This window comes from Salmo salar, chromosome ssa20 (genome assembly GCF_905237065.1).
Source record: "Salmo salar chromosome ssa20, Ssal_v3.1, whole genome shotgun sequence".
NCBI classification, from domain to species: domain Eukaryota; kingdom Metazoa; phylum Chordata; class Actinopteri; order Salmoniformes; family Salmonidae; genus Salmo; species Salmo salar.
The window spans coordinates 19,902,354-19,974,442 of record NC_059461.1 but is presented as its reverse complement, the minus strand read 5'-3'; the positions used below and the strand labels follow the sequence as shown (position 1 = coordinate 19,974,442).

Genomic DNA, 72,089 nt, shown 5'->3' with positions numbered 1-72,089 from the left:
GCCCACTGACAAAGAAATGATCAGTCTATAATTTTAATGGTAGGTTTATTTGAACAGTGAGAGACAGAATAACAACAAAAAATTCAGAAAAACACATGTCCAAACTGTTATAAATTGATTTGCATTTTAATGATGGAAATAAGTATTTGACCCCCTCTCAATCAGAAAGATTTCTGGCTCCCAGGTGTCTTTAATACAGGTAAGGAGCTGTGATTAGGAGCACACTCTTAACCTGTTAGGGCTAGGGGGCAGTATTTGCACGGCTGGATAAAAAAAATGTACCCGATTTAATCTGGTTACTAATCCTACCCAGTAACTAGAATATGCATATACTTATTATATATGGCTAGAAAACACTCTAAAAGTTTCTAAAACTGTTTGAATGGTGTCTGTGAGTATAACAGAACTCATTTGGCAGGCAAAACCCTGTGACATTTGACAGGAAGTGGATACCTGATGTGTTGTATTACCTTTAAACCTATCCCATTGAAAAACACAGGGGCTGAGGAATATTTTGGCACTTCCTATTGCTTCCACTAGATGTCACCAGCCTTTACAAAGTGTTTTGAGTCTTCTGGAGGGAGATCTGACCGAACAAGAGCCATGGAACGATGATGTCCCATTAGACACCTGGCGCGCGAGTTCATGTTGGGTACCCTCGTTCCAATACGGTATAAAAGAGAATGCATTCGTCCACCTTGAATATTATTCATGTTCTGGTTAAAAAAGGCCCTAATGATTTATGCTATACAACGTTTGACATGTTTGAACGAATGTAAATATATTTTTTCCCCTCGTTCATGACGAGAAGTCCGGCTGGCTTAGATCATGTGCTAACTAGACGGAGATTTTTGGACATAAATTATGAGCTTTTTTGAACAAAACTACATTCGTTATGGACCTGTGATACCTGGAAGTGACATCTGATGAAGAGAATCAAAGGTAATGGATTATTTACATAGTATTTTCGATTTTAGATCTCCCCAACATGATGTCTAGTCTGTATCGCAACGCGTATTTTTCTGGGCGCAGTGCTCAGATTATTGCAAAGTGTGATTTCCCAGTAAGGTTATTTTTAAATCTGGCAAATTGATTGCGTTCAAGAGATGTAAATCTATAATTCTTTAAATGACAATATAATATTTTACCAATGTTTTCTAATTTTAATTATTTAATTTGTGGTACTGACTTGACTGCCGGTTATTGGAGGGAAACGATTTCCTCAACATCAATGCCATAGTAAAACACTGTTTTTGGATATAAATATGAACTTGATAGAACTAAAAATGCATGCATTGTCTAACATAATGTCCTAGGAGTGTCATCTGATGGAGATTGTAAAAGGTTAGTGCATCATTTTAGCTGGTTTTATGGTTTTGGTGATCCTGTCTTTGAATTGACAAAACATTACACACAACTCTTGTAAATGTACGTCCTAACATACTCTAAATTTATGCTTTCGCCGTAAAACCTTTTTGAAATCGTAAAACGTGGTTAGATTAAGGAGTTGTTTATCTTTCAAAGGGTGTAAAATAGTTGTATGTTTGAAAAATTTGAATTTTGACATTTATTTGGATTCAAATTTGCCGCTCTTGAAATGCACCTGCTGTTGATGGAGTGCACCACGGGTGGGACGCTTGCGTCCCACCTAGCCCATAGAGGTTAAAGGGAGTGCTCCTAATCTCAGCTTGTTACCTGTATAAAAGACACCTGTCCACAGAAGCAATCAATCAGATTCCAAACTCTCCACCATGGCCAAGACCAAAGAGCTCTCCAAGGATGTCAGGGACAAGATTGTAGACCTACACAAGGCTGGAATGGGCTACAAGACCATCGCCAAGCAGCTTGGTGAGAAGGTGACAACAGTTGGTGCGATTATTCGCAAATGGAAGAAACACAAAAGAACTATCAATATCCCTCGGCCTGGGGCTCCATGCAAGATCTCACCTCGTGGAGTTGCAATGATCATGAGAACGGTGAGGAATCAGCCCAGAACTACACGGGAGGATCTTGTCAATGATCTCAAGGCAGCTGGGACCATAGTCACCAAGAAAACAATTGGTAACACACTACGCCGTGAAGGACTGAAATCCTGCAGCGCCCGCAAGGTCCCCCTGCTCAAGAAAGCACATATACATGCCCGTCTGAAGTTTGCATATGAACATCTGAATGATTCAGAGGACAACTGGGTGAAAGTGTTGTGGGTCAGATGAGACCAAAATGGAGCTCTTTGGCAGCAACTCTTCTCGCCGTGTTTGGTGGAGGAGGAATGCTGCCTATGACCCCAAGAACACCATCCCCACCGTCAAACATGGAGGTGGAAACATTATGCTTTGGGGGTGTTTTTCTGCTAAGGGGACATGACAACTTCACCGCATCAAAGGGACGATGGACGGGCCGTGTACCGTCAAATCTTGGTTGAGAACCTTCTTCCCTCAGCCAGGGCATTGAAAATGGGTCGTGGATGGGTATTCCAGCATGACAATGACCCAAAACACACAGCCAAGGCAACAAAGGAGTGGCTCAAGAAGAAACACATTAAGGTCCTGGAGTGGCCTAGCCCGTCTCCAGACCTTAATCCCATAGAAAATCTGTGGAGGGAGCTGAAGGTTCGAGTTGCCAAACGTCAGCCTCGAAACCTTAATGACTTGGAGAAGATCTGCAAAGAGGAGTGGGACAAAATCCCTCCTGAGATGTGTGCAAACCTGGTGGCCAACTACAAAAAACATCTGACCTCTGATTGCCAACAAGGGTTTTGCCACCAAGTCATGTTTTGCAGAGGGGTCAAATACTTATTTCCCTCATTGAAATGCAAATCAACTTATAACATTTTTGACATGCGTTTTTCTGGATTTTTGTTGTTATTCTGTGTCTCACTGTTCAAATAAACCTACCATTAAAATTATAGACTGATCATTTCTTTGTCAGTGGGCAAATGTACAAAATCAGCAGGGGATCAAATACTTTTTTCCCCTCACTGTATGTGCGCCCCTATTTTACAGAACATGCACCAGCCAGGGACCAGAACCCCCAGATTCCTGCAGAAATGCAACACCTCTGGCTACAGACCACATTATGCTGATGACTAGCTATGTGCAATAAACACCTTAAGTAAAAAAACAAAACAAAAAACATATGGCCGTTGCATTTATGGCCAATGTTGAGCTATTCAGGGAGAAGAGAACCATCTCTTTAATTTCCCTGAAGTTCTGAGATAAATTAAGAGTGACTATGGGGTTGAGAGATAAGTGAATCTCCTAGCAGGAGCAGCAGCAGTCTGAACCACGGTGCTGTGAGGGACAGGCTAGAGGGTACAGCTCATCAGACCAACATTTTCCCTGGTGGCGTCATGTAAAAATCTCCCCAGCGAAGAAGATTCTTCCCAATCGTTCTGATTGTGTTCCGATTGTGACGTCATGCTTTAACATTTCTCCCAGCGTGAAAATGTTCCCAGTTGAATAATCACACGCGCAGCTCTTTACGCTATGTGGATGGCTGAGCTAGTGTGGATGTTTCGCTCACTTCCTCGAAAAACTCTTGTGGGCACATGTATTTGCTTCACACATCTGCCAATCAATGGTGGCCAGGAGTATTGACACTGACCAAATCAGAAGCTTGTTGAGGTGTGAGGTCAGCATATAAAACACAGACTCGCACATTAAAGTGCTGAGGGTTGATGTGAGGAGAGGTTTTTTGCGATTGCAAAGACTTGGGTGCTACGGGAGGGTGTGAGAGACATCCGGCCGTGCTCAGACGAGGCTGTAATCGCTGCCAAAGGTGCTTCAACAAAGTACTGAGTAAAGGGTCTGAATACTTATGTAAATGTGATATTTCCCAAAAAAGAAATTATACATAACATTTTTTTTGTCATTATGGGGTATTGTGTGTAGATTAATGAGAGGAAAAAACTATTACATCTATTTTAGAATAAGGCTGTAACGTAATAAAATGTGGAAAAACTCAAGGGGTCTGAATACTTTCTGAATGGACTGTATCTTGGTTGTAAAATAGTTGCTATTAAGCTCAAAATGGAGAGTTGAGAAATAAAAATTATACCTCTGACAAGATATCGGTTTGTTTCATCGAATTAATCAATCAGAACACTTTTTCTCCGGGAAAGGAAAGCAAGTGACTCGTTCGACATCGCAGCAGGCCCCAGCGAAACATGTACAGGCAGGAATCATGAGAATAATGTATTTTACTGTTTGACCAAATAATGTTTTAAGCCACCTAAAAAAAAAAACATTTTGAGTGAGGTGACCATGTAGAATGTGCAGCTCCCACCGATGAGTTAAATTAAAACATTTATTCGCACAGCCAAGTCAAAGGGTCACAAAATGCAACTAAATGGTTGCAGTCTGGAACCCTGCCTGGAACAGCAGTCAAGGAAAGCTGACATCACATAGCTGCAGATTAGTTTAGTAAGAACAGCAGTGACAGCAAACCTCAGCACAGCATCCCTGTATTGACAGTGCTGGGTCAGACAGCTTGGGCTGGACAAGGATGAACTACAGTACACAGATACAGCAAGAGGACAGCCAGCCCAGCCAGAGGATGTACTGAGAAATGCATTAGCTACAATAAAAACAGTCATGAAAACCAACACTGGGCTATAATCTTCCGGACAGTAAACACATCTGCAGAGAGTAAAGCACCATCTCTAGACTGTGGATGTCCCATGTGGGCTTATGAGAGTTGAGAAGGAGAGAGCTAACTGTGTCTACCTCCAGAGGGCTTACAGGAGCTGGGAAGGAGAAATGGGCTCGGAGTGGAGCGGAGCGAGAGGCTGGCTGACAGGCAGGGCAGGGCCAGAGATGGCCCGTTTAGTATTCTGCTCACAGCTCAGCCAGTCACTGCAGCCTGCGTCCTCTGCCTCAGCAGTGAGCTGGCATCTGCGTCACAACCAGCCCTCCTGCTGGCGGGGGGGGGTCACACTGGGACTTTGATCAAAAATCATTATTCAGAAATTAACATCACAGAAACCAATATAAAAAAGGCTCTGCAGAATTGACCCATATGCCCTCTTTTAGGTGAGCTTCTCAATGTCCACCTGATAGCATGCACAACGCATCACTGACAATATCTGCTTTACCGGCCACTCTCTGGAAGTCCGAGCAAGGATGTTAGCCATTTTCCTGGGTGAACATAGAGCACACAACCAATCATGCCCACACTAAACAATCATAGGAGGCACAGAGGCTGGAATTCACACAGCAGGACCAGTCTTTGACAAAAATTCCTGTGCATCAAATAAAGGCAACTATACAGAATACCCACTAAGACTGCCAGGACCCACTTAGATAAGCATACTATTATGAAGCCATTGTCAAACATCTACCCCCCAAACCTAATTTTCCATCACTAACTAACACAATTGGTTTAATAGAAATTAGCGAGCAGCTAATGCACGCAGTGCTGACGGTGCCCTTCTCAAGGTGACTCTGGAGCCCTACCAAAAACTGTCCCACACTGCAACAATGTTCCCCAGAGAAGGGGGGGGGGGGGGCACCAGACACCGGCCATCTTCCCTACTGTCACTGCCTGCTATAAATACACCATGATTTTATCATCTAGACAGCCTATCCAGGCTTAAAATAAACCCACCACTTTGCGCAAAAAAAACACCGCATCACCTCTATGGCTTAGGGTTAAACGAAGTATCATGATAACGTTAGCCCTTCAAGGACTCCAGCATTCAACGCCACATCAGTTCAATACGTCCATCCCCCGCTGCACTGCAGCCAGGTGCTGCCCAGGACGCATTCCTCTCAAAACCAGAGACGTCTCGCTCTTCGCTAAAGTGCTAGAGTCACTGTCTTTGGGTGAGTCATACCAGCCTCTTTTACCAGCTGCACTGAGAAAACGGGAGACAAGCCACTCAAAGGTTGAGTTTACCGGCTCCAAGGGGGATGTTTTAGCTACGGTTGAACCGCATGCGAGACTCATCAAGGTGGTGTGTTCAGTGCACCCTGGTGAGTTAAGCACCCCCAGGAAACATGCGCACATGATCCGAGAGGCCTTCAGCAGCACTAGTGCCTAGTCATCTGGGACAATGGGTTAATAGAAACATCCCAAAATACACCACTCCTGTAGGGTGAGTCACCTCTGCAGTGGGACTAGGGGATGAGGGGAATTGAAATGAGCTTTTACTGCTAAAACGTCAGCCTGACCTTGCCTGGACTCATGAGCCCTTTTAAAAATAGCATTTACCTGAATGAGGTGTCATAAAAAGCAAAGGCTAAAAACAATGCTGTTTTGTGTAAAAAGAGATCAGGACTGTCCTTTTTTTCTACAGTGTTAAACTATTAAAGGGAAATATTTTTCTAACAAAGAATAATAACTGTTTTTAATTAAACCTTAAAACAATACTTATTCATAAGCAAAATGACTGAATTATGAGAAATAGTCTAATGCATCCTAAAGCAGCGAGAAAGACAGGGCTGCCTTACCAGAAACCTCTACAATGTCTCCCGGCACGATTTCTTTGGCCTTGATCCTCTGAACGGTCTTCCTGTCCTGGCGGTAGACCTTGCCCATCTCAGGCTCGTACTCTTTTAGGGCTTCAATGGCATCCTCAGCATTGCGTTCCTGTGTAGATTAGAAATGTTGACCGTTTGCTCACACATTTGAAATTGAACTTGATGATCTGACGACATTATAGATGCAAATTCAAATAAGTCCATTTTACTTTTTCACTATCCCACAAACTGCAGATATGTGGGTTCATTTAAAGGCACAAACTTCAACAGCCTAACCATGCCACTTTGTTTTGTTAACTGATGGATGGGGCTGGTGAAATAGAACCAGTTTTGAATTCAAAGACAGCAGGAGATCTTAGAGATTGTGCCTTTAATGCATGACAAGGACCAGGAGATTTGCCTTCGCCTACTTTAAAATCTGAAAATATATATTTTTTTAAAAGGTGCAATATGCAGAAATCGCTCCGGCATTTCATGGTTGCTAAAATTCTAATCGTTTTCCTAATTTCAGAATCATTGTACAATCTAAAACGCTGTGAAATATCTTTCGGCAGACATAGGTGGGTTAATTTAAAAAGGCACAAATCATAGAAATAGCACACATAGAACAGATCTACAGCTTCATATACCCGCTTTCAATTAGATTAACAGATATAACTCTAATTTCTATGTGAATTTGGTCAGGCCCCCCCCCAAAAAAAGTTACATATGGCAAACCTTAACACATTTTTAAAAGGGAACAAGTCTTAATTTTAACTGTGCATATTCAGTCTACAATATTTTAATGATTAAGAAAACAGAAGTGCAAGTAGTAAACATTGTGTCAGTCACATATACTAGTAATTTATGAAAACAGCAGCTAAATAAGAACCGTCACCCCATGCCAAAGTCACGTTCACTCAATCACTTAGAACAGAATGCTTAGTTCTAAAGTCCACATTTCTAGGCCAACTTCAACATATCAGTTAGTGAGAGCCTATCAGGGCAGGGATGGCCAGTTGCATCACTTCCTGTTGAGTAAGTCTACTCCATGGCATGCACTGGCTTAGCTTACTGAACATTCCTCCTAGGGGCTGCCTGGCAGTGCAAGCAAAGTCAACCAGCGTGACAAAAGGTCTGACAAGAAAATGGGCATCAAAACAGAGTAAAAAAGACAACTATCATTTATTCCATTCTTTGACTACACAGAAATGCATTATGGACTGGATTCAAATGTTCAAGACCATTTGCTCACAAACATGCCATCTATGGAATGTTACACTCCGACAGACTGAGGAAATGTAACCTAGTTCTGGACAAACTCATGCAGGAATTTAGACTGAATTAATAAATCCTAAGGGAGCATCCAGCCAATTTGTGTTGGTAGTTGCTACAGCCAAATTTCTCTTTGCAAAGACTGCAAACATTAGAGAATGGCTAAGAGACCATGGGTGTAAACATAATTAAAGCAACAGACATGAAGTCTGAGCAAGAGGAGGGATTGTCACTTTGGTCACGCCTAAACCTTCTCAAATGTAGTCAGTGACCCACTTTCTTCCTTGCCTCAGTTTTCATCTACTTTCATCTACCATTGAACAGCAAGTCCTTAAAGAAAGGAAAGCATAAAACTGCCATGTGACCAATGAACGGAATGTATGAGACTTGTGGATTCTCCTACCTACAACTCTTTATGGTAGCTGTTTTGCCTATAGTCGCTAGCTAGTTGCATACAATAAGTATTCCTTTCCACAGCCTGCACCAAAACAAGAGTTTCGGGAATACTGTCATTGACATTGCAATGCCACACTGAACATCGACATTCAAAATACTGTAAAAGATGTCTAAATTACGTCATGCAAGTTGCTCACCTGCCACACACCCACGATGGCATTGGCTATAAGAATGAGTAAGATTACAAAAGGCTCCACAAAGGCTGTGATTGTTTCTTCTCCATCCTCGAACAAGGCCAAGACCTAAAGGTAAACAAGACAACGATGATCCATTATTGACATGATTCCACATAGGAGATAGCATAGGAGTAATTAACAACATCTCTCCCCCTGGTTACGCTTACTTACGATGCATTTAAGCGATCAGAATCATGTTAAGAAAACTGCTGTGAAATAAGGTTAAACTAAATGTCCACGGAGAATGTGTATGCATTCTGATACGACTGATTTACTTAGCAGTGGTAGAAATGCATAGAAATGTACATTTTGTTGAGTGAGCTCCATTTTTTACATAAATGACAACAAGATGAACATACAAAAAGTTACATCAGAAGATTTACAGCAGGATATCAGTGCAAGAGTAACACATTTAAACAAAATGGATACAACACATTTGTTTAGATGTTAAAACATTTTCTAAAGCTTTGAGCTCATTTAACACCAAAGCCAGACAACATTTTCCAAGTTCAAAAGCAATGTGCTAAAGGTGCAACACATAGGATTTTGTTGAATTTTTGAATTGTAATTTCAGAAAATGTCCATAATATAGCTGCAGTAATAGTGGAATGATAGTGTTTCACAGTATTACTTACCCGCCAGTGTTTTGATTGGCTGTGATATTAGCCTATTGATTTCTCCCGCCAGGTATCGTTTTTACAGCTGTTTGAAGCTAGTGGACCGGAACAGAAAGTAACTTTGTTTTTTTTCCGGTTTTGGTCCACCAGCTTCAAACAGCTGTAAAAAATATATTTGTTCTTATTCAAAATACATTTCACAACGATTTAGATGGTACAATGATTCCCTACACTATTCAGTGCCTGTTGTCTCACAAACAGAAATTGAGCGAACAGTGTAGACTTTTTGCAACCAGGAAATGATAGCGATTTTCAGATATCATAGCCGCAAAGTCAGAACATTTTTGACAGATGTCGCTCAGGCAGGAGCCCTAAATAGGCGAAAATCACAACCAAACACAACACTGGTGGGTATGTAATACAGTGAAAACACTATTCCATTATTAGCGCCAGATATATTATGGGCATTTTCTGAAATTACAACGCAAAAATTCAACAAAATCCTATGCGTAGTACCTTTGAAATACCATGAACCTCATCGTAATCTAGCACCGTGATTTTATTTGGAGTGATTATTTAACTAGAGTTTGCTGTACTGAGCAATACATAGCCAACTCTTTATAAAACGCACATTGTTGACTTAAAGTTCCAAATGAAATCTCTGTTTTTATATCATTTATGGTCAATTTTGCACATCAGACATTTGAAAATCAAAAACTTAAATCTAACACCGAAAATACAGTAAGACTACAGTTTATAACAGATCGTCTTGATATGTTGCTGTATGTCATTTCAGTGTCAGCACATAACAGTACATTTGGACACATTTATCAATGGCCCTCAGTAGCCATAAGTATCATGCATAGTATGCATGTCAAATATGAGCCGTTGAAACCAACAGCCAGCCACCTTACCACATCTAACAAACCAGTTACCAGGACTACTGCTGCAGTAATCGGTCACAACCAACAGATTTCACTTAACATAGCCATTCCCCAACTCTGCACTCTTCCTCTCTCACAAACCGGAGATAAAAACACTCTTCTGGGAGCAAGACTATTTTGCATGTTATCTACTGAGAATAAGAGCACACGACATGTGTTGCACAAATTCACTTTAACGGGACAAAGCCGCATCATGAACACCCTGCTGCAAGTTCTGCTGCACCCGCTTGTTATTTCATTAGCCTACTACTCGCCCATCATTGGATCTGACTTAACAACTGACAATCGACCAAAAGTATGGGAGTGTGGTGCATGGGAGAAGGCATGGTGCATTCATCTGGGGAATGCCCTCCTACTGAAGGTCAGAGCCCAAATTTGGTCTTGAGTGGTGCCCTGTACCCGTCAGACAGCAACCACCAACACCACCATATCGCAGGGCTGGGCACTGCATACCAGCTCCTCTAGCAGACTGGCACACACTGGGATTATAGATTACAGCCCTTGAAACCTCCATACTGGTCTCAAAAGGACCTCATCTCCTCAAGTCAATGTACATAGTTTGACACTACATTGTAATCCTTTCCCGTGCAAAAACATCCTTCTGTCCACTACCAAAAAAACATGAATAGTAAACACTGATGTAGCAGTACACTGCTAATACTGCAGAACAATGAAAATTAGGCTACATCGCTGTCAGTTACATTTCTATCAAACCATTTAGCTTGTGGATAGGCTTGTTACTCCAAATAACGAGGCAGAGGAGAGGAAGTGATTACACTGCGAGAGTAAAAGACGACTCAAATGTCTTGTTAGACACATGGTGATAGCAACTCGAGTCAAGCAGCTGCTGTCATCACCATTCCTCAAATGTGTAGCTAGCCTTCTCAGCTGTTTGGCTGCCTGATCTGTGAATGTAACCTGAGCCTAGGCATTCAAACAGAAGACATTTGCACTTGCTGTCCACACGTCTCATGCCACTAAGCCAAAAGATACACTTTCTCTTTCCATGCCAGACAGCCCACTCCTACTGATGTGCTTTCATCAGCAACTCTGAACAGCAAGCAGATGATTTAAGAGTTTGTTTCTATGACAACTTAACACAGCATGTCTGTGGGATTGTCACTGCTGTGTAATAAACCAAAACAATCTAATACATTCACAATACAGCGGTCACTAAAGGTTTATGACCAAATTCCAGGCCCATGGCAAGCAGCAGCAGTACCAAAGTTAGTGTGTGTTCTAAACCCGATCTAAAAAACAAAGAGTCTAAGCGATATACTTACAAAAGATATACAAGCTGCCAGCAGAAGAATTCGTACAAGTAAATCTTCAAATTGTTCAACAACAAGCTCCCATAGAGACTTCCCTGTGGAATGAAAGAGATGTACAAATACATCAAATCAAGAAGAATTTGTAGCACATAGGTTTAACTTTCACAACAAACTATTTTAATTACGTGTTATTACCTTCTTCAGCAGGTAACTCTGGAGATGGGTCAATCCAAAGTGCATACAGGGAAAAGAGAAACACACCATTACATTAGTAATGTTTTAGTAGCTAATGCTGTTAATTCTGACAATCAAACATATGGCACTGCAATTTGTTTATCTCCACCCCATTTGACTCCCAATGATCCCCAACTAAACCCCATATGTCCTGGTTCAGATTTTGCAAAGCTAAAACTTTGCTATAGGCAACATGGAAAAACAGGGTTTGGATTTAATTGCATTCACCGAGTCTTGTGTTCGGCTGAGTCATTAACAGTAGCAAGTCGTAGATGGTAATCATATTGCACAATCAATGTTTGAATTCACGGTGGTGACACATCAGGTAACTTTTTGAACCCATTTTCTCAGAGGTCACCTTGAATGGTGTCAGACGCACCCAATCTATTTTATGTCATCCAGTAGACGCTTTCATGAGCTTAAAAATCGGGAATCGAGCCTCGTTTCTTGTGTGAACAGCTAGGAAAAACTACAGAACCCAGGATCCTATGAACCGGCTTGCGTTAGCTAACTAGCATCATTAACTGTTAGCTAGCTAGGCCTGTGCCATGCCCATGGCGAGCGGCTATGCTGTCCCAACTGTCCCAGGCTGGCCATCACATCAGAATGCCAAGGCACACGTCAGCGGTCTACACTTGTATACCTGGTTTAAAATACCCTTACAATAATATAACAATTCCCCGATGTAACCGACTACTTTCTAGCTACTTTGTACAAGATTGAAACCCACGAGGTTGTCTACGATGACATCAGCCAAATTAATTCAGTCCGTGACCGAGCCGAGTGATGGGGCTGACATTTACCCCAATGTGTAACTCCTTGGTAACTTTAGCTAACAGTGGGACTAAATGACCGTATCATGTTCCCTCATGAGTGACATATAGCGAACATTAGCTAAATAGCTACCGGTACTACTAGTAAAGGTGTAGAGGTTCACATACCGTTCGAGCCCCATTTCTCCTTTTGACGTTTCACCTGGTCCAAACCAAGTCCAGTGCTTTCGTTGACGGAGAAATGGCTATAAACTTCTTCAACGCTCTTTGTGTGAGCGTTATCCATGGTGGTTGGTGGGCTTCTTGTCAGTTGTACTTTGTTTACTCAGCTGCCTCCGTCTCTTTAAAATTAAAACCTTTCAGCAGAAATACAGCTTGCCAACTGTGAAATATGCTTTCACCGAAAGGCCAGATGTCGATGATACGAATAAGAAATTGTCCGTAAATTGGTAGGCTGATAAACGAGCTAATTAGAACGAAAAATGACTCTTCCTCCCTCAATAAATGTTACTTTGGGTGTCCTCTTATCTCCCCAAAAATGGTGGAAAAGAGTGCAGCAATCGCCAATGTTAAGGGCTGCAATCAGCCGGTCCAATCCTTGCGCTGACCTAAATCCACCTCTCCTGGCACAGCTCACAGCTTCAGTGGTAACAAACTGTAGCGCTGATCTGATTTTATTGAAAGTGCCTCAACACTGGGTCGTCATTAGTTACCACAGCCACAAAGTCAGAAGGCCCGCCTACTCGACCAATCAGATGAGGGAATGTGATGACAGCCAGAGTCAGAAGGTCCGAATACTCGACCAATCATATGAGGGAGTGTAATGACGCGTATGCCGGTTTACAGTTCGTTGGAAACGACCAATCAGATGAGGGAGTATGATGACGATTATGCCGACCGTCTTGCAGAAGTAGACGAGAGACGCATTTATTTTATCTAGAGATCCATCAAAGATTTGGTTATTTACTAGCTATATTAAAACCAACCGTTCTAAATGCAAAGTGGTAATTGGATGTCTTATTCAAAAACTCAGTTTGCAAGCTTATCAGGATGTTTGCCCTTATTCATAGTTACTTGTCTTAACCCAAAATAGGTTTACTCCAACATCTGCATTGTTTTTAAAATGGCATGTAGACAAACAAATTGGTATATCTTGATTTTCGATTTTTATTTACAGAATCCATAAGTAATCCACAAGTAAAACGTACATAGTTTCACAGAAATGTTCACAGAAATGTCAATGTTTGAAATTGGCTGATTTAAGATGAAAACTTCAACCCTGTTACTTTATTTGGTACCCAGGCACTTACCGAGTGGATCTCAGTGCAAGAGGCGTCACTACAGTCCCTGGTTCGAATCCAGGCTGTATCACATCCGGCCGTGATTGGGAGCCCCAAAGGGTGGCGCACAACTGGCCTGGCGTCGTTCGGGTTTGGCCGGGTTAGGCCGTCATTGTAAATAAGAATTTGTTCTTAACTGACTTGCCTAGTTAAATAAAGGTTAAATAAAAAAAATACTACAGTCAATTATTTATTAAACTTAACATTGCCTTGTAGTCCACCTTTTTGGTATTTTGTGCCAGTTTCCATGTCATAGTCTTCAAGCTATGGAAGATGGCAAAACATGTAATGATAATAATTTATTGTACTTACATGGCACTTTTCTAGACACCCAAATCTCTTTATAGTATAAGGGGAATCTCACCACACTAACTTACTCTTTATTTGCATGTATTTATCTAGCCCATCCACCCCCCTCTTCCGAGGACAAAAGTATATATATTTTTTTAAACATATATTTTGTTTAATATACATAATTCATACACTTTAAATACATGGTACTTTTATACACAGCATTACATTATAGGAGTACAATTTAATATACAGATTACACATAAAACGGTACTCATCATTACCTAATCTTGCAATAAGTGCCATGGGATCTTTAGTGATCACTGAGTTGGGACATTCATTTAAAGTCCCATCTTCAATTTCATTGAGGAACATTCCATAGTTTGTACTTCAACATTATTACAATTAAATGAATGTTGTGAAAGTGTATGGTTTAAACGACACTGATCTGTCTTTGAACTTAATGCCTCCTTGTTCATTGCAGCAGCATATTTCTCTTTGGCTTTTGTTTGTATGTCGTTCCCCTGGTGGCATTCATATGTCTCTGTGCCCACAACTTCAAACGGAACACCATTGAATGGGATATTTTTACTCTTCCAACTGAATTTTTTCCCTGCCAACTGCTGTGCATCTGTTGAAGGTCCAGAATATGACATATTACTATTAGAATGAAAGGCTTGTAAGGAAACAAACAACATTGGTCTATCAAATAGAATAACTAATCGTAGCTCTCTCAAACTCTTGGCTCCATTCTGCCTTCTCTCTAGTTCTCAGCCATTAGCTTAGCACACGACTGCCTCATATAAAATACAATCCCAACGCTGTGTTTTAACGTTTAGAAACGTCAATAATCATTGCTTGCAATACGGCTTTCGAAACATATGGACATGTTCTCTTCATCAGCGAGAAAGAATCCTTAAAATAAAAAATATACACTTACTGTAGCAGTTTTGCACAGATCCATACAGCTATGGGTGCATCCATCCAACAAAACTACACTTCAGCTACACTTTCAAACAGGTGTTCAGAGCATGCTAGATAGCTACAATTAACAAAAATATAAAACGCAACATGCAACAATTTCTAAGATTTTACTGAGTTGCAATTCAATTGAAATACATGCATTAGCCCCTCATCTATGGATGTCACATGACTGGGAAAACAGATATGCATCTGTTGGTCACAGATACCGTAAAAAAAAAAGTAGAGGCGTGGATCAGAAAACCAGTCAGTATCTGGTGTGACCGCCATGTGCCACATGCAGCGTGACATCTCCTTCTCACAGGCTTTTGATTGTGGCCTGTGGAATGTTGTCCCACTCCTCTTCAATGGCTGTGCAGTTTATGCAGAAATTCTTCAGTTGAGCAAACCTATAGTTTCATTAGCTGTCCAGGTAGTTTGTCTCAGATGATCACGCAGGTGAAGAAGCCGGATGTGGAGGTTCCTGGGCTGGCGTGGTCTATGGTTGTGAGGCCAGTCGGACATACTGCCAAATTCTCTAAAACAATGTTGGAGGCGGCTTATGGTAGAGAAATGAAAATTAAATTATCTTGCAACAGCTCTGGTGGACATTCCTCTTGTCAGCAAAACAACTGCATGCTCCCTTACAACTTGAGACATCTGTGGCATTGTGTTGTGTGACAAAACTGCACATTTTAGAGTGGCCTTTTATTGTCCCGCGCACAAGGTGCACCTGTGTAATGATCATGCTGTTTAATCAGCTTCTTGATATGCCACACCTGTCAGGTGGATGGATTATCTTGGCAAAGGAGAAATTCTCACTTACATGGGATGTAAACACATTTATACACAAAATTGGAGAGAAATACGACAAATATTTCAGCTCATGAAACATGGGACCAACAATTTACATGTTGCATTTATATTTTTGTTCAGTGTAAAGGTGGTCGCTTCGTCTTCCGTCGTTTTCCGTAAATAAGCGTTATAACATGAAGATACGGTTGTGTGGGAACACTAACCATAACCCTATCAAGGTGTGTATCAATTTAACCTTTTGTTTTTTGAAAATTATTTCTCTCTGATATGAAAAACAAGGTCCTTATGCTTCCAAAACAGTACCGCAAGCATTGCATGTTAATGTTGGGACCGACCGTTGGGGATCTTAACAAAATTTCCCACTACAGAAGACTCCATTCCAAGCACACAAGTTTAGTGCCGCGTTCAAGTGCTAGTCGGAACTCTGAAATTACCGACTTGCTAACTGGTTGAACGTGGTTTGTGTATGACTACAACCAGTTAGCAAGTGATACATTTCAGAGTTCCGTCTAGCACTTGAACGAGGCACTAAACTCATGTGTGGGTCTTCCCTGTGGCTCAGTTGGTAGAGCATGGTGTTTGCAACACCAGCATAGTATGTGCAACGCCAGGGTTGTGGGTTCGACTCCCACGGGGGGCCAGTACAAAAAAATAAAAACAATTTAAAAAATGCATGAAATGTATGTATTCACTACTGTAAGTCGCTCTGGATAAGAGCGTCTGCTAAATGACTAAAATGTAAAATGTGTGCTTGGAATGGAATCCCTTATTATACTAGTGAAATGCCACATCAAGCAGTGATGCAGCCAGTCAAGATGCTCTCAATGGTACAGGTGTAGAACTTTGAGGATTTGAGGGCTGATGCCAAACCTATTCAACCTGCTGAGGGGGAAGAGGTGCTGTCGCGCCTTTTTCACAACTGTGCACGTGTGTGGACCATTAAGTTCTTAGTGATTTGGAAACTGAGGAACTTGAAGCTCTCGACCTGGTCCACTTTAGCCCTGTGTATGTGGAAGGGGCGTGCTCGTCCCCCCGTTTCCTGTAGTCCTCGATCAGCTCCTTGGTCTTACTGACATTGAGGGAGAGGTTGTTGTTACGGACCCACACTGCCAGGTCACTGACCTCCTTCCTGTAGGCAGTCTCATCACCGTCTGTATTCAGGCCTACAACCGTCATGTTATCAGCAAACTTGATGAGGATGTTGGAGTTGTGCATGGCCATGCAGTCGTGGGTAAACAGGGAGTACAGGAGGGAACTAAGCACACACCCTTGTGGGGCCCCCGTGTTGAGGGTCAGCGTGGCGGAGGTGATGCTGCCTACCCTCACCACCTGGGGTCGGCCAGTCAGGAAGTCCAGGATCCAGTTGCAGAGGGAGGTGTTCAGTCCCAGGGTCCTAAGCTTGGTGACGAGCTTGGAGGGGACAATGATGTTGAACAGCATTCTAACATAGATATTCCTCTTATCTAGGTGGGTGGGGGCAGTGTGGAGTGGAGTTGAGATTGCGTCGTGTATGGATCTGTTGGGGCGGTATGCAAATTGGAGTGGGTCTAGGGTGTCTGGGATGATGGAGTTGATGTGTGCCATAACCAGCCTCTCAAAGCACTTCAGGATTACAGATGTGAGTGCTACAGGGCGGTAGTCATTGTGGCATGAACATGAATGATGGTGGTTCTCTCAAAACGTGGGGATTACAGACTGGGACAAGGAGATGTTGAACATTACAGTGAATATACCTGCAAACTGTTTTGTAAATGTTCTGAGAAAAACGCCCTCAAATAGCTACAAGTTATACAAAAAAGAAAACATGGCCTTTTGCCCAAAACTTTCTCAATGTTATGAATTTTAGTGATGTTGTCAATTCTTGTTCCTGAATGTATTTACTAATTTGGTCTTCAAAATTTGAACTCAAGGTAGGCAATCTCGAAAATTAGGTGTTTCCTTCGAACCGGAATACGCGGCATCACACTCCCTCATCTGATTGGTTAAGTAAAGCGGGCCTTCTGACTTTGTGGCTGTGGTAACTAGTGACGACCTCAACACGGCCCCTTTCTTGCATATTCCGCCTGTGGGCTACTCTTGTTGGACAGAAGGAGTCCGGAAATGTTTACTCGAAAGTAAGGACAGTTAGGCAAAATTCTATTTACCAAGAGTTTGCCATTAGTTTGCAGCCAGTGACAGACATTGTCAAACAACAATCCTCCAACTTTGTAGTAGTCAGATATAGAAAATCAGGTTGATACATTTTCCTTTCCCAGGATCAGTAAGGCCCTAGTTCAGGGTTCTCCAACTCAGGTTCTAGGACTACTAGGTGTAGGCCTACATGCATTTATTCCAGCACATCATTAACACACCTTGTTAAAATAAAACATATTGTTTTTAGTCCATGATTAGCTGAATCAGAGGGGTGTAACGAAAGCCTGCTCGCTCTCCAGGCTCCAGTATTTGCTCTGAATTATTAAATGAGCAAACTGAAAAGCCATTAACTAATTTACAGTAACCCAAGATCAATGTACTTTGACATGGGATAATGAAGACATAGGCCTAGATGTGGCACATTCAATTCACTTGTTTGGTTCTTCTTAGTTAACCAAAATTGAAAAATATTGGTTTCCTTATCTTGAAAGTCTATGTACCAGCATAGATTGTGATCCACACTCTAGGTTTGCATACCTAGCCACACCCAGTATTTACATACATTAGTATTACCAACAGGGTTGGGTAGGTTACTTAATAAATGTAATCCATTACAGTTAGTTAGTTACCTGTCCAAAATTGTAATCGGTAATGTAACGTTTGGATTACCCAAACTCAGTAATGTAATCTGATTACATTCAGTTACTTTTAGATAACTTTCCCCTTAAGAGACATTAGAAGAAGATTAAAATGTATGTTACCAATTGAACGACATCTATTGCAGGATAAATCAATGTTAAGGTTTACATAGCTGGCCATATATGGATGTTACATTTTACTTCATGGGTTGGTTATGTAGGCTTCTTCTAACCCATCTACATATAATAATATGATTAAATGATATCTTTACAGTAAAAACCAAAGTCTCTCAGAATTCCAGTCATTCCAATAAATGTTATACCCCTTGATATTCAAGAATAGGATTTATGGAAGTATAGATTAGCCAAATTGTTTTACCTCAGCATAACCCCAAAACTAAGGATTTACCCTGCTGTTTATGATTTTGTTGTCATGCAGGACTGATTGGACTCATTGATTCAAGATGAAAAAATAAATGCTGCGCTCATGGAATGGCATGCTTTGAGCGCTACTGAAAAGTGATATTTACATGTGAATAATGAATCCCATATGCTGCATTTTCTATAGGCCTATTGTTTAACTTTTTGTTGGTGACACTTTGATATCTTGATAATATGCAGCTGTTTAAAGGGCAAAGCAACAGATGAAACAATAACAAAATGGACGCACCGCCTGTTTTAGTAAAAAGCTGAGGGATGGGCCTGGATAAATGTAACCACACTCAGATTAATAGATAGAGCTATGGATGCAAGGACTGACCATCCATGATATAACAATTATTGTTTTATTCATGTTATGAGGCTATACAGCGTTTGTTTACATTTACAATGTTTTCGAACATTGGAGAAAAACAAGCTTATATTTTGGGTTCTCATGGAGTCTGACAGTTGAACTAAGCTCATGAGGCATTATAAGTTATATTCTTCAAGAATGTATTTAAGTCCAAAAATGGATGTAGCAACTACAGATTGCCGCTTTAAGTCTATCAAAAGTGTGCGAGTTTGAACATGTGTCCATTAGTTTGTTTGAACATGTGTCCACCCCTAAAGCCAACTCCTCCTTTGGTCGTCTCTCCTTCCAGTTCTCTGCTGCCAATGACTGGAACGAACTACAAAAATCTCTGAAACTAGAAACACGTATCTCCCTCACTAGCTTTAAGCACCAGCTATCAGAGCAGCTCACAGATTACTGCACCTGTACATAGCCCATCTATAATTTAGCACAAACAACTACCTCTTCCCCTACTGTATTTATTTTATTTATTTTGCTCCTTTGCACCATATTATTTATATTTTAACTTTGAACTTTCTTCAAATAACAAATCTACCATTCCAGTGTTTTACTTGCTATACTTTATTTACTCTGCCACCATGGCCTTTTTTGCCTTTACCTCCCTTATCTCACATAATTTGCTCACATTGTGTATAGTCTTTTTAAAAATTTTTTCTACTGTATCATTGATTGTATGTTGTTTTACTCCATGTGTAACTCTGTGTTTTTGTATGTTGTCGAACTGCTTTGCTTTATCTTGGCCAGGTCGCAATTGTAAATGAGAACTTGTTCTCAACTTGCCTACCTGGTTAAATAAAAGGTGAAATAAAAAAATTAAAAAAATTAGGCCTATGGATAAAACATTTTTATCAGCATGAATTACATTGAGCAATAAAAGCCCCACTTTTATTCCATAGGCTGGGATCCGCATTTTTCACTGGCTGTTCACTGGTTTCAAAAACAATGATTGATAGGCAGCTTAAACTTCTTGAATTCAACCATTATTGGGTTCAAATACACATTTAGATTTGTGAACAGCCATCTACAACAACCACAATCTGTAAGGTGCAAATAGCTAAATGAGAGAGCAGCAGTGTGATTCACATCAATGCGCTACGTAGATAACAATAATAAGTGATATCCGTATCACCGTAGACTACAACACTGCTGTCATCCTTACCTCCAAGCGTTCATTCAAGTTGGATAATCTTTGGATGCCGACAGCAGTCCTACCATTGGAAGACAACTTGGACTGTAGCCTACAAAAGCCTATTCCTGCTCTTTTCCAGCGATCCATCAAACCCATTTGGTGTCATCATAGTGGCCTCTGACATCTGGTCAGACTCGCTCAGGTGGAACAAACTTAAACTTGCTCCTTTTTTTCAATGCTGATTTGAATGTCTGAGAAACAGAAGTGTCAAAGATTTTTCACAAACCTAATTTCTGAATAAAAGTAATCCATGAAGTAGTCTAGATTTTCAAAAGTATCTGTAATCTGTACTACAATATTGTTGCTGGTAACGCAATGGATTAGTTATCGTATTTAGTAATCCCTTACATGTAATCCGTTACTCCCCAACCCTGATAACCAACAACAATGAAAGTGACTGGACCCCAGGCAGCATGCTCATATATTTGCATGCACCTCACCTGAAATCAGAATGTGACGTAAACAAAGGCAGATTCTCTTTGTCAAACCAAGAGATGCAAAGCAATCACAGGCAAACTGCTATCATGGTGTGAAGGATGTCAGCGAAGGCCACTAGATGACACCCCACTGTATTTATTAGGGGGCATTATTGTCAGCTCTTTAAAACAGGACTGGCATTTATCATCTGTTGACACTTCTTAATGAGGCCTCCAGTGGCACACCGCCAATCCTGTTGTTCAGTTATAATTCTATGCCAATCAGTTCCCAGTCAAGTAGCCTTCTAGAATTCACTCTTGATCCATCTGGCACTAACTGTGGCTGTGAGCAGAATATTGAGTTATGCTTCACTACAGCCAAAGCTAAGGCATGGGCACGGCGAGTGACATGTCCCCTTATTCACGGCGGCATTTATAGACAGAGGTATTCAGAATGAGTGATTTGTGAATAGGAGAGGTATATTCTAAGGACGACAGTTAACCTGTCAGTTTGATTTATCATTCACTGTTATCCATCACCTTTAGATGTCTGTGACTAGTCAGACAGAATTATGACCAAATATTGATTATCTTAAAGTATTGTTTTAAGCATATATTTGTATTAACAAAGTCAAATGAGAAGTACAAAAGGATATTATGTAGCTAATATGATATGTAAAAAATGTAGTTGTTACATTTTAAGTGTTAAAATGGGTATAGACTTGGCCATGGTACAATATGCAAGATGATAATGCTGGACCAGTTCACCCTGCACTGTCCTGTTATATCAACAGAGGTCCAATTGATTTCCAAAAAAGGCAAGCTCCTCGGCCCAAGGTCATGGCAGTTGTTTCCCAAAATAGCGGAGTGCAGCTGCGTCCCAAGTGCAACACTTTGTACGCGGTTATCTTTAGACATATAGATTGGAGCTGTATTCTTAAAGATGTGTCAAAAAATATGGAGGCTGAGGATTTGTTTGAAGTCAGAGAGCCAGAGAGTTAAACCTCTTATCTGTCAGACACCTTCTGGATCATGTGTTCTTTCAGTTCTGGATTCATCAGGCACCTCTCACAATATCGTCACCGGGAAGGTGCTCCTCACAGAAGAAAAATCTGTTTAATGGAACTAAATCCTACTTTGGGATTATTCACAGAGAACATAACTAGCTAACTAAACCAGGATTAACACAGATTGGTTAAATTGAATCCTTTTAACTTTAGGCAATGAAAGCAGAGATGTTTTGATTACATTAAGAGATGAAAAGTAATCATCTCACCTAAAATAGATAAAAAGCGAGACAGACTGATGAACTATAACTGGAGAATGAAGTACAGTAGTGAGATGAGTGAGAAGTCCTGGTCATTGTGGTAGAGCTTAGTGTACCAGAGTTAGCCCTGCGTTGACAGTCTCCTCATTCTCACAGCACCAGCCTATCCTCACCGCCCTCCTGGATGACCTGACCAATGGAGGCCTGGCTCTGGGCACTCAGGAAGCACCCAAGCTTGCACACCATCAGCTGCTCCAGGTCGAGCCACATCTTCACCTGCTTCATGTTGGGCCTGTGGCTCTCCCTCACCGCCTTCTGCTGCTCACGCAACTTCTGTTGTTGTCCAAAGGGAAAGAGGAATCATTATTACATCAGCACAACAGGCTCATTTTGACATCAAAGACAGTGTATGATACCAGCATAGTTAAACAGACATTTTCAGTTTCTTTTCAAGTGTCAGCATATGGTTTTGTATCAAACACTGAATGGAAGGGTGGTCATGAGATCTTTGTATTCATTGACTGGAAGCTTGACCAGCCAAATATTAACAAGTGCATTAGCATCAAGCCTATTCATAACCATAGATGGGAAACCCTAATAAAGAAGTAGCTTGTCATGAATGTGCCAGGGGCGGGGGGGAATAGATGACTGTTAATGCACTGAGGACTAGTGTAGAGAGAAATCAGCATGAAACACTACAGCTGCTCCACAGGTGATGAGAGGACAGGCATTACAGTAATGTATCACTGCTGCGTGTTGTGCTGCTGCAGCACACCAGCATAGGTGCAGCTTGTATGTCTACATTACAGCTCGTCTACTGGGCCAAATGGTTTAGCAGGAATGCAGCGGAGCCCCCTCTGCCATGCACTTTCTCCTCTCTGGCCCCATTCTGATCAGGGTGAGGAAGAACCTAAAGTATGGCCCCTGTGTTTGCAGGGGATCCATGTCAGATGCCATTGGCACTGTGCCTGCACCCTGACAAAGCACACACAGCACCTCTCTGCTCACCTTGCCCAGGGACTCCTGCTCTGCAACGTTCTTCATGTACTGCTCCCTGTGAAACAGCCGGAGGGTCAGAGGTCACATGAGCCTATTAACTTTCACAAGATCATTGCTGCCATTATTGTGAGTTTCAACCTGTTAGTTGAATAACACAACATACAGTAGCAAACATCCATAACAGATTTTATTAAACCAGTATTTTATTGACATATTTTTCAACAAAAAAAAGCAATAGTTCTGGACACACTTTGAAATGCATAGCTGTAGTATATAAAGGACCTATGAGGGTGAACCTACTAACGGACTGCTGTAAGTGCATCCTTTGAGAGAGGTGTATGGGGAGTTGTGTGGCAACAGTAGCAGATGCACACGTGTTGTAATAGGAGCCTATGGAGGGGACTGCGGTAATAGAAGTCCTAAGCAGCTGGCAGACTCTCCTGATGGTTTTCCTCCTCTCTTGCGGATCAGGGGCCTTCATCTCATCTGCTGCTTGCTGCATTTGCAACTCAATGATCTGTGAAGAACAGAGAGAGATGGGGAGGAGAACAGGAGCTCTGGTTGGCTGTCGCAGCACAGAACAGGTGTTGTTTGCTACCTGAGCCCCTTACCTCTTTCATGCAGTTGATGTAGTGGTATACGTTTTCCTCCGAGTCGTCGCCTCCCTCAGAGCTCTCACCTCCTGCAAGAAGAAACTCAACTGTTCCTCTTGGAGAGAACATTGCAATTGTGTGGTGTACGTGAACAAATTACATATAGAAAATGTCATATGTGGTGTTAGGTCAGGTGTCTACACATCGCATTTCATATTGTACCTGGTCCAGTTTGGATCGGTTACTCTCCAGACCTGCAGCACAGCTGTCATACTTGGTCTTCTTTTCCTCATACTCTTGAGTTAGCTCCTGTGAAGAATGAAATCCCCATTCACAGATACATGAACAGAGAAATACACATACATGCGCATATTCTACAGCATTTAAGTACAATGACAATACATTTCACTGTTATAGTATGTTATGTACAGTGCATTGGGAAAGTGTTCAGGCCCCTTGACTTTTTCCACATTTTGTTACGTTAAAGCCTTATTCTAAAATGGATTTCCCCTCATCAAATCTACACACAATACCCCATAATGGCAATGCAAAAACGGGTTGTAAGAAATTTTTGCAAATGTATATTAAAAAAAAACTGAAATACCTCATCTAACTGGTGCCCCCCCACATTGACTCTGTACATCTACCCCCTGTATATAGCCTCGCTATTGTTATTTTACAGCTGCTCTTTAATTATTTGTTACTTAACACTTATTTTTCTTAAAACTGCATTGTTGGTTAAGTGTTTGTATGTAAGCATTTCACTGTAAGATCTACACCTGTTGTATTCGGCGCACGTGACAAATAACATTTGATTTGAATATCACATTTACGTAAGTATTCAGACACTTTACTCAGCACTTTGTTGAAGTACCTTTGGCAGCGATTACAGCCTCGAGTCTTCTTGGGTAGGACGCTACAAGCTTGGCACACCTGTATTTGGGGAGTTTCTCCCATTCTTCCCTGTAAATCCTCGCAAGCTCTGTCAGGTTGGATGGGGAGCGTCGCTACACAGCTATTTTCAGGTCTCTCCAGAGATGTTTGATCGGGTTCAAGTCCGGGCTCTGGCTGGGCCACTCAAGGACATTCAGAGACTTGTCCCGAAGCCACTTCTGTGTTGTCTTGGCTGGGTGCTTAGGGTCGTTTCCTGTTTGAAGGTGAACCTTCGCCCCAGTCTGAGGTCCTGAGCGCTCTGGAGCAGGTTTTCATCAAGGATCTCTGTACTTTGCTCAGCTAATCTTTCCCTCGATCCTGACTAGTCTACCAGTCTCTGCCGCTAAAATACATCCCCACAGCATGATGCTGCTACCACCATAGGGATGGTGCCAGGTTTCTTCCAGAGGTGACGCTTGGCATTCAGGCCAAAGAGATCAATCTTGGTTTCATCAGACCAGAGAATCTTGTTTCTCATGGTCTGAGAGTCTTTAGGTACCTTTTGGCAAACTCTAAGCGGGCTGTCATGTGCCTTTTACTAAAAAGTGGCTTCCATCTGGCCACTCGACCATAAAGGCCTGATTAGTGGAGTGCTGCAGAGATAGAACCTTCCAGAAGGACAACTCCCATTTCCACAGAGGAACTCTGGAGCTCTGTCAGAGTGACCATCGGGTTCTTGGTCACCTCCCTGACCAAGGCCCTTCTCCCCTGATTTCTCAGTTTGGCCGGGCAGACAGCTCTAGGAAGAGTCTTGGTGGTTCCAAACTTCTTCTAAAGAATGATGGAGGCCACTGTGTTCTTGGGGATCGTCAATGCTGCAGAAATGTTTTGGTACCCTTCCCCAGATCTGTCTCTTGACACAGTCCTGTCTCGGAGCTCTACGGACAATTTCTTCGACCTCATGGCTTGGTTTTTGCTCTGACATGCACTGTCAACTGTGGAACCTTATATAGACAGGTTTGTGCCTTTCAAAATCATGTCCAATCAGAAAAGAAAATGTGGAAAAAGTCAAGGGGTCTGAATACCCCCCTATTAGTACAAATGTACTATATGCAAAAGTTAGGTTCCCCAACCCCTTTCATATCACTATCAGATCAAAGCCCATGTATTTGCACCATTTTACTGAATCTTAGCTCAAGCTTAGTCTATTAAAATATTTCTGACGCATCTTTTCATCATTAGTTATTGTTAGCCCGTATGATTTTATACATAAAAAACACATATTGGAAAATATGATACCCTGCTTTAGCCAAGGGATGTGAGGGGCTTTCCCTATCATACACTTTACATATAGACTACATGTAAACTATCGTTAATGGACTCCACAAAGATCCTGCAAACCTTATTCTTATTTCTCGTATGTTTTTGTTCTACCTTAAGATATTTTTAGGGCTACATTGATATTGATGACTGCATTGTTGGGTTTAGAGCTTGCAAGAAATGCATTTCACCGTACCTGTGCATGTCACATTAAAACCTGAAAGTGAATAGCAGCTGGTGGAGGCATCAGGGTTTTCCCCTTCCTTTGATAAGCCTATTGACCTCCTGTCATGCTTTGCTAAGCTTCTAGTTTCGCATAATAATCTGGGCTTGTACATTTGGCTAATTCTATAGACACAGCTCTGTGTAATGACGCAATTTGAAGATGAAACTACAGACAAAGTTTCACAGCGTGTGGCCTTCACCTGACGCTGCTGTCTCAAAGGCCTCGGTTCCTTCATGGTCGGTGCAAGGGCAGACTTCTTCTCCTCTATCATCGAGTTCAGTTCCTTCACCTGAAACAAGGGCAGACTTCTTCTCCTCTATCATCGAGTTCAGTTCCTTCACCTGAAACAAGGGCAGACTTCTTCTCCTCTATCATCGAGTTCAGTTCCTTCACCTGAAACAAGGGCAGACTTCTTCTCCTCTATCATCGAGTTCAGTTCCTTCACCTGAAACAAGGGCAGACTTCTTCTCCTCTATCATCGAGTTCAGTTCCTTCACCTGAAACAAGGGCAGACTTCTTCTCCTCTATCATCGAGTTCAGTTCCTTCACCTGAAACAAGGGCAGACTTCTTCTCCTCTATCATCGAGTTCAGTTCCTTCACCTGAAACAAGGGCAGACTTCTTCTCCTCTATCATCGAGTTCAGTTCCTTCACCTGAAACAAAGTAACACATATTTCAACCCATATGCCAACATCCTGGTTTGGTGGGAAAAATTATCCACATAAATGTCAGATTAAGATGACTAACTATGCCCATAATAACATCTAATAATCATATGTCACCTGTGTTGTACACAAGCAGGGGCCGTATAGGGTGTGCATGGAGAGGCAGAGCTGTCTAAGGCCAACCAGGGGATTGGAAGATTGTGAGGTGAGTGAAAGTCTACTGTATAGCGACAGGTGTTGCAGGTCTAAGCCCTTTGAAGGGTTGAGCAAACAGGCAGGGCTCAGCTCAACACCTGGGAGTACGGGCCACCGTTCTCCAGTGTGTGTGTGTGTGTGTGTGTGTGTGTGTGTGTGTGTGTGTGTATAACAGTGTGTGTGGTTATGTGGTCTATTGTATATGATGAATCTGGAAGATGGTGAGTTGAGTGAAAGCCTACTTTATAGCTACAGCCAGGAATGCTTGAATCCATCATTGGGAGCGGCAGGCTACTATCTTCTAAGTGTGAAAGCTGCCAGCTTTAACCAGAAACCCTGACTAATGTTTAAAGAATTTCAAAAACATATTGGACTGGGGTCTAATCATTTGCAACTGGTTCTATTTGGACTTCGTTGCAATGGAATGACATATTGATAAAACAGGTTGATTTGGTGATCAAACCTGGCTTGAAACTCACCAACTACTCTTCTTTTCCCCTGAATACAAGCACATATGACAGTTGAAGTATGCACGAGGGGTATTTCAAAGGTTTCAAAGACACTAAATCAATGCAAAGTAATCAATGACACAAACAAAACAGCACAGTCAGACAAGGAAGGTTCTTGTAAAACAAATTGTGCATCTGGACGAGCATCTGAAGGCAATGAGCTTCACCCTGCGACTGAGTATGGGGGTTGCCTGGAGTGGGTAAAGGTCTGTCCCTGTGGTAAAGTGACATGCTACTCAGACAGTGGCTCCGATCCCCTGGTATAGTCACCATTTCAGACTCGTCATCCAGCGAGCGTGCCTTCATCTCGTCCAGTTCACCCTTGACGGCCGACACCCTCTCCAGTTCCTCCTGAGTATCACTGTACCCAGAGACCCGCTTCTGTGCCTCCATGGATTGCTACACAGACAACAATAAGAGCATGAAAGGGCATATGGGGTTCCAGTCATCAGTTAGTGCACAAAATATGAGATCCTTGTGCCTTGTAATATGGCAGCATAACATGAGATTGTGTCCAGTTTTATAATCCTAAACCAAATGTCAGTGTAGGGACCTGGCAAGAGTTCATTAGAAACACCTGGCACTTGAGCAATGTAGTCTATCTACACCCACAGGAGCTGCAAGGCAGTGGGATATTTTAATGAGTGTAATCAGTAAAAAGTTAATAATTTGAGGTGCGTAAACCTCCATGTAATAACATACAATGGCTCAGCTAATTCAATGTTTATAATTAGTTTGCACCATATCGACAAATGTAAGTCTATAGCTGTGACTCAGTGACTCCCTCCCTGTCTGGGAGGATATAGCACGGAGCCTAATCTGGAACTGACCTCTGCCACCGGTGTCGCAGCTCTAAACACTGTGAAGCGTTGTGTCCACGCAAACAGTCAGGGCTCAGTTCCACACCTGGGAGTACAGGCCACTTTGTTCTCCAAGAAGAGAAGGTTACATGCGGTTGAGGTAGCAGTGTGTGTGTGCAGTCTATTGTATATGATGAGTGAGAAATCTGTGACCGATGAAAATAAACACAATTTCCTTCCCACGTATCCCCAGCCCTCTATTGCAAATCTGTTCAAACATTGATAAAGACTGAATGTGAATGACCTAATTAAACTACAATAATTCTAATATTTGGTTCTGATATGAATAGTTCACAGTGGCAGGCTGGGCTTCTAGCATGTTCTGGGTTATCCTGTAGGCTATAACCAACATTGTTGCAGCGAATGGTTCATTTTATGTGGGAGGGGTAACAGTTGGGAACAGGAATGCAGGTAGCGAGAGGACAGGGGGCTCAGGCACCAACAGACAACCAGCCGTGGTGGGGGGGTGCAGCCACTGATAAAAAAAATACCAGCGTCATAGAGAGAAACAGATGCAGCCTTCGCAAATAGCAGCAGCCCAGCCCTCCCTGGGTCAGCCAGGCTTTTAGCAAGTCAGGAGGTGGGAGGGTTTTGAGGTGTGAAGTCATTTCCAGGAAGGTTATGTCACTTCACTTTTAATGCAATTTACATGAACATGGGCAGGATGGAAAGGGCCCGTGTAGCACTATAAGAGGGCTTATGCGGTATGGAGGAAAGCAGGTAGGGTGGATAGCTGCCCTGCTGTGAAAGGGGATTGGTGAGGTGCATTACCAGTTGCTGTTGGCTGACCTCACGCCTCTGTTTTAGGATCTCCTCTGTCCGCTGCAGGACCCGTGCTCAGCTCGGTAATCTCCTGCCTCTTCTTCTTGAATACCGTCCCCTTGCTGCGCAGTTTCCCGACAAAACGTTTGAACTGAGAAGAACCGAGGGAGACGGTCATGAAACTAATATGCTAAGAGAAAGGGAATTACTAAAAGTAATGACAATAACATAGCATTTTCGTGTCTGAAAATGAGACCGACATTTTCTCTTTCTTCCCAGACCACATCTTGAAGCGAGGTCATCCTCTCCAATTCCTACCAACAGACATGACCCCTGGCAAATACATCAAACATTGGCCAACAGAATGCGGCATTCAACCCCCCCCCTTCTCTGTAGGGGTACGATGAGACTCCTGTGCATGTCAACATTTATAGCTGTTGTTCATTTTGGAGAACCCCAGAAATCACAGAATGTTACGTCACTTCAGGCATGCGCAGCTTGCGCGCGAGAATGTATGGTTTGTTTTATTTCAGGACATCAAGGGCAGACAAGGTTGAGAGAGAATTAGCAGGCAGAATAATGCTGCATAGCATTCTCTCGTCACATACAATGGGTCCCCAGAACAACTGCGACTAAATTAGCCAGTAATTTGAAGGGCTGGAACTATTTATCATGACAGAGGATTGTTTTTGAAAATGCAGCACAATGGAATAGTAGATAATTAAACATGGTACGCACTGTGCATATTTATAAATAGCAGTAGCCTACAGTATATGTGAAATCTATTTCGGCAGGGTGAATAACCTTTCCAGATTGAGCAAACACATCTGTTATTTATGTTGGGGGAATTTGGGGTGTAAGTGAACTGAGAGCCAAGCAATGGACGATGGAACACTAGACACATGGTGGACTAGTTAGTAGGGGGTTTAAAACCAAGCTAACTAAGGATGGGCACACAGGGGCATAATACAGACGCCCTCCTGCAGCTGCTGGGTGACATGTGATTATACGCACGCTCAGAATGGAAAATACCTCTGATAAGGTGATCATTTCCACCATGACCCATGACTCCAGGAGAGACCGATAAGTCCTTTCCATTTACCACAGAAATGCTTCTTGTTCTCACCTACTGTTTTACCACACTGAGAAGTGGGTTTAGAGTTCCCTTTCACATCAAAACACTCACTTATTATCCAGGGGAGCAGATGAAACCACCCACATTGAACAGGGCATTGGGGAGAGCAGGGAGGAAGCGGCTGCTATTTCAGACAGGCAGCTTATGTGCCTCGCCAGCCTGTCCAGCTCTCAGCACCATAAAACACTCAGACATGGACATATGGGTGCAGTACGTGCCTTTAATCCAACAGCGACCACCAACTACACTGCTCAAAAAAATAAAGGGAACACTAAAATAACACATCCTAGATCTGAATGAATGAAATAATCTTATTAAATACTTTTTTCTTTACATAGTTGAATGTGCTGACAACAAAAATCACACAAAAATAATCAATGGAAATCCAATTTATCAACCCATGGAGGTCTGGATATGGAGTCACACTCAAAATTAAAGTGGAAAACCACACTACAGGCTGATCCAACTTTGATGTAATGTCCTTAAAACAAGTCAAAATGAGGCTCAGTAGTGTGTGTGGCCTCCACGTGCCTGTATGACCTCCCTACAACGCCTGGGCATGCTGCTGATGAGGTGGCGGATGGTCTCCTGAGGGATCTCCTCCCAGACCTGGACTAAAGCATCCGCCAACTCCTGGACAGTCTGTGGTGCAACGCGGCGTTGGTGGATGGAGCGAGACATGATGTCCCAGATGTGCTCAATTGGATTCAGGTCTGGGGAACGGGCGGGCCAGTCCATAGCATCAATGCCTTCCTCTTGCAGGAACTGCTGACACACTCCAGCCACATGAGGTCTAGCATTGTCTTGCATTAGGAGGAACCCAGGGCCAACCGCACCAGCATATGGTCTCACAAGGGGTCTGAGGATCTCATCTCGGTACCTAATGGCAGTCAGGCTACCTCTGGCGAGCACATGGAGGGATGTGCGGCCCCCCAAAGAAATGCCACCCCACACCATGACTGACCCACCGCCAAACCGGTCATGCTGGAGGATGTTGCAGGCAGCAGAACGTTCTCCACGGCGTCTCCAGACTCTGTCACGTCTGTCACATGTGCTCAGTGTGAACCTGCTTTCATCTGTGAAGAGCACAGGGCGCCAGTGGCGAATTTGCCAATCTTGGTGTTCTCTGGCAAATGGCAAACGTCCTGCACGGTGTTGGGCTGTAAGCACAACCCCCACCTGTGGACGTCGGGCCCTCATACCACCCTCATGGAGTCTGTTTCTGACCGTTTGAGCAGACACATGCACATTTGTGACCTGCTGGAGGTCATTTTGCAGGGCTCTGGCAGTGCTCCTCCTGCTCCTCCTTGCACAAAGGCGGAGGTAGCGGTCCGGCTGCTGGGTTGTTGCCCTCCTACGGCCTCCTCCACGTCTCCTGATGTACTGGCCTGTCTCCTGGTAGCGCCTCCATGCTCTGGACACTACGCTGACAGACACAGCAAACCTTCTTGCCACAGCTCGCATTGATGTGCCATCCTGGATGAGCTGCACTACCTGAGCCACTTGTGTGAGTTGTAGACTCCGTCTCATGCTACCACTAGAGTGAAAGCACTGCCAGCATTCAAAAGTGACCAAAACATCAGCCAGGAAGCATAGGAACTGAGAAGTGGTCTGTGGTTACCACCTGCAGAACCACTCCTTTATTGGGGGTGTCTTGCTAATTGCCTATAATTTCCACCTGTTGTCTATTCCATTTGCACAACAGCATGTGAAATTTATTGTCAATCAGTGTTGCTTCCTAAGTGGACTGTTTGATTTCACAGAAGTGTGATTGACTTGGAGTTACATTGTGTTGTTTAAGTGTTCCCTTTATTTTTTGAGCAGTTTATATAGACCTGCTTATGGCCAAAGGTTGCTCTGCAAACAGGAACAGGCATACTTTCAGATGTGAAGAGTGGTCGTTTTTCCTTATTATCCTTGATCTTATACAGCCAGGCATAGGGTGTGTTGACACAGGAGTGATGGCTCCTGGCACTGTGTTGCAGAGGCAAAAAAGCCACTCAAATTTGAGAGTCCACTCTCTGCCAGTGGTTCAGAGGGATCTAACCAAACATGGCGTCAAATCTCGTGTCAGTTTGTTTCGATTGGGGTAAAATATCAGCCATCGAGTTACATTTAGTTGAAGGATTCACACTGCAATGGTTTGTGTTTTGCGGAATTAATTTAGAAGAGATTTGAAAACAGTTAACATTTCAGACAGTTTGTTCAATACTGTCCTGGTTCTAGGTAGTCCGTGTTGTGGTCTATTTTTAACCTTGCATGGGAATGTGGGAGAATGAGGGGAAAGGGATAAGTAGCTTTAGCCAGTGAGCCCCTCTCTGTTTACATAAGAGCAGAAATAGCATCTCACGTTCAGTGCGGCGCACAACTGTACCGCGCTTCACTCTTATCAACAAAGTTTGACGTAAGCAAACAGGAGAATGTTTAATCAATCTACCCCTAAAGATGGAAAACATATCATCTCTGATGCATTTTGCTTTATCCTCTGAGAGAGTTTGGATAGTGATGTTCAGTTTTGAGTGGTGAGCAGATGTACAATGTAACGTGCGAATACAGAGCAGATGGTATCAGTGGAGGCTTGTGAGAGGACGGCTCATAATGGCTGAAACGGAGCGAATTGAATCAAACACAGAAAGAAACCATGTTTGATACAATTCCACTCATTCCGCTCCAGCCATTACCACGAGCCCGTCCTCCCCAATTAAGGTGCCACCAACCTCCTGTGGATTGTATATAAGGGTAGCAGTCTTTTTGCTGGACAATGACGATACATCACTCCCCATCGAAAAAGGCTCCGACCCTGTTCCAATGGTGAGGAAGGGGATTACTATTGGTGTGGACGATGATGTTCAGACCAGAGTACTGAGCTGTGAGATGTGGTTAGTTACCTCGTCTCCCCGGATGACCTCGTCTCCCTCCAGGTCTCGTGCTTGACTGTTCTCACCTAAAAGAGACAGCAAAATATTAAAATATCAATATGATAATATGAATAAACGTTTTGATGATAAATAAAGCCGCCTCCCTTCATCAGACAACATCAATCAGCCTAACAAGTTCAAAGAGCCAGCAAACGCTTAACAACACACAGACAGCCAGCACTTACAGATTCATATAACTGACAAAGACCTGTGTGATTTAGTATCAATGACAGGGAATGGCATTCTGAAATGGACATAACCTTCATCCTATGTAATTGCTGGTGTTATGTCATATATAAGAATGTGAAACAAGGAGAAACAAATCACCTGCTGCCTGAAGAGACAGTTTATCATCCATGGGGTCATTTCGCATTATTCTTTTGTCAATCAGCGGATTTATTTCAATGTTGTTTTCTCGAATCTGGACAAACTGGGGAACAGTCAGACTCAAACTTTCAATTTGTCAGAAACAACCTTTTTGGTGATTGTCAGTCATTCTTGAACCAAATTGACCAAACTGGCAAGGCTCTAAAGCTTAATTACCCAGGTAGGTTGATAGCTCACCTTGTCCTCTAGGTCCCTAAGCTCAGCTTGGCCCATGTCTGGCTTGGAGGTACATTCTGCAGGTACTGCACCATCCGCCTCTTACTCTCCAGCTCCTTGGGCAGTTTGTCAGACACCATGTAGGAGTTGAACTTGATCTCCTCTTCAAGCCTCTTCATTATGTCGGGGACAGTAACAGAGACAGTAACAGAGACATTTGATCAGGCTACATCATTGTGAAAGTCTTTGAAACACAATGAGGCACACCTGCTCATCACAAGAATTAACATTAAACTAGATCAAGAGAGTGTATGCAAAACATTGTTTTAATTAATCAACTCAAGAGCATAACCTCAACATACAGTGCATTCGGAAAGCATTCGGACCCCTTGACTTTTTCCACATTGTTAAATTACAGCCTTACTTTAAAATTGATTCAATAGATTTCTTTCCCTCATCAATCTACACACAATACCCAATAATGGCAAAGCAAAAACAGTTATTGACATTTTTGCTAAATTATAAAAAACAGAAATAGTACATTTACATAAGTATTCAGACCCTTTACTCAGTACTTTGTTGAAGCACCTTTGGCAGCGATTACAGACTTGAGTCTTGTTTATGACGCTACAAGCTTGGCACACCTGTATTTGGGGAGTTTCTCCTATTCTTCTCTGCAGATCCTCAAGCTCTGTCAGGTTGGATGGGGAGAGTCGCTGCAGAACTATTTTCAGGTCTCTCCAGAGTTGTTCGATCGGGTTCAAGTCCAGGCTCTGGCAGGGCCACTCAAGAACATTCAGAGAGTTGACCCGAATCCACTCCTACGTTGTCTTGGCTGTGTGCTTAGGGTCATTGTCCTGTTGGAAGGTGAACCTTCGCCCCAGTCTGAGGTCCTGAGCACTCTGGAGCAGGTTTTCATCAAGGATCTCTCTGTACTTTGCTACGTTCATCTTTCCCTCGATCCAGACCAGTCTCCCAGTCCCTGCCGCTGAGAAACATCCCCACAGCATGATGCTGCCACCACCATGCTTCACCGTAGGGATGGTACCAGGTTTCCTCCAGATGTGACGCTTGGCATTCAGGCCAAAATAGCTCAATCTTGGTTTAATCAGTTTCTCATGGTCTGAGAGTCTTTAGGTGCCTTTTGGCAAAATCCAAGCGGGCTGTCATGTGCCTTTTACAGAGGAGTGGCTTCCATCTGGCCACTCTACCATAAATCTCTAATTGGTGGAGTGCTGCAGAGATGGTTGTCCTTCTGGAATGTTCTCCCATCTCCATAGAGGAACTCTGAAGCGCTGTCAGAGTGACCACCGGGTTCTTGGTCACCTCCCTGACCAAGGCCCTTCTCCCCCGATTGCTCAGTTTGGCCGGGCGGCCAGCTCTAGGAATTGTCTCGGTGGTTCCAAACTTATTCCATTTAAGAATGAGAACCCAATGTGTTCTTGGGGACTTTCAATGCCTCAGACATTTGATAATACGCTTCCCCAGATCAGTGCCTCGACACAATCCTGTCTCGGAGCTCTACGGACAATTCCTTTGACCTCATGGCTTGGTTTATGCTCTGACATGCACTGTCAACTGTGGGACCTTATTTAGACAGGTGTGTGCCTTTCCAAATCATGTCCAATCAATTGAATTTACCACAGGTGGACTCCAATCAAGATGCACCTGAGCTCAATTTTGAGTCTCATAGCAAAGGGTCTGAATATTTCTGTAAATAAGCTATTTCTGTTTTTAGACATTTGCAAAAATTCCCAAAACCTGTTTTCGCTTTGTCTTTATGGGGTATTGTGTGTAGATTGATGAGGGGAACAAATATTTTCATCCATTTCAGAATAAGGCTGTAACATAACAAAATGTGGAAAAAGGGAAGGGGTCTGAATACTTACAAAATGCACTGTAGATAGTGTTCTCCATGCTGCTGTTTAACTGATGCACAGTGGGCCTACATGAGACTGAAAACCTTTACAAGAGGGTCACATCATTTGATATGTGGTAATTTAAGTCAATGGATTGTCAAATGCTTTGTTGGTATGCCACTCACAAAAGCTTTCATGTCTGTCTTTCTTTACTTTGGTCATTTTGGAAACTATAAATGTGTAAATCTCCTGTGTGACTGTAAAGAGGCCAAAACTAGATGATTACAGGGCCTTAATAAATGTGAATCAATTAACGGAGATTCAGCCTAATCTGCTGTGTCCTTGACCTTTCAACCTTTTCAACCAGCTGTGGTGTGGAGGGTGATGCAGAACACGCCTACTCACTCTCTGGCTTGGAATCTGCTGCTGCCTGCCGCAGGTCCTTCAGCTGCTGCTGAGGTCTCTGCAGTCTCTGCTCTGCCTGGAAAAGCTGGACATATCCAAATGACAACACACCTTATCAGCATTTTAAAAGAAACCAACATCATGCTTATAAATCTACTTGTAGGTGAATTTAGAATATGTAATTGACAACAATCTGATAATATGTAAACCTTTACCTGTATGTCTCAAAAACTCAGCAAAAAAAGAAACGTCCCTTTTTCAGGACCCTGTCTTTCAAAGATCATTCGTAAAAATCCAAATAACTTCACAGATCTTCATTGTAAAGGGTAAAAACACTGTTTCCCATGCTTGTTCAATGAACCATAAACAATTAATGAACATGCACCTGTGGAACAGCTTACAGACGGTAGGCAATTAAGGTCACAGTTATGAAAACTTAGGACACTAAAGAGGCCGTTCTACTGACTCTGAAAAACACCAAAAGAAAGATGCCCAGGGTCCCTGCTCATCTGCGTGAACATGCCTTAGGCATGCTGCAAAGAGGCATGAGGACTGCAGATGTGGCCAGGGCAATAAATTGCAATGTCTGTATTGTGAGAAGCCTAAGACAGCGCTACAGGGAGACAGGACGGACAGCTGATCATCCTCGCAGCGACGGGCCACGTGTAAACAACACCTGCACAGGATCGGTACATCCGAACATCACACCTGCGGGACTGGTAAAGGATGGCAACAACAACTGCCCGAGTTACACCAGGAACGCACAATCCCTCCATCAGTGCTCAGACTGTCCGCAATAGGCTGAGAGAGGCTGGACTGAAGGCTTGTAGGACTGCTGTAAGGCAGGTCCTCACCAGACATCACCGGCAACAACGTCGCCTATGGGCACAAACCCACCGGCGCTGCGCAGTTTCCCGACAAAATGTTTGAACTGAGAAGAACCGAGGGAGACGGTCATGAAAAGAATATGCTAAGAGAAAGGGAATTAATAAAAGTAATGACAATAACATAGCATTTTTTTGTGTCTGAAAATGAGACTGACATGTTCTCTTTCTTCTCAGACCACATCTTGAAGCGAGGTCATCCTCTCCAATTCCTACCAAGACAGACATGACCCCTGGCAAATACATCAAACATTGGGCAACAGGATGCGGCATTCAACCCAACCCCCCCCTTTCTCTGTAGGGGTACGATGAGACTCCTGTGCATGTCAACATTTATAGCTGTTGTTCATTCTGGAGAACCCCAGAAATCACAGAATGTTACGTCACTTCAGGCGTGCGCGCGAGAATGTATGGTTTGTTTTATTTCAGGACATCAAGGGCAGACAAGGTTGAGAGGGAATTAGCAGGCAGAATAATGCTGCATAGCATTCTCTCGTCACATACAATGGGTCCCCAGAACAACTGCTACTAAATTAGCCAGTACTTTGAAGGGCTGGACCAGACAGGACTGGCAAAAAGTGCTCTTCACCGATAAGTCACGGTTTTGTCTCACCACTGGAATGAGCGTTACACCGAGGCCTGTACTCTGGAGCGGGATCAATTTGGAGGTGGAGGGTCCGTCATGGTCTGGGGCAGTGTGTCACAGCATCATCGGACTGAGCTTGTTGTCATTGCAGGCAATCTCAACACTGTACGTTACAGGGAAGACATCCTCCTCTCTCATGTGGTACCCTTCCTGCACGCTCATCCTGACATGACCCTCCAGCATGACAATGCCACCAGCCATACTACTCATTCTGTGTGTGATTTCCTGCAAGACAGGAATGTCAGTGTTCTGCCATTGCCAGCGAAGAGCCCAGATCTCAATACCATTGAGCACGTCTGGGACCTGTTGGATCGGAGGGTGAGGGCTAGGTTCATTCCCCCCAGAAATGTCTGGGAACTTACAGGTGCCTTGGTGGAAAAGTGGGGCAACATCTCACAGCAAGAACTGGCAAATCTGGTGCAGTCCATGAGGAGGAGATGCACTGCAATACTTAATGCAGCTGGTGGCCACACCAGATACTGACTGTTACTTTTGATTTTGACTCCCCCCTTTGTTCAGGGACACATTATTCCATTTCTGTTAGTCACATGTCTGTGGAACTTGTTCAGTTTATGTCTCAGTTGTTGAATCTTGTTATGTTCATACAAATATTTACACATGTTAAGTTTGCTAAAAATAAACGCAGTTGACAGTGAGAGGACGTTTCTTTTTTTGCTGAGTTTATGTGTACTCTGTATGCAGCAAAGTTGATAATATGGGTTACAAAGCATGTAAATTGGAACGTTGAACATGCCATATCATTAGTTGGTTCTTCTGCTGAGCCAGAGACTCTTCTCTCTCCTGTTCCACATGTAATTGTCTGGCCAGTTCCAGCATCCGCTGGTGGTTGAACACTGACTCCACCTGGTGGACACAGAAAAAAACGGTGATACTGTTTGGGCATCTGAGATTGAGTTTCACCTCACATGACAGCCGGGAGCCACTACCACTGACCCCAGTTTCCTCTTCTGGCATGGTCTTAAATTATGATCCACTAAAATGGCACTCTACTACTCTTCTGCCCTGGAAAAGGGTGAAGCCGTGAGCCTCTCAGATGCCTGTCTAGTCTCATTACCAAAAGGAATCTGTTGGCGTGTATAAGAGGTCATGTTTTCATTCCTCTGCGAGTCCCTGTGAGTTTCAGGCATTATGACAGGGTGGGCTTCCTCAAACAGACTGTCTGTCTTACCCTCTTCTTCAGCAGCTCCACTCGCTTGATCAGCTGGTCCTTCTCCTCTTCCATAGCACCAATGTCCTGAGGTTGGCGAAAATATTGTGTTTTAGCACTGTCTTAAGCGTATTCAATGTGAAACCTATTGAAAAGGTGTCACACTTTTCCACTGATCTCTGCAGTGGAAAAGCCAGAGCTCTTCAGTTGCTCACACTCCTTATGGTAGGTCTTGAATCCTTCCATTAGTTCTTCATACTACAAAAACAACAGATCAAACACTATGCAATGATGAATCATATCTTAATTATGCATTCCATCACATCTTTCTGGCCCACAGTGAACTTAAAAATAATAAAATAAAGGTTTTAATCATGGCATCATAGTGTGATCTCTCTAGTCTAGCGAGAGGAGGAGTCATTATCCCACGTTCCCATTATCCCATGTTATGCTTGCACCTTGAAGTCAGTGTTAAACTAACCTGGTGACAGGTGTCAGTGATGACACCACCCTGCAGGAACTCTGCAGGCACCTCCAGCTTAACCAGGAAGCGAGCCAGGTAAGCTCTCTTATTCAGCTCTGTGATCCTCTGCAGCAGCCAGTGAAGGATAGGGTGAATCACAGGCTTACTACCAGTCACCAGGCCCTGTCTGAAACTGCTCCTGTATGAAGAAAGAGGACAGTGAGAAGCAAACACTCTCAGTGTTCTATTCAATGTCATTGGTTCTACTGCTAAAATCTGCTTTGATTTTGTAAGTTGTCAGTCAAGAATACTTACAGATCAGACATATTCCCAGGTGGTTTGTATTTCAACATCCCTAGCAAAGTGAACATTCTCTTTGCTGTTTGGTCAGGCATTTCTTCACGGATATCAATAGCTTACCGAAATGAATAAAATATGATTTACAATTCATTCACACATTTTACACACACTTTAGGTGACTGACTGATAATTGGAAACAATAGTAGTGGGGCTCCAAATGGGGTAGGTGTCATCATCAACATTAGCGACATAATATCAAGTCATGATCAAAAGTATGAGGTTGTTGTTTACATTGCCATTGTTTACATTATCTTACCTTAGGGTCAATTTCAGCCAGAACATCGTTGAGAATCTCCAGCAGTTGCATTGGCCCCAGTGAGTCGAAGGTGATCAGGTTAACGTTTTTCTTGAAGGGGTCTTTATTCAGGTGCTCAACAATAAATGTAAGTTGCTTGCTCATCTTAAAATCAACTGGCCAGCTAACGCTAAAGCGAGATAAAGAATTTTAGCTAATGTTAGCTAGTCAAGAGGATTAGCAAAAATACAGAATCAAAACTAGCATTACGTTAGCTTGCTACGTACTGTAAAGTTAGCTATTTAGCTAGATGCCGTTATAAAACGTTCGGTGGATAGCTTGAAGCATAGCTAGCTACACGCTAACAAGACAGTTCGTATGCACAAAGTGGCCAGCTGGCTTGTCCCCTTGTTTATTTCGAGGAATACTCGTTTTAAACACCATAACAACGTTCACAGTCAGCAAAGCAAGACCATTCGTATCCGTTTTGGTAACCAGACACAAACGTACCCGAGCTGGTTGCTAACAGGAAGTCTTTCAGCTAGTTCAAGAGGGCAAAGATTGTTTGACAAGATCGTCGAGTGACTGCTCTAACAATGGGAATAGCTTCAAAATAAAAGTCCTCCTTTTACTTGACCACAATATCAGAAATTATAGTGTATTTTGCCTGTTGCAAGATGCGTTCAGTTTCTCTGATCTTACCCTCCCCTTTTCATAGGAGGAATTAAGGCTTCTTTTTTTGTTCTAGTGGTCTGCCAAGGTGGATAAATTAAATAAAAGATACAATCAGTAAATGTTTTAATAACGGGACATCGAAATGTGTTTTAAACAATAATGTTAAATATAAATTAGTTAAAAAGGAATTCATGATTGAAATTTAAATATTCTTCCTTAAATAATATCTGGAATAATCGTTTAATTTCCATTCAACTAGATAGTACTGTCCCCCATGCTGCTCCCCGTCAGGGTCTGAGGATTCTCAAACAACGCAGGCTCTTGAAACGCATCCGTGCATTGGTAGATGTGGTGTACATTGTTATAAACAGTTATTACACTGCTATAGACTGTTACTCTCACTGTTATCGACGGTTACAAACACGTATTACAAAGGCCCCCAGTGTCCGGTCTGGGGCGTGAAGTCAGGAACTCTGCTGGTCGGTTACTGCGTATCAACCTTGCGGTGCCAAAAGCCCTGGTCTGCCCTAGAAAGCCTATGTAAATTACGATCGCCAGAACGGCCAAATCCATTTATTTTAGACAGCCGTTTTGGGATCTAAAATAAGTTTATGCTGACACACACCAATCACGGGCCTTCAGGCGTGGAGGCTCGTGCTCTCATGCATAATGGTGCTTTTAAGAAAACTGGGAACTCGGGGTGGAAAACGAGCTGAAATCATGAAATCAGTGTGCTCCATGTCGGAAAATCGGAGCTCTAGAAAGAGTCCTGACTTGGAATTCTGAGTTGGATGACCGTTCTAAAAATGTATAATCCCAGTTGGAGCTCGTTTTTTTCAGAGTGGCCAACTGTTTTTAACGAAATGAAGTCGGAAGTCGGAGATTTCCAAGTTCCCAGATGTTTTAAATGCGGCAATAGCATAGACGTCACAGATAGAGCAATGAGACAGATATTTCACACAATGTATAAATGTGAAGCATCCGCTTAACGTTTCCACTCACTATCAAATTTGGTAGTGATAGGAAGCCCAGAGGCCTGAGAAGATTGATTTTGGCCTAATTTTCTCATCGATGAAACATTCATTTCACAATACAGTTTTCTGTTCACAAAACTAAAATCTGTTACGAACAGAGTGGACTAAGTTTTGTAGACTTTTACCCTATGCCAAATTTGTACAAAACTGCATTGTTTAGAAGGCTTACAAAGGCAAATTATGTTATTGCACACACGCACTTCACAGAGTTGGCGTTCTCTGTCGGAAATATGCAAACGTAGGTTAGAACGCGCCAATAGGATCTTGCTAGTTCGTGCGTGGCTCTGCCCATCTTGCTTGTTCTGCCCACTATGACTAATTTGTTCCGATTTGAAAGGACAGGCTATGGTCTATCTTGGTTTAGTTATACAAATCTTTCTAGACATTAAAACCAGTAGATAGTTGCCGAGTTCAAACCAATTGGGAACTTGGAAATCTCGGACTTCCGAGATTCGGAATTCCGAGATTCGGAATTCCAAATCGGGAACTCAGGTCTCTTTCTAGAGCTCTGACTTTCCGACTTGAAGATCACTGACATCATGAATTGACCTCGTATTGTTCAGAGTTCCCAGTTAGTCCACCATGAGATACTGTAACGCCAACATCATCCAGGTATTCTTAAGGAAAACTCCCGATGGCACATGAAGCTGGAAGTATTTGAATTTGAAGCATGCCATATTATTGAATGGGCCTGCATGGTACCAAATAATTGCTAAGGATCATGGTGAAAGTGGCTGTAACTAGCAAAGGATCATGATGTAGTCGTTTTCATCCTGCCTGAGAGAGTCAACTTAGGTGCACCTATGAGGAGGTGTGGAGGTAGCCTGTCGGCCCATGATTGGTCTGTGTCAGCACGTGGTCCTGTGTGACAACAAATGTAGTAGTTAGAGTGGATCACTATTTAATTAAATATCTCGATTTGTAGCGAACTTTAAAATCATTCAACATGGGGAGCGAACTTGATCATTATATATTAATTTTAGAGCCCAAAACGGCCTTCAATTTTGTGGGGGGAGGCCATTCTGGCGATCATAATTTCGGCTTGGGACCGAGATTTCGGCTTGGCCCATAAGACCCTCACAAATTTCTACAGATGCACCATTGAGAGCATCCTGTCGGGCTGTATCACCGCCTGGCAAATGTACCATCTGCAACCACAGGGCTCTCCAGAGGGTGGTGCGGACAGCCCAACGCATCACCGGGGTCACACTGCCTGCCCTCCAGGACATCTACAGCACCCAGTGTATTAAATCAATTCAAATTGTATTAGTCACATGCGCCGAATATAACGGGTGTAGACATTACAGTGAAATTATTACTTACGAGCCCCTAACCAACAATGCAGTTGAAAAAAATACGGATAAGAATAATAAATAAATGTAACAAGTAATTAAAGAGCAGCAATGAAATAACAATAGCGAAACTATATAGGGGGGGTACCGGTACAGAGTCAATGTGCGGGGGCACCGGTTAGTTGAGGTAATATGTACATGTAGGTAGAGTTAGAGTTATTAAAGTGACAATGCATAGATGATAACAACAGAGAGTAGCAGCGGTGTAAAAAGGCGGGGGGGGGGGGCAATGCAAAAAGTCTGGGTAGCCATTTCATTAGGTGTTCAGGAGTCTTATGGCTTGGGGGGGTAGAAGCTGTTAAGAAGCCTTTTGGACCTAGACTTGGTGCTCCGGTACCGCTTGCCGTGCAATAGTAGAGAGAACAGTCTATGGCTAGGGTGGCTGGAGTCTTTGACAATTTTTAGGGCCTTCCTCTGATACTGCCTGGTATAGAGGTTCTGGATGGCAGGAAGCTTGGCCCCGGTGATGTACTGGGCCGCACGCATTACCCTCTGTAGTGCCTTGCGGTCGGAGGCCAAGCAGTTGCCATACCAGGCAGTGATGCAACCAGTCAGGATGCTCTTGATGGTGCAGTTACAGAACCTTTCGAGGATCTGAAGATCCATCCCAGATCTTTTCAGTCTCCTGAGGGGGAATAGGCTTTGTAGTGCCCTCTTCATGACTGTCTTAGTGTGTTTGGACCATGATAGTTTGTTGGTGATGTGGACACCAAGGAACTTGAAGCTCTCAACCTGTTCCACTACAGCCCCACAGCCCCATCGATGAGAACGGGTGCGTGCTCCGTCCTCCTTTTCCTGTAGTCCACAATCATCTCCTTTGTCTTGATCACTTTGAGGGAGAGGTTGTTGTCCTGGCACCACACGACCAGGTCTCTGACCTCCTCCCTATAGGCTGTCTCATCGTTGTCTGTGATCAGGCCTACCACTGTTGTGTCCTTGGCAAACTTGATGATGGAGTAGAAGTCGTGTCTGGCCATGCAGTCATGAGTGAACAGGGAGTACAGGAGGGGACTGAGCACGCACCCCTGAGGAGCCCCCGTATTGAGGATCAGCGTGGCGGATGTGTTGTTACCTACCCTTACCTCCTGGGGGTGGCCTGGCAGAAAGTCCAGAATCCAGTTGCAGAGGGAGGTGTTTAGTCCCAGGGTCCTTAGCTTAGTGATGAGCTTTGAAGGCACTATGGTGTTGAACGCTGAGCTGTAGTCAATGAATAGCATTCTCACATAGGTGTTCCTTTTGTCTAGGTGGGAAAGGGCAGTGTGGAGTGCAATAGAGATTGCATCATCTGTGGATCTGTTGGGGCGGTATGCAAATTGGAGCGGGTCTATGGTTTCTGGGATAATGGTGCTGATGTGATCCATGACCAGCCTTTCAAAGCACTTCATGGCTACAGACGTGAGTGCATGATCACACAGTCATCTGGAACAGCTGGTGCTCTCATGCATGTTTCAGTGTTACTTGCCTCGAAGCGAGCATAGAAGTAATTTAGCTCGTCTGGTAAGTTCCTGTCATCATACCAGCACACCTTCCCTGTGGCTCAGTTGGTAGAGCATGGTGTTTGCAATGCCAGCATGGTGTGTGCAACGCCAGGGTTGTGGGTTTGATTCCCACGGGAGGCCGATTCCCACGGGGGGCCAGTACAAAAGAAATGAAAATGAAATGTATGTATTCACTACTGTAAGTCGCTCTGGATAAGAGTGTCTGCTAAAATGACTAAAATGTAAAAAAATGTAATCATCTAGACAGCAGAGACTGTGCAGGTGCATCAAAGCTGGGGACCGAGAAACTAAAAAACAGCTTCCATCTCCAGGCCATCAGACTGTTAAATAGTCACCACTAGCCAGCCTCCTCCCAGTACCCTGCCCTGAACTTTAGTCACTGTTACTAGCCAGCTTCCACCCTGTACTCAATCCTGCACCTTAGAGACTGCTGCCATATGTACATTGTCATTGAACACTGGTCACTTTAATAATGTTTACATACTGTTTTACCCACTTCATATGTATATACTGTATTCTAGTATATAACTACTGCTGTACACACCTTTTCTATTCATATACGCTCCATACTGTCTATACACACACCGTCATATACTGTACATATACAGTACACTGAGTATACCAAACATTAGGAACACCTTCCTAATATTGAGTTGTACGTGACCAAAAACATTTTATTTGGATTTGATTTAGGCTTTCTAAGACACTGGGGGCCTGTGCCATAGACATTAAGGTTGGCTCTCTTTGGCAGGATGAAAATGACTACATTGACCATGATGCTTTGCTAGTTCCGGCCATTTTCACCATGATCCTTAGCGGTTTTTGGTGCCAATTAGCCCCATTCAGCAATATGGGGTGCTTCAAATTCAAATACTTCCAGCTTCTTGAGTTTTCCATAGGAATATTTTTTTCTGTAATTTTCAGTAGAAGAGCCCTTTTATATTTCTGGATTTGAACATTGTAAATAATAGTTCCACAACAGACACTATCATATTGTTCCAATACTGTTGGCATAATAGTATTGCTGTGTCTCTGTATATGTAAGGGGTGCGTGTTGGTGGCAGGGAAGTCAGGCGCCGGTGAACGAACTTGGTATAAACTGAGTTGTTTAATAAATGCTGATAAAACTCCAAAACAACCAATATAACAAAGTGGGTACAAAACCTGTCGCACAACAACACTGAATAGCACATCACATCCAAACAAAACAATCTCCGACAAGGACATGAGGGGGAACAGAGGGTTAAATACACAACATGTAATTGATGGGATTGGAACCAGGTGTGAAGGAAGACAAGACAAAACCAATGGAAAATGAAAAATGGATCAGTGATGGCTAGAAGGTCGGTGACGTCGACCGCCGAACACCGCCAAACAAGAAGAAGGACCGACTTCGGTGGAAGTCGTGACAGTATAGTTGAGGGTATATTGGTTCAATAATACTGAAGTCAGTTTTGGTCCCAGAGGGGATCTCAATGCTGTTACACATAACCAAGTTAACCTGACTTAAAGAAACCTGAATAAAAAAATTAAAGATGTACTTGTCATTATTTTATTTTAACTTTACATTATACCCTGTATTATAGTAGATCACTGGTTAATACAGACTACACCTTATTTATTTCTACCAACATTTCTGTCCACAACTTCTGAATCAGGTAATAATTAAACAGATACTGTTGTGCTGCCTTTCCAACTGATGTAAACTTTCCACACAAATATTAATTTGAAAAACCAAAAGACCTTCACATTGTAGGTCTGTTGTTTTAACAATGTAATAATAATATATGCCATTTAACAGATGCTTTTACCCGAAGCGACTTACAGTCATTCGTGCATACATTTTACGTATGTGTGGCCCTGGGAATCGAACCCACAACCCTGGCCCTGCAAGCTTCATGCTCTACAGGACCACCATTAGAATGTAATAACATAGACATTAAAACCAGTATATAGCGATAGCGCTTTCCTATGGAAAACTCCCGATGGCGCTGGAAGTATTTGAATTTGAAGCACCCCATATTGCTGAATGGGGCTAAATGGCACCAAAGATCGCTTAGGATCATACAGTATTGGAACAATATGATAGTGTCTGTTGTGGAACTATTATTTCCAATGTTCATATCCAGAAATAGAAAAGGGCTGAAAATGTAAACACCTCCCCCACTCAATGATGAGCTCTGTACTCACTGTAACAGGATGAAATGAGTCTTCAGGACTGTCCAATAGCGTACGATCAGAGGGAAATAATATGAATGAAGTTAAAAGGCTCCATCATTCATGCCAATTCAGGTTAGTCGAACAACTCCAAGTTTGTAGCGTCGTAATGCTGTAGCTACTATTTGACAGGAGGTCGTACGAATGGGGCTTGTGCAGAGAGTCAGGGTAAGGAGTAGTAAAGTCCCGACTGACCAGGACCTCTCAGCCCTCCGTTCCAAAGTCCTTTGTGAACTTCCTGATCTTGAACAAGTCCTCCGTGCTGACTGTGGATCTTGTGGTGGATAGTGAGCGCAACATGTCAGACTGGAGAACAGAGGGACACAGAGAAGACAAACAAAATCATGGTTCAGCAATTACACAAATGTATGCGTCAGTTTGCAATGCCTGGATGTGTATGTTTACATTTTAGTCATTTAGCAGACGCTCTTATCCAGAGCGACTTACAGTAGTGAATACATTTCATAAGTTTTTTCTCCGTACTGGTCCCCCGTGGGAATCGAACCCACAACCCTGGCGTTACAAACACCATGCTCTACCAACTGAGCCACACGGGACCGTGTTGAAACAGCATGTTCCAGTATGTCAAATCAAATTGTATTGGTCACATACACATGGTTAGCAGATATTAATGCGAGTGTAGCGAAATGCTTGTGCTTTCAGTTGCGACTGTGCAGTAAAATCTAACAAGTAATCTAACAATTCCCCAACAACTACCTAATACACACAAATCTAAAGGAGTGAATGACAATATTTACATACAAATATATGGATGAGCGATGACCGAGCGGCATAGGTGTGCAATAGATTGGATAAAATACAGTATATACATATGACATGAGTAATGTAAGATATGTAAACATTATTAAAGTGCCATTATTTAAAGTGACATTGTTTAAAGTGACTAGTGATCCATTTATTAAAGTGGCCAGTGATTGGGTCTCAATGTAGGAAGCAGCCTCTCTGAGTTAGTGATTGCTGTTTAGCAGTCTGATGGCCTTGAGATAGAAGCTGTTTTTCAGTCTCTCGGTCCCAGCTTTGATGCACCTGTACTGACCTCGCCTTCTGGATGGTAGTGGTGCGAGCAGGCAGTGGCTCGGGTGGATGTTGTCCTTGATGATCTTTATGGCCTTCCTGTGACATCAGGTGCTGTAGGTGTCATGGAGGGCAGGTAGCTTGCCCGCAGTGATGCGTTGTGCAGACCTTACCACCCTCTGGAGAGCTTTGCGGTTGAGGGCGGTGCAGTTGCCGTACCAGGCTGTGATACAGCCCAACAGGATGCTCTCGATTGCGCATTTGTAAATGTTTGTCAGGGTTTTGGGTGACAAGCCAAATTTCTTCAGCCTCCTGAGGTTGAAGAGGCGCTGTTGCGCCCTCTTCACCACACTGTCTGTGTGGGTAGACCATTTCAGTTTGTCTGTGATGTGTACGCCGAGGAACTTAAAACTTTCCACCTTCTCCACTGTTACCCCTTTAATGTGTGGGTGCTCCCTCTGCTGTTTCCTAAAGTCCACAATCATCTTCTTTGTTTTGTTGACGTTGAGTGAGAGGTTGTTTACCTGACACCACACTCCGAGTGCCCTCACCTCCTCCCTGTAAGCTGTCTCGTCGTTGTTGGTAATCAAGCCCCCTACTGTTGTGTTGTCTGCTAACTTGATGATTGAGTTGGAGGCGTGCATGGCCACGCAGTCGTGGGTGAACAGAGAGTACAGGAGGGGGCTGAGCACGCACCCTTGTGGGGCCCCAGTGTTGAGGGTCAGTGAAGTGGAGATGTTGTTTCCTACCTTCACCAACTGGGGGTGGCCCGTCAGAAAGTCCAGGACAAACCACACACACACCCTGACCTCTGACCCCTGTATTTAGTTCTGATCTGCACACCATCATTGTTGAAGAAGAGGTGGGTGTTGGCTAGGGTGGCCTGCAGATTATTATTTCGATTTTTTTATTGAACATTTATTTAACTAGGCAAGTCAGTCAACAATTTTTTATTTACAATGACGGCGAATAGGTAGCTCTGCCCCACACGGGACAATTCCTTATAAGGAGGGTAAAGGAGAGGCTCTCACTACTCTGGTAGTAGTCACTGAACACATCTGGAGAGAGAGAGAGAGGAAGGGGTTAACGCTCAACACTTCTCAGCCAAAAACGCTTCATCACATATCTGTAGTAAGCATTATTCTGTAACTTTTCTTTAGCAAAGAAAAAGGCTAACCTACCTTTGGCCAGGTTATCCAACTTCTGGCCAAGCTTGGTCTCTGTCTCACTCTCCATCTTCGACAGCCTCTTAACCATCTTACAACCTGCCAGAACACTGAGGACAGACTCCCCTGCCTGGGAGAGAGAGAGACAGACGGAAGAGAACGAGAGCGAGGAGAGTGAGAGTGAGACAGAGATGGGGAGGGAGATGAATAGACAGAGAGGATAGTGAGACAGAGATGGGGAGGGAGATGAATAGCGAGAGAGACAGGATAGTGAGACAGAGATGGGGAGGGAGATAGCAAGCGAAAGAGAGAGAGAGAGAGAGAGAAAGAGAGAGAGAGAGAGAGAGAAGGGGGGTAGAAACAGCTGGTCCAGGACAAGGTAACCCGAGAGATAATAGAGAGAAAGAGAGAGAGAGCCAAATTACATAGAGAATGCATAAGATCACACAGTGTACCAGATAAGACATACTGAGCTTAGCCCTGTGGCCACATCCAAAAGTTATTCCTGGATAGGGTCAATTTGAAAATGTGCTCTTCTAAACATGATAAAATCCTGTTCTGTTAGCAGTTAAAAAACACTAATACTTCCAGCAACAGTGTTGTTATTGTGTTGTTATTGTTGTTGTTTTTTAAAGGGACTATAAGAAAAAAACTCATCACTATAGTTTTTTCGGTCATATTGTAAATAGTTCAAATCAAATCAAATGTATTTATGTAGCCCTTCTTAGATCAGTTGATATCTCAAAGTGCTGTACAGAAACCCAGCCTAAAACCCCAAACAGCAAGCAATGCAGATGTAGAAGCACGGCGGCTAGGAAAAACTCCATAGAAAGGCCAAAACCTAGGAAGAAACCTAGAGAGGAACCAGGCTATGAGGGGTGGCCAGTCCTCTTCTGGCTGTGCCAGGTTGAGATTATAACAGAACATGGCCAAGATGTTAAAATGTTCATAAATGACCAGCATGGTCAAATAATAATAAATAGTTAATTGATTTCTATAATGTTATTTTCAATAAATGTTTTTTGAACTTTAAACAATATTTTTCTTGTGATTTAAATAAAAAAATAATCGAAGAAAAAAAAAAATTCAGAGGGATTTTTAATTCGATTTTTTTTTTGACAATCTCTCATTGGCCTCCATAAAAAAAATGTATTTCGTTGCCTTGTTTTGTTTAACAGATATTGGGCGGGGAGGTAAAGGTAGCCTAGTGGTTAGCGCGTTGGGCCAGTAACCAAAAGGTTGCTAGATTGAATCCCCGAGTTGACAAGGTAAAAATCTGTCATTCTGCACCTGAACAAGGCAGTTAATCCACTGTTCCTAGGCCGTCTTTGTAAATAAGAATTTGTTCTTAACTGACGTGCCTAGTTAAATAAAAAAATCTCGCTTCGCCTGTTTCTCTCTGAAGAGAGAGTGGGACAAACTGGGCAGACTCTGCCACCAGCGCACAGGCAGGTTCTTGGCTGTCTGGATTTCTCTTTTGTACCATTAGATGGAGACAAATATCGATATTTCAGACGGTATTTATACCTTAATAAAACGTTTGTTTTTAATCTTACAAAATGGCAATAGATTAGTCTACATTATTACTTACATAATATAGACCATATCATTATCAGGTTTTTTTCTTCAGCTTGGATTTCTTGTTTTCTCGACGTGCCTGTGTCTTTAAAACTGGACTGATCCTCAATCACATCAAAGTCCCTCCCTCTCTTTTCAGCACTAACTCAACCTAAATAAAATGAGCAAAACACAGTAACTCTAGCGTGCGATCAAACGAAGTGTATATCATGTGTGGTAAATCAAAGGTTAACGAGAGAACATTCAAACTAACTTTCAATTGGATGCGGAGTAACGAACTAACACGAAAAACAGGAATTACAGTGGAAATGTAAAATTGTTATTGGACTCACTAAATCATTGGATGGAACGTCTGGATATAGCACAGTGCTCCTGCTTTTACGATGAATGAAGGATCATTGTCTACTGACATTACTTACAGAAGATAAGGACACTTTCTTTCTGTTTTTGTTGTTGCAGGTATCTGAACTGGGTCGTCATTCGCAGTCCTCATGGCATTCTCTACTATGCGAGCTATGTTGATAAATAACGTTAGAACCATAAGAAGAAATGTGCACGAGTCTTCTGAAAACTGTATTCAGTCTGAAGTGTGGAAATAGCTTCTAATGGCCATTATAAGTCATACTTTAGAAATTATTTTGATTGGAAACTAATCATATCGTTTAGTAGATATTTTAGTAGAAGTTTCTACTCTATTCTCAGTGAACTAAGCAATTAAAAAAAATGGTTGAACCAGTGGGTTTTGTAGAGGCTTGGAAAGCCCAGTTCCCAGAGTCAAATCCCCCAAATATGGAGCTGAAATCATTGGGGGATGTTGAGCAGGAGCTTGAGAAATGCAAGGCATCTATCAGGCAGCTGGAGTTGGAGGTGAACAAGGAGCGCTTTCGGATGATCTACCTGCAGACTTTACTGGCCAAGGAGAGGAAGGCATATGATGGACAGAGATGGGGCATCAAGAGGATGTCCCTAAAGAATATTGGAGACCAATCCAGTGTTTCAGACACCCAGAGATCCCACTTAGATGAGCCTTCAGTGGAGGAGCAGCCAGGTGAGGCAGTCGACGCAGGGAGGTGTAAACAGTATCCAGAGGAAGAGGTGGATGGGGTGTCTCCCTCCAAACAGAGTGGTGGCTTCTCCCCTCACAGGCCTACAGTGGGTCCTCCAGACACAAATCTAGACAGGGTAGGCATGGGCTCAGTAGCAGCACTGAGGTCCAACTTTGAGCACATCAAGAGAACCAACTCTCACACGGCAGGAGATGGGAAAGGGGTTGGTGGGACAGAGAGACCCTTTTACGTGAACATGGAGTACCACCATGAGAGAGGCTTAGTGAAGGTCAATGACAGGGAGGTCTCAGACAAGATCAGCAGCCTGGGCTGCCAGGCCATGCAAATGGAGCGGAAGAGGTCCCTGCACTCCCTGCCTGGGAACCTGTCCACTGCGACGGGGGAGATCCGCAAATCTGTCCTCCGAGGCAGATCCACGGAGGGCGGCTGTGGCTACAATGGGCTGTATGATGATGCAGTAGAGGTGAACCCACATTTCTTCAAGGACAGTGTGATCCGTTCCAATGGGGGGAGACAACCGACAGACTGTCAGCCCTACACCAGTGTGTATGTCGGGGGGATGATGGGGGAGGGAAGGATCATCCACATCAGGGACCACAGTGTGGAGGAGGACTCCCACCTCACCTGGCCAAGGCGCTCCTACTCACCTGGGAGTTTTGACGATGTTGGGGGCGGCTACACCCCAGACTGCAGCTCCAATGAGAACCTAACGTCCAGTGAGGAGGACTTCTCCTCTGGCCAGTCAAGTCACGTGTCACCAAGTCCCACAACCTATCATATGTACAGACCGAAGAGCCGCTCTCCGTCCCAGATTTCCCAGCAGTCCTTTGACAGCAGCAGCCCCCCCACCCCTTTGTCTCAGAAACGTCTGAAGCAGCAGGTGTTGGTGTCCGAGGCCTCCATCGTGGGTGTCCGTAGAACAGGTCAGATCTGGCCCGACGATGGGAACTCCACTACGTCTAGTAGGACCTCGCATGACAACAGTCTCCATGGAGACCTGGGTAGGTCTGCAAGGACATAGTCTCTGTCCTTTTGTAATCAAGATATTTTCTATCCTCTGTTTTAATTTCCATTTGATGAGACACTGTATAAAAGCACGAGAATTGTTAATGCACCCTAGGGCTCAGTAACCACTGCCGTTTCATGTTTATTAGAGATGCCTGTACTTGCCCTAACCTAGACCTCTCCTCAAGCACGGATGTGCTTACAGTATATGTGCACCTGCAACATGTTGAAGGAAAGGAAGGAGTTATTTAGATCTAGTGTACCATGCATCTGCCAAGAAGTTTTCCATATGAATACATTAAACCACTAGCACAGCCCAACCATTGCAAAGCACCCTAGTGCTTGTGTGGTTCTTTGTAGATTGTGCGACTGTTTTCTTTTCACTTTGTAAACATGCCTGTTCCCCCCCCCCTCTTCTACTCTCCTATTGAGTGGCCTAGTGCTCTTGTGGACATGCCCTGATTGAGACAGTGCGTGCCCTCAGGCTGCCCAGTCACTCGGCCCTGTCCACCCAGAGTGTTTTTGTGTCAGCACACATCAGCGTTGTTGTCCTTAGCTAGAAGTAATTAACTTAAAGGGGCTTGTGTAGCGTGATGAATTTAGGGAGGCTCTGTGTTGGGGGTGGGGAGGAAAAGGGCTGATAACTCTCACTAAAAAGAGGACGGAGGGCTCAAAGTGTGCCACATGGCTTCCCATCAAAATCTCAGGCCTCAGTGTTTCCTGTTGTGATGTGTGAACACAATAGGAGAATCACTCATGCAGAGTATGTATTGACACTGCAACAATGTAGCAATGTTAAGTGGGATGGGGTGGTCTTACTAGGTGCTGCCAAGGACAGAGAAGAGTGAGTTCCCATGCAAAATATTTATTAAAGCTTTAATACATGAGAGGCTGTATGATTTGTCTATGATGGGGATTCAATTAAAGAAATACATGTCTAAGTGAAAAGGGGTGACTCAATGCCACATATTACATGATTTCACTGAAGTCTTAACAGACGGTCTGTTGTAGTGAATCAGTCAGGGTCATTTGTTGCTAGGCTCAACAAATAAAAGCTATGCGAATTCATATGAGAAGAGCGTTGTTTGACGTTATTACAAAAAAAAACATGCTGTTTGGAGCAGATTTTCAGTAGCAATTGTTGAGAACAGGCTGTTATGTAACGTGATAGGCTGGAAAGCATTTTAAACCAAACATGCAATGAACAAGCAAATTGTCTGAGAACAGTAAGCCAGTGTTTGGCTCTTCTGACAGAAATACAGATTCCTTTTGACTTGTGGTCAAATATTTAGCTTTTTGATATTACAATAACACTATCATGGGTTGTTTTCTACATTGTCTCGCCACATTATTGTTTCTTCACAATAACACCCATTTACCAATGCTGCTTGACCTGTAGGAAATGGGGAAACCGGCTATCAGATACGAAGATGAATGTTTTGACTGAAGCCTTCGTAAACTGGACAGTTAGCTTAGTGTGATTGCTGCAGCTTGCTGGTTAAATGTTCAGCAGAAACAATGCTGCTGAGCCTGGTCCTGGAGTGGTGGTCTGAATGGCCGTGTTGCTGAGGTAACGGTCCTGCTGCAGGATCACTTCATGTAAATCGGGCTTCGTGGATTAATGGAAATCTGGATTTATTTTCTGACGTCGTAAGAACATTAGGGCCATTGCGCACATTGCTGGATCAGTGCTGTGGTAAGTAGTGGTTTTGAGGCGGGCATGACAATCCACTATTCTCTATTTTGGTCAGTGATTTTGAGCGAGTATGGGAAAATCTGTTTTTCTTTTTGTTTTATAACAAAACTCATTGCAACGTTCAGTAAATTCCATTTAATCTCCTGAGTAAAGCTAGCTTATAATGTCAATGTTATAAAGGGCCACTGTGCTCCAGTTACATAAGCGTTCTGGTGACTATTTAGCTTTACAAGAATCAGAATGACTATTTGCCAAGTACATTTGCTCATACCTGGAATTTGACTTAGTGAATAGGTGATGCCAGCAATAGACAATATGCAGACACAAAGTCAGCATAAATAATATAAATACAGTAAAGGTAAAGCGGATTTACAGTGAAGATATACAATTTACAGACACACACTGACTATACCAAACATTCGGAACACCTTCCTAATATTGAGTTGCACCCCCCTCTTTTTGTCCTCAGAACAGCCTCAGTTCGTTGGGGCATGGACTCTACAAGGTGTCAAAAGCGTTCCACAGGGGTGGCGGGCGGTGCTTTAAAAAATGTTTATGAGCATTGCCTTATTTCTAATAGAGCATATTGGATGACTGTCATTCATATTCCATTCACCCAATTCAATGTCACCTTGATCGCTTTAGGCTACTACATGATACTCACGTTTTCCTGTGCCCATCATGAGGTTACTATAACCCTATAAAAATTCAACAGAATCGGTGGAATGAATACACACCTGATCACACGCAAACACAGTTCACTTTCATAGCAGCAATATAAAAACAGCATGATCACTTTGCTTCTTGCATATATAATTCCTTCTTGCAACTATCTACACGCTTTCCTCCTCTCACTTTTTCCCTTCACTTGTAGATTTCAGTGTATAACACATCCGCTGTCTGTGACCAGGTGAAAAAACCTTTCAAAGACAAACCTTCATATCATGACTGCTAACTGTTAGGCTGTGCCTATGTTGTTGTCACCTCATAGTCAACATAGCTACTAGAACTAACACGTTAGTAAACCCACTACAATACAGTCAGCAAGCAGTTTATCAGTTACACCGGCGGGCCCCGATGGTAATAAATGATTAAAACCAAAAGCTTACCGTGACTTGGAAGAGATTCAGTGTTGGATAGCCATAGTCAGTTAGCTAACAAAGCATCCCTCTCTGTCTTGAGCCAGGTGTTTGAGTAGGCTAAACTAGCTAGCTGCATTCAGTTAGCTACGTGAAAGTAAAAAATAAATAAAATACAACCAAATATAGCTAGCTCACTCTCTCTCCCTCTGTCCCGCTTGTCCTTAATGTTGGAAGAAATTAATTTGTTCAGAACTGTTATGCTTTCAGTACTAGATTAATTCTCTGGACTTTTGATTGGGTGGACACCATGTCAGTTCATGTTGCAAGAGCTCTGATAGGTTGGAGGACATCCTCTGGAAGTTGTAATAATTACTTTGTAAGTCAATGGAAGGGGGTGAGAACCAAGAGCCTTCTAGGTGTTGTATTGATGTCAATGTACCCAGAGGAGGACGGAAGCTAGCTGTCCTCCGGCTACACCATGGTGCTACCCTACAGAGTGCTGTTGAGGCTACTGCAGACCTTCATTGCAAAATAGTGTATGGCGACGTGAAAATATATGTATATGGATAACATTTTTAATGTTTCACTATTTTTATGAAATTCACTGAGGAGGATGGTTCTCCCCTTTCTGAGGAGCCTCCACTGATGCTGGCCCATGTTGACTCCAATACTTCCCACATTTGTGCCAAGTTGGCTGGATGTCCTTTAGGTGGTGGACCATTGTTGATACACACAGGAAGCTGTTGAGCGTGAACAACCCAGCAGCGTTGCAGTTCTTGTCACACACCAGTGAGCCTGGCGCCTACGACCATACCCCATTAAAAGGCACTTCAATATTTTGTCTTGCCCATTCACCCTGTGAATGGTACACATACCCAATCCATGTCTGTGTCAAGGCTTAAAAATCCTTCTTTAACCTGTCTCTTTCCCTTCATCTGCACTAATTGAATTGGATTTAACAAGTCACATCAATAAGGGACCATAGCTTTCACCTGGATTCACCTGGTCAGTCTGTCATGGAAAGAGCAGGTGTTCTTAATGTTTTATATACACTTACCAGCCAGTTTATTAGGTACACCCATCTAGTACTGGGAGATGCTCTATTGTGTTGAGGTCTGGGGACTGCACAGAAGTTAAAGTTAACTGAACTCGCTGTCATGTTCCAGCCAATGTTTTTCCACTCAATTGTCCAGTGTCGCTGACCGTGTGCCCACTGGAGCTGCTTCTTCTTGTTTTAAGCTGATAGGAGTGGAACCCGATGTGTTGTCTGCTGCGATAGCACATCCGTGACATGGATGTCGTTCTGCACACCACTGTTGTACTGCGCCGTTATTTGTCTGTTTGTAGCCCGCTTGTTAGCTTGCACAATTCTTGCCATTCTCCTTCGACCTTTTTGCCCACAGGGCCGCCGCTGATTGTTTTTTGTTTGTCGCACCATTCTCTGTAAACCCTAGACCCTGTCGTGCGTGAAAAGCCAAGGAGGGTGGCCGTTTCTGAGATAGTGGATCCGGCGCGCCTGGCACCAATGACTATACCACGCTCAAAGTCGCTTAATCACTTATTTTGCCCATTATAAAGTTCAATCGAACAGTGGCTGCATGCCTGTCTGCCTGCTTTATATAGCAAGCCATGGCCACGTAACTCACTGTCTGTAGAAGCGATCCATTTTCGCTAACGGGTACCTAATAAAATGTCCGTTGAGTGTATACCTACAATATATATGCAGAGGAAGGGATGCTGCCGTTACAAATGTATACAGTGTTGTGCAGAGGTTTTAAATGTCCCTTTCAAATGGCAGTGGCTTCATTTGAATTCATTTAAGTTGCACTAAGTCATTGCTACATTTTAAGAAGAAAATACAACTCCAATGTTGTTGTTTTTTTTTGGGGGGGGGGGGTTCTCTGTGACTGCATGAGCTGCGAACCTGTCAAACACAGGGTGGCATTGACAGGTACCCTGCAGCCCTCCTAGTGTTTTACTACCTGGCATGGTGGCTGGCTCTGCCTGAGAAAGAAGGTCAGCCCTGGCATTGGGTACAGTACTGACTGGCATAAATGGGCCTCAGTCCTTGCCACACTGACTCCACCAACCCTGCTTTTACCTCTTGCTTGTAATCATGGGAAAACAGCCCGTCTAAAATGGTCACATCTCTAAGGTCTCTTATTCCTAGAATAGCACAGGAATAAGAGAATGAGCACATTCTCCTCGTTTGTGGATATCTAGGCCAATTGTCAGTCCTGGCTGTGAATAGAGCTGCTGATTAGCTGTGTGGCTTAAATGAGGCCACTTCTATGATGTGTCTGCTTTGCCATAGTTAATTATCACTATGACATTGACAGACATGCCAGTGGCCAGGGCTTTTTCCTACTGTATGGCTCACAGAAATGTCTTATGGCTAATGATGAGTACATTATAAGATGGGCTAATGGGGCTTGTGTTAGAATGTCTTCAGTTTGAGTGAACCTCTGCCAGGCCAAGAGTAGCCTCTGCTTAGTATCAATTAGACAGGTCTGTATATCTCCTTTGACACAAATGTGAAGCTTTCACTCAGTCTGTCTTGTAGTGATCCTATCTCTCTGGGTGTCTGGCGTCAGTCCAGGGCTGTATTTGTAATCACAGCAGGAGGTAGAGAGATGGTGGTGACCCACCCTCCAGGTTAACGGTCCAATCATTAATCTTTCAGAGCTCCTGATGAAACTCACACAGGCTGGTTTTTGTACCTGAACGTCAACATTCTCAGCTTTTAGTGGTTAAGGAAGCAAAGAAAATGGGCCACTCCCTCCCCTTTTAAGTTTACATTCAAGACTTGTGTCTAAAAATGTAGATTAATTGGGGCCAGCACAGAAAAGGGACAGAGCTCTTGTGCACCGTGAGTGAGGTCTGTGTTTCCTGTCACCTGTCCTCCGAGGTGGTTGACTTGGGAAAATGGTGCAGTGGGAGTGTTCCTGGAGAGCTGGCAGGGGATCAGAGCAGCAGGCCAGGGCCCTGCCAGCTGCAGTCAGAGGGAGCACAGGGACAAACACATCATTAATCTCTCAAATGAACAGACCCTGTCCAGTTCAAGTTACACCAGCATTGGGGTAAATGGTTGGTCAGTAGCCTACTTGGCACGATTTCAACTCTCAACCTTGAAATACTTTCAGATCTAACAGAACATGGACAGTCCTCTACATTATTTTAAGTGCAGTCGGCCTACCTCATCCAGGTTTGAAAGTACTGGTGTCACCCCAGGCTGTTTTCCATATCCAGATATTTTCTTAAAGATAATGGTAGAAAGGCATGAGAAATGTTTGAGCTTTTGTCCCTCGCTCCAGGCTTCCCTCTTCGCTCTAATCCTCTCTTGTGCTCTGTTTCGCCCCTCTAGTCCCCTTGGTCTTAGCTCCACTCCCAGGTCATACTCAAAGGGCCCTCTGTGCTGCTGGCTGGCAAGCCAAGTGTTTATGGAATGTCTCAGCTGCTTGTGAGGTGTAGGGGGAACACAGCTAATGAAATGTAAAGTGCTGTATGAGCTTACCTCTCCACAAACAGCCTGACCCCTGGGGCTTGTTAGACAATAATTAGTTTGTGGATATTGCTTCTGGCAGACCATACCCAGCTCCACGAGGGGGCAAAAGGGGCCATAACCCCCTCAATTGAAACTTGTGCTCCCTCAGATTTACAACGGGCTCGTTGATTTTGTCCATCCACACCAGACGTGATCAGGACATGCAGGTTGAAATATCAAAACTAACTCTGAGCAGACTATATTAATTTGAGGACAGGTCAAAACACATATGAAACATTTAGCAAGCTAGCTTGCTGTAGCTAGCTAATTTGTCCTGTGATATAAACATTGGGTTATTTTACCTGAAATGCACAAGGTTATTTTTTTGTAGAATTTGAGTCACATAAAATCGTGTGTTCTCTACTCTGACAATTAATCCACAAATAAAAGGGGGAAACCTAGTTGGTATCTAGTAATCTCTCCTCCTTCAGTCTTCTTCTGTGGATTTCATATGGCGGTTGGCAACCAACTTTAAGGTGCATTACTGCTACCAACTGGACTGGAGTGTGGACCTCAGTTCATCTTTCAATCACCCCTGTGGGTATACGCTCCTAAAAACCAATGAGGAGATGGGAGAGGCGGGATTGCAGAGCGTCTAAAATAGAACCAAGTTCGGGCGGTGTGGTCAGCATGTAAGAACATGAACAACTTCCTAGTTAAGAACACTAACGATATGGAAGAAAATGAAACGGATTCTACAAGAACCAATATCTCTCCCTGAAAACAACCTTATGGAAAAATCCTTGGATAGCTTTTCAGAATTAACAGATTGATCCACATGGAAAACTAAAGGCATAGAAACAGGAAATTACTTTCTATTAGGAAATAAATACATTTCCATGACAGAATTAAAAAGTAATTTTGGGCTGACTAATGTAGATATTTTCCAATACATGCAACTTAGACAATTCTTGGTATGAAATTTTTATTTGAAATCTTTTGGGCATCATAGCAATCTTGCGGGAATGTTATTTGAGTCAGAAAAAGATATTCATATGATGGGTAAGATATACAAAACCTTGCGGAGTTCATAACCAACTGACAATCTCTTAGAAAAAAATATTAACTATTGGAACCAAGATGTAAAAATAACTGATATTGGCACAAGATGGAGGGAAAGTTGGAACATAACTAACAGAATTACAGTTAACGACAGCAGAGTCGTGTCTTAAGTGCAAAACTAACGACTCAATAATCCATGCCTTCTGGGAATGCAATAAAGTTCAAATGTTATGGGCAGAGTTCGAAAGTTGGTTATCAGAAATATTACAATGTACAGTGGGAATAAAAACTATGTGAACCCTTTAGAATGACCTGGATTTCTGCATAAATTGGTCATAAAATTTGATCTGATCTTCATCTAAGTCACAATAGACAAACAGTCTGCTTAATCTAATAACACACAAACAATAACACTTTTTCATGTCTTTATAGAACATACCGTGTAAACATTCACAGTGCAGGGTGGGAAAAGTATGTGAACCCTTGGATTTAATAACAGGTTGACCCTCCTTTGGCAGCAATAACCTCAATCAAACGTTTTCTGTAGTTGCAGATCAGACCTGCACAACGATCAGGAGTTAAACTGTTTCAGTTCAGCAATATTCTTGGGATGTCTGGTGTGGACCGCTCACTTGAGGTCATGCCACAGCTTCTCAATCGGGTTGAGGTCAGCACTGACTGGGTCACTCCAGAAGGCGTATTTCCTTCTGTTCAAGCCATTCTGTTGTTGATTTACTTATGTCTTTTGGGTTGTTGTCCTGTTGCATCACCTAACTTCTGTTGAGCTTCAATTGACATACAGCCTTACATTCTCCTGCAAAATGTCTTGATAAACTTGGGAATTCATTTTTACATCGATGATGGCAAGCTGTCCAGGCCCTGAGGCAGCAAAGCAGCCCAAAACCATGATGCTCCCTCCACCATAGTTTACAGTTGTGATGAGATTTTGATGTTGGTGTGCTGTACCTTTTTTTTCTCCACACTTAGTGTTGTGTGTTCCTTCCAAACAACACAACTTTAGTTTAATCTGTCTACATAATATTTTGCCAGTAGCGCTGTGGAACATCCAGGTGCTCTTGTGTGAACTTCAGACATGCAGCAATGTTTTTTTTTTTGGATAGCAGTGGCTTCTTCCATTGTGTCCTCCCATGAACACCCTTCTTGTTTGGTGTTTTACGTATTGTAGACTCGTCAACAGAGATGTTAGCATCTTCCAGAGATTTCTGTAAGTATTTAGCTGACACTCTAGGATTCTTCTTAATCTCATTGAGCATTCTGCGCTGTGATCTTGCAATCATCTTTGCAGGACGGCCACTCCTAGGGAGAGTAGCAACAGTGCTGAACTTTCTCCATTAATAGACCATTTGTATTACCGTGGACTGACTTTAGAGATACAGTTGAAGTCGGAAGTTTACATACACTTAGGTTGGAGTCAATTAAACTTGTTTTTAAACCACTCCACATTTCTTGTTAACAAACTATCGTTTTGGCAAGTCGGTTAGGACATCTACTTTGTGCATGACACAACACATTTTTCCAACAATTGTTTAGACAGATTTTTTTCACTTATAATTCAGTGTATCACAATTCCAGTGGTTCAGAAGTTTACATACACTAAGTTGACTGTGCCTTTAAACAGCTTGGAAAATTCCAGAAAATGATGTCATGGCTTTAGAAGCTTCTGATAGGCTAATTGGCATAATTTGAGTCAATTGGAGGTGTACCTGTGGATGAATTTCAAGGCCTACCTTCAAACTCAGTGCTTCTTTGCTTGACATCATGGGAAAATCAAAAGAAATCAGCCAAGACCTCAGAAAAAACATTGTAGACCTCCACAAGTCTGGTTCATCCTTGGGAGCAATTTCCAAATGCCTGAAGGTACCACGTTCATCTGTACAAACAATAGTATGTAAGTATAAACACCATGGCCATGCCGCTCAGGAAGGAGACGCGTTCTGTCTCCTAGAGATGAACGTACTTTAGTGTGAAAAGTGCCAATCAATCCCAGAACAACAGCAAAGGACCTTGTGAAGATGCTGGAGGAAACCGGTACAAAAGTATCTATATCCACAGTTAAACAAGTCCTATATCGACATAACCTGAAAGGCCGCTCAGCAAGGAAGAAGCTGCTGCTCCAAAATCGCCATAAAAAAAGCCAGACTACGGTTTGCAACTGCACATGGGGATAAAGATCGTACTTTTTGGAGAAATGTCCTCTGGTCTGATGAAACAAGAATAGAACTGTTTGGCCATAATGACCATTTGTGTTTGGAGGAAAAAGGGGGAGGCTTGCAAGCCGAAGAACACCATCCCAACCGTGAAGCACGGAGGTGGCAGCATCATGTGTGGGGGTACTTTGCTGCAGGAGGGTATGGTGCACTTCACAAAATAGATGACATCATGAGGTAGGAAAATTATGTGGATATATTGAAGCGACATCTCAAGACATCAGTCAGGAAGTTAAAGCTTGGTTGCAAATGGGTCTTCCAAATGGACAATGACCCCAAGCATACTTCCAAAGTTGTGGCAAAATGGCCACTCCAATACCTTGACTTTGTTATCCTTAAGCCATCACAAAGCCCTGACCTCAATCCCATAGAAAATTTATGGGCAGAACTGAAAAAGTGTGTGCGAGCAAGGAGGCCTACAAACCTGACTCAGTTACACCAGCTCTCAGGAGGAATGGGCCAAAATTCACCCAACTTATTATGGGAAGCTTGTGGAAGGCTACCTGAAACGTTTGACCCAAGTTAAACAATTTTTAGGCAATGCTACCAAATACTAATTGAGTGTATGTGAACTTCTGACCCACTGGGAATGTGATGAAAGAAATAAAAGCTGAAATAAATCATTCTCCCTACTATTATTCTGACATTTCACATTTTTAGAATCACCACTTTATTTTAACTGACCTAAGACAGGGAATTTTTACTAGGAATCAATGTCAGGAATTGTGAAACTGAGTTTAAATGTATTTGGCTATGTAAACTTCCGACTTCAACTGTACTTTTGTAACCCTTTCCAGCTTTATGCAAGGCAACTATTCTTAATCTTAGGTCTTATGAGATCTCTTTTGTTCAAGGCAATGCTTCTTGTGAATCGCAAACTCAAAGTTTGTGATTGTTTTTTTTATGGGGCCAGGGCAGCTCTAACCAAAATCTCCAATCTCGTCTCATTGATTTGACTCCAGGTTAGTTGACTCCTGACTCCAATTAGCTTTCGGAGAAGTCATTAGCCTAGGAGTTCACATTTTCCAACCTACACTGTGAATGTTTAAATGATGTATTCAATATAGACAAGAAAAATACAATTATTTGTTATTAGTTTAAGCATACTGTGATTGTCTATTGTTGTGACTTAGATTAAATCAGATCAAATTTTATGTACAATTTATGCAGAAATCCAGGAAATCCCAAGGGTTCACATACTTTTTCATTCCACCATAAATGTACTTTAATGTGTCTGTCATATTTCAAGACATGGCATATGAGGGTCCAGTGAGATACTTGATGGGTTGGGCGATACTTTTTTTTAAAGAAAGATGAGAAAAGTATACTTAACTGGAAATCATCCATCGTTAACACAATGGAATGGTCAAATGCTTTATTATCTAAATGTTGAAAGTGCGTGGGTGACTTGTGGCGGAGAGTGATGCGGGCGCTGGAGATGGGGGTGTGAGTAGGTGGGTCTGGGCAAGGGGTGATATTGTGGATTTTTGTGTGCATCTGTATGTTGTCGTTTTGTATGTGTATGTTTTGTATTGAAACAAAAAAACAAAATCGAAATGATTGAGTGACAGGTTGGTGCAAAATCTGTATCTGCGCTGTGTCAGCACAATAGACAGAGCGCGCCGCGGTGTGTAGGGGGCTATGGAAAGCCACTGGGACGGTTAGGTATGACTCCCTTTGGGTTTCCATAAAATGCGGGGGACAAAATGCTTCTCACCTGTGGTAGGCTAATTGAATAATGTGATACGCCTCTGCCTGTAATATTTTGATTTATAAGGGCTCGATCAAGTTTACCATTGAAGCTGCTTCACTCAACTCTTTCACTCCCCACACCACTACATAGTTTAGTTATCTTCTTAGCTAGCTGTAAAAGCGTTAGTGTTATTAGTCTTAGCCTATTTAGCTAGCTCGAACCAGCTAATCTGCAACTGCCACAATGGATATCAGAAACAAAGTCTACGGGCAGCAGCACCATCAAATTACTGAGGCCACGTGCCAAGCCAAGCAGCGACGATGCCGCAGAGCTCCAGCAGAGATTTGTATATAATGACAAAATACCTGTCAATGAGGGGTGTTGACGTCAACCGCCTGTTTTCAATGGAGAGATGCTATGCTACTAGCCACGTCATCAATATGCATGGCCATCTCGAGACAACTCCGATATAAAGTGTTTTTTCTCAAAGTTGCTTGGATGTCACGTGTCCTTATATCAGTATATTCGTAACAACCTAAGCATTATGAAACTTGTATTCGATCAAATAAACCTCATGTAGCAAATAAGCCATTACATTTTTTGGTGACCAAATTCGACACTCATACAAAAACTCCCCGCTTGGTAAGTGAAATAAACAACGCCACCTGCTGGAGAAGACAGTTTTTTGGCCCAGTTGTCCATCTCGCGTCGCCTCTTCCTCTCTGGCTCAAGCTAGCGCCGTATGCAGAGCCTTCCACCTCTTCCACAAGCGTGGATGATGATCTTGGAAAAGAGGAGCCAGCCCAGGTTAGCCTAGAATCCTACCCTAGCTGCAGGTTTTATGTCCAAAAACGTTCATTTAATGGCAACTGGTTCATAAGAAGAGTGGCTGGAATACTCGGTTACTGCAGATGCAGCATTTTGTTTCCCATGTCGAAAGTTGTGTGTTGGGTCCAATGCTAACACAGACAAGGCCTTTAACCTCTCTGGGGTATGTGGGACGCTAGCGTCCCGCGGGACACACTATTCAACAGCCAGTGAAATAGCAGGGCGCCAAATTCAAAACAACAAATATCTCATAATTCAAATTTCTCAAACATACAACTATTATATCCCATTTTTAAAGATACACTTCTTGTTAATCCAACCACATTGTCCGATTTCAAAAAGGCTTTACAGCGAAAGCATAACATTAGATTGTTAGGACAGCGCCTAGACAAGAAAAACCACACAGCCATTTTCCAAGCAAGGAGAGGCGTCACAAAAAACAGAAATACAGCTAAAATTAATCACTAACCTTTGATCTTCATCAGATGGCACTCATAGGACTTCATGTTACACAATACATGTATGTTTTGCTCAATAAAGTTCATATTTATATCCAAAAACCCCATTTTTACATTGGCGTGTAATGTTCTGGTGAATGAGCACATCAATTTACAGAAATACTCATCATAAACGTTGATAAAATATTCAACTGTTATTCAAAGAATTATAGATACACCTCTCCTTAATGCAACCACTGTGTCAGATTTCAAAAAAGATTTACAGCGAAAGCACACTTTGCAATAATCTGAGTACGGTGCTCAGTCACAAAACCAAACCCGCCAATTTGTGGAGTCAAAAAAACTCAAATAGCATTATAAATATTCACATACCTTTTGATCTTCATCGGAATGCACTCCCAGGAATCCCAGTTCCACAATAAATGTTCATTTGTTTCGATAAAGTCCATCCTTTATGTCCAAATACCTCCATTTTGTTCACGCGTTCAGTCGAGTAATCCAAATCCACTGTGCTCGCGCAGTGAGTAGAAACAAACTTTTTTGAGTTATTACAGTTTGTAGAAACATGTCAAACGATGTATAGAATCAATCTTTAGGATGTTTTTATCATAGATCTTCCATACTATTCCAACCGGACGATTCCGTTGTCTTCAAAAAAGAAAAGGAACACAGCTAACTCTCACGTAAGTGCGCGCCACTGAGCTCATGTCATTTTCTCAGTCATCTGATTCCAAGGGCTCTTATTCTCTCCCCATTCACAGTAGAAGCATGAAACAACGTTCTAAAGACTGTTGACATCTAGTGGAAGCCGTAGGAAGTGCAAAATGACCCCACAGACACTGTATATTGGATAGGGAATCACTTGAAAAACTACAAACCTCAGATTTCCACACTTCCTGGTTGGATTTCTTCTCAGGTTTTTGCCTGCCATATGAGTTCTGTTATACTCACAGACATTATTCAAACAGTTTTAGAAACGTCACAGTGTTTTCTATCCAAATCTACTAATAATATGCATATCTTAGCTTCTGGGACTGAGTAGCAGGCAGTTTACTCTGGGCACCTTCTTCATCCGGACGTCAAAATACTGCCCCCTACCCAAGAGAGGTTAACCAAGCTGGGTGTTCTAACTTGAAGCATGCTATTGATAATACCAAGGGATTCGCTAGGCTGGCATCAAGTAAAGAGCATTTGATATGCACTGTGGAAAGAAAAACAAGTTAGGGTATGGGTACTGAGGTGTCAACTTGTTAATGATGGGCAGCTGGCAAGAAATTGTGTTCCTTGTTTCCTTGTTTCAAACCAGCAACCACTGAGGGGGACATTGCACGTGATAGAGGGGAGGGGGCAGTGGACTTTTTTTTTCTCTCCGAAAAGACAAGGAACTTGCCAAGATGTTGAGCAGCATACCCCACATAGACATCATACGATATTCCAAATGAAATCATAGGGCTCATGAGTGAAATGGTCACTGAGGAAGCTACATCCGAGAACAAATGTTCCACTTTGACAAACGTGTTCAGTCAGCCCAGAAGAAGCATGCTACACCCGAGGAAAGCTCAACTAATCCAACTGGCATTTAAGGGAGATCTTTCAAGAAGATTTCTGAAACGGTAAAAAAACAATCTAGGTGTTTTTTTATTAAAATCTTGCTTTAGTTTGTAGGGCCCTGTCCATGGTGCTGATAGAGCGCAGCGGCGATATTGCGCCAACCTGTTACTTCTTGATCAAAAGAATTTGATATTTTATGTTCATTGTGGTATAGCGTGATATATAAGCAGAATTCAATATAATTCCAATGCAAGAACCCAAATGATGCCCCCGGGTATAGCTATAAATTGGTATGTTACATCATAGAAATACAGTGCCTTGCGAAAGTATTTGGCCCCCTTGAACTTTTCGACCTTTTGCCACATTTCAGGCTTCAAACATAAAGATATAAAACCTGTATTTTTTGGTGAAGAATCAACAACAAGTGGGACACAATTATGAAGTGGAATGAAATTTATTGGATATTTCAAACTTTTTTAACAAATAAAAAACAGAAAAATTGGCCATGCAAAATTATTCAGCCCCCTTAAGTTAATACTTTGTAGCGCCACCTTTTGCTGCGATTACAGCTGTAAGTCGCTTGGGGTATGTCTCTATCAGTTTTGCACATCGAGAGACTGACATTTTTGCCCATTCCTCCTTGCAAAACAGCTCGAGCTCAGTGAGGTTGGATGGAGAGCGTTTGTGAACAGCAGTTTTCAGTTCTTTCCACAGATTCTCGATTGGATTCAGGTCTGGACTTTGACTTGGCCATTCTAACACCTGGATATGTTTATTTGTGAACCATTTCATTGTAGATTTTGCTTTATGTTTTGGATCATTGTCTTGTTGGAAGACAAATCTCCGTCCCAGTCTCAGGTCTTTTGCAGACTCCATCAGGTTTTCTTCCAGAATGGTCCTGTATTTGGCTCCATCCATCTTCCCATCAATTTTAACCATCTTCCCTGCCCCTGCCGAAGAAAAGCAGGCCCAAACCATGATGCTGCCACCACCATGTTTGACAGTGGGGATGATGTGTTCAGGGTGATGAGCTGTGTTGCTTTTACGCCAAACATAACGTTTTGCATTGTTGCCAAAAAGTTCGATTTTGGTTTCATCTGACCAGAGCACCTTCTTCCACATGTTTGGTGTGTCTCCCAGGTGGCTAGTGGCAAACTTTAAACAACACTTTTATGGATATCTTTAAGAAATGGCTTTCTTCTTGCCACTCTTCCATAAAGGCCAGATTTGTGCAGTATACAACTGATTGTTGTCCTATGGACAGAGTCTCCCACCTCAGCTGTAGATCTCTGCAGTTCATCCAGAGTGATCATGGGCCTCTTGGCTGCATCTCTGATCAGTCTTCTCCTTGTATGAGCTGAAAGTTTAGAGGGATGGCCGGGTCTTCGTAGATTTGCAGTGGTCTGATACTCCTTCCATTTCAATATTATCGCTTGCACAGTGCTCCTTGGGATGTTTAAAGCTTGGGAAATCTTTTTGTATCCAAATCCGGCTTTAAACTCCTCCACAACAGTATCTCGGACCTGCCTGGTGTGTTCCTTGTTCTTCATGATGCTCTCTGCGCTTTAAACGGACCTCTGAGACTATCACAGAGCAGGTGCATTTATACGGAGACTTGATTACACACAGGTGGATTCTATTTATCATCATTAGTCATTTAGGTCAACATTGGATCATTCAGAGATCCTCACTGAACTTTTGGAGAGAGTTTACTGCACTGAAAGTAAAGGGGCTGAATAATTTTGCACGCCCAATTTTTCAGTTTTTTATTTGTTAAAAAAGTTTGAAATATCCAATAAATTTCATTCCACTTCATGATTGTTTCCCACTTGTTGTTGATTCTTCACAAAAAATTACAGTTTTATATCTTTATGTTTGACGCCTGAAATGTGGCAAAAGGTCAAAGTTCAAGGGGGCCGAATACTTTCGCAAGGCACTGTAGATACATTCTATTATGGTTTTCTTGGTAGCCGATTGGTTTTCGTGGTTGTTAATGGAACTGTACGTATTGGAAAACATGTTGATGGTAGGCCGGCATTGATTATCTGGGTCAGTTGAGTCACAGAAGTGTATTGTGCCATATCACACCGTGTTGCTGAACTCATTAGCACCGAGTGGCATGATTTTCCATGTTTGACCTATTTATTTGGCAAGACAGCTGTGCATGGCTGCATCTCATTTGCCTATGCTTGGATCTCCATTCACCTTTTGTGTAGTGTGTTTGTTTACTGTTAATGTTACTGGCTTACATAGATTGTGTCATGCCTTTTATCGATCTGATATTTTGTTTACTAGGCCTGCTACTTGGCACACTGTTTTTGTTCTGTTCACATTCACAGTTGTCAGTATTCTAAGTCAAGCTGCTGTTCAGTATTTTTGATTAAATGCATGAATAACTAAGCGACTACTTTCAGCATTTAGTTTGCATTATTTTGGTAAGACAGCTGTGTGTACAAATGCATTCACATAGGGTAATTCACCTATTACAAAAAAGCCTATCTAATCTTGTAGCCTAAACGGACTTGCTTTAGTGTGTAGGGCGCTGTTCCTTGTGCTGATACAGATTTCGCGCCAACCTGACTGTCACTTCAAAAGCACTCAATGATCGCCGAGTCTCAGCATTTGAATTTCGTTTATTGTGGTATAACGTGATATAAGCAAAATTCTATATAATTCCAATGCAAGAACCGCCGTTTTCAGCTGCCCCGTTAGTCACTTTATCCTGGTGCCGAGTCTGTGGCAGACAACACTATTTCATGTATTTACTTTAACAAGATGTACTGTAGAGCAAAGACTTATCCACAAGCATGAATCCTTAAGATTCCTCCTTGAAGCTTAACTGTTTTCTAGACATTGCTCTGAAAGCACAATGATAGTCAAGATTGTATGATGCATGATCTTTGCCCCCATTTCCTGGTTGTCCACAGTGCTCAGAGGATAAGTCTCTGAACCTGGCCTTCAGGGTGTTTCACCTGACTGACCAACTCTTATTAAGAGACTGCCGAGGGTGGAAGGTAGCCTAGTGGTTAAGAGTGTTGGGCCAATCACCGAAAGGTTGCTGGTTCGAATCCCCGAGAAGAGTAGGTGGAAAATATGTTGTCCCCTTGAGCAAGGTGATGTCTGTAAGTTGCTCCTGTAAGTTGCTATGGGTAACTGCTAAAATGACAAAAATGTAAAATGTCTCGGGGGTGCATCATCTGTATAGTTGACCCCTCAGTGTCAAGCATATAATAGAGAAAATAACTAGGTGTGTGTATCCACAGTCTGTTTTTGTTGTGGTCTATTTTGAAAAGAGAAATTGGGACACAGGTGTTGATGTCTGAATAATTTATCCCTAATAAACTCAGCAAAAAAAGAAACGTCCCTTTTTCAGGACCCTGTCTTTCAAAGATAATTCGTAAAAATCCGAATAACTTCACAGATCTTCATTGTAAAGGGTTTAAACAATGAATGAACATGCACCTGTGGAACGGTCGTTAAGACAACAGCTTAGACGGTAGGCAATTAAGGTCACAGTAATGAAAACTTAGGACACTAAAGAGGCCTTTCTACTGACTCTGAGAAACACCAAAAGAAAAATGCCCGGGGTCCCTACTCATCTGCGTGAACGTGCCTTAGGCATGCTGCAAGGAGGCATGAGGACTGCAGATGTGGCCAGGGCAATAAATTGCAATGTCCGTACTGTGAGATGCCTAAGACCGCTCTACAGGGCGGACAGCTGATCGTCCGCGCAGGTTCAGACCACGTGTAACAACACCTGCACAGGATCGGTACATCTGAACATCACACCTGCGGGACAGGTACAGGATGGAAACAACAACTGCCCGAGTTACACCAGGAATGCACAATCCCTCCATCAGTGATCAGACTGTCCGCAATAGCCTGAGAGAGGCTGGACTGGGGGCTAGTAGGACTGTTGTAAGGCAGGTCCTCACCAGACATCACCGGCAACAACGTTGCCTATGGGCACAAACCCACCGTCGCTGGACAAGACAGGACTGGCAAAATGTGCTCTTCACTGACGAGTCACGGTTTTGTCTCACCAGGGGTGATGGTCGGATTCGCGTTTATCGTCGAAGGAATGAGCATTACACCGAGGCCTGTACTCTGGAGCAGGATCAATTTGGAGGTGGAGGGTCCCGTCATGGTCTGGGGCGTTGTGTCACAGCATCATCGGACTGAGCTTATTGTCATTGCAGGCAATCTCAACGCTGTGCGTTACAGGGAAGACATCCTCCTCCCTCATGTGGTACCCTTCCTGCAGGCTCATCCTGACATGACCCTCCAGCATGACAATGCCACCAGCCATACTGCTCATTCTGTGCGTGATTTCCTGCAAGACAGGAATGTCAGTGTTCTGCCATTGCCAGCGACGAGCCTGAATCTCAATCCCATTGAGCACGTCTGGGACCTGTTGGATCGGAGGGTGAGGGCTAGGTCCATTCCCCCCAGAAATGTCTGGGAACTTGCAGGTGCCTTGGTGGAAAAGGGGGGCAACATCTCACAGCAAGAACTGGCAAATCTGGTGCAGTCCATAAGGAGGAGATGCATTGCAGTACTTAATGCAGCTGGTGGCCACCAGATACTGACTTACTTTTGATTTTGACCCCCCCCTTTGTTCAGGAACACCTGAACACCTTATTCAATTTCTGTTAGTCACATGTCTGTGGAACTTGTTCAGTTTGTCTCAGTTGTTGAATCTTGTAATGTTCATACACATATTTACACATGTTAAGTTTGCTGAAAATAAACGTAGTTGACAGTGAGAGGACGTTTCTTTTTTTGCTGAGTTTATTAGGGGAAAACACATTTGCCTTCTTTTTTATCTAGTATCACACCTTCAGTGTATCAGCGTGCGTGTGTGCGTGCATCCTGTAGGTCACAGATTGGAACAATTATTGAGCCTTGATATTCTGTTACACAGAGCATTTCTGTGACCATCCTGAGCTATTTCAACACGCTGATTAGTAGGTGTGCTCGGCTGGGCGGCTGAGTTCTGACATACACTGCTCAATGGCTGGCGCTAATTTTAGGCTGTCCCATAACAGATCTGAGCAGAGCACTGGTGGGCCTCACTACTCCTACTGGGCCTGTGGTCGGCCTCCCTCCCATTTGAACAAAGTACTTCAGATGTGCCAGAATGTGCTGATATTTGGTTGGCTCACGCTCTGCTGATCACCAAAACACCCAGTCAGCTTCTTCCAGGGCCGGTGTGCCCCCGCCCCTTTGCAAATGCCACATTTTCAGGCCTGGTTCTTTTCAACCTGATGGGTGACGCTCATTCAGAGAGAAACCAGATGTCCTGTAGTGACGTGACTGCAGTACTGAAAGATCCACTCCACCCAGCCCTTCCTGGGTTAGCTGTGAGGGATGTAAATACTCCTTTGTGGTAGTGCAACTGTTTGTAGGCTGAGGATTAGTAAATTGGATTGTTATTGATAAACCATTGCACCATTATAGTTTTCCATGTGTCTTTTTATATTTAGCGAGTAGAGCTCTAGAGTCATACCCGTTTTGATGGTAAAAGCCATTATCACACCCGCATCCTCTCTGTTAGCTGACAGCTGTCTCCCCAGTGACCACACAATCAGGATGAAAATCCATTAGTGGAGGCAGAAAGTGGCCGAACCTCTTAACAGCATTGGCATCTTCACTGTTTTTTTAGATAAAAAAAAAAAAAGTGCCGTATCTCCTCTGATCGATAAACGTGCAGT

The 72,089-nt window shown here is 43.0% G+C and overlaps 2 protein-coding genes, 1 non-coding gene and 1 pseudogene across 4 annotated transcripts in view; 1 reads left to right on the top strand and 3 right to left on the bottom strand.

Annotated features, from left to right (window-relative positions):
* LOC106579957 (sarcoplasmic/endoplasmic reticulum calcium ATPase 2) overlaps window positions 1–12,870 on the bottom strand; it is a 51,422-nt gene extending 38,552 nt beyond the window's left edge. For both annotated transcript variants that reach the window (XM_014160407.2, XM_014160408.2), the window contains exons 1-5: window positions 12,373–12,870; window positions 11,393–11,410; window positions 11,210–11,292; window positions 8,327–8,431; window positions 6,450–6,588 (exon numbers count right to left, since the gene is read on the bottom strand). In XM_014160407.2, coding sequence (XP_014015882.1) covers window positions 6,450–6,588; window positions 8,327–8,431; window positions 11,210–11,292; window positions 11,393–11,410; window positions 12,373–12,490 — 463 coding nt within the window. In that variant the 5' untranslated portion in view covers window positions 12,491–12,870. The remainder of the gene's footprint in view (window positions 1–6,449; window positions 6,589–8,326; window positions 8,432–11,209; window positions 11,293–11,392; window positions 11,411–12,372) is intronic.
* An 8,019-nt stretch (window positions 12,871–20,889) lies between these two features.
* Window positions 20,890–40,519, bottom strand: LOC106580218 (intraflagellar transport protein 81 homolog). The gene is given in 18 exon segments (XM_045704222.1): window positions 20,890–22,380; window positions 23,056–23,097; window positions 23,483–23,563; window positions 23,658–23,701; window positions 23,704–23,728; window positions 23,862–23,948; window positions 26,258–26,347; window positions 27,698–27,826; window positions 29,059–29,119; window positions 29,121–29,200; window positions 33,073–33,128; window positions 33,430–33,532; window positions 33,720–33,818; window positions 38,629–38,694; window positions 38,770–38,865; window positions 39,089–39,269; window positions 39,386–39,485; window positions 39,687–40,519. Coding segments are annotated over 17 exon segments (1,503 nt in total). The 5' UTR covers window positions 39,466–39,485; window positions 39,687–40,519; the 3' UTR covers window positions 20,890–22,197.
* Window positions 40,520–46,925: 6,406 nt separating this feature from the next.
* trnat-ugu (transfer RNA threonine (anticodon UGU)) lies at window positions 46,926–47,001 on the bottom strand. Its single transcript has one exon. It is a non-coding gene; the product is annotated as a tRNA-Thr (tRNA).
* Window positions 47,002–50,348: 3,347 nt separating this feature from the next.
* LOC106579959 (breakpoint cluster region protein-like) overlaps window positions 50,349–72,089 on the top strand; it is a 60,413-nt pseudogene continuing 38,672 nt past the window's right edge.